The 72,089-nt window shown below is 39.5% G+C and overlaps 1 long non-coding RNA gene and 1 pseudogene across 1 annotated transcript; both read right to left on the bottom strand.

The window, feature by feature from the left end:
* Positions 1–35,977: 35,977 nt before the first annotated feature.
* Positions 35,978–69,408, bottom strand: LOC108283052. The gene is made up of 2 exons (XR_001816660.2): positions 69,281–69,408; positions 35,978–44,198 (listed from the first exon to the last, which is right to left on the bottom strand). It is a non-coding gene; the product is annotated as an uncharacterized LOC108283052 (long non-coding RNA).
* Positions 69,409–70,233: 825 nt separating this feature from the next.
* Positions 70,234–71,421, bottom strand: LOC119467035 (annotated as a pseudogene).
* Positions 71,422–72,089: the final 668 nt, after the last annotated feature.

Below are 72,089 nucleotides of genomic sequence, written 5' to 3'. Positions count from 1 at the left end.
GATTTCCATCAGAATATCCCTTGGGTGGTTGATTATTTATTCTGGCTACTACACATTGTCTAACCCTGGCTTACTGGTCCTGTAAGAAATTTTATACGCCACCTAATAAATTCCTTTTTGCTTAAAATTCTAAGAGTGGATTATATTGTTCACAGCTAAGTTCTGGGCTGATACACACATTTTTTTTTTCCTGCCTCTTTTTATGTTTTTCATTTTTTTAGTTTTTTTTTTTTTCAGTTCCAGGGTACACATGCAGGATGTGCAGGTTTGTGATGTAGGTAAACGTGTGCCATGGTGGGTTGCTACACCTGTCAACCTATCACCTAGGTGTTAAGCCTCGCATGCATTAGCTATTTTTTTAGATGCTCTCCCTCCCCCCGCCCCTCTGACAGACCCCAGTGTGTGTTGTTCCCCTCCCTGTGTCCATGTGTTCACATTTTTTAGCTCCCACTTACAAGTGAGAACAACGCATATTGTTTTATAGCCTGTTTGAATTTTTGACATCTATTGTAATGTCTTGCCTTAACAGCTATGGTATATGAACTTGGTAGATGGAGAACATTTTAATCCACTTGAGCCATTTTTCTTTTGTCCCTTCTACAGTGCTGAGTACATAGTACATGCTAAAAAAAAAAATTGTTTTGGGCTGGGCATGGTGGCTCATGCTTGTATTCCCAGTACTTTGGGAGGCCAAGGTGGGCAGATTTTTTGAGGCCAGGAGTTTGAGACCAGCCTGGCCAAGATGATGAAACCCTGTCTCTACTAAATATACAAAAATTAACCAGGCGTGGTGGCAGGTGCCTGTAGTCCCAGCTACTTGGGAGGCTAAGACAGGAGAATCACTTGAACCCAGGAGGCAGAGGTTGTGATGTGCCACTGCACTCCAGCCTCGGCAACAGGGCAAGACTCCATCTCAAAACAAAACAAAACAAACTTGTTTTATTGAAAAAAAAAAAAAAGTCCTTTTGAAGAAGAGAGACATGAGCTAGATCAATTTTATTATATACCCTTGAATGTGTACAAAACTTTCTTGTGGTACAGGAAGAAAGTATTAGGATGTCTATATATAGAGAACTTTAATTTTTATCTACATGTATTTTATTATGTTTTCCTGATATTTAATACAGACTGAGAAGCTGTATTACATTTACATTTACAAATAAGTACATGTGGATGTGCACGATCAAAAAGTTTTATGATACAGGTCAGAAATGAAAAATATCTGGAGGTCACTGGGCTGAGTGACTTCTCATGATGCTTTTCTGTGATTTGTTTATAATAACTAGTTGGTAATTTCTCATCAGAGCTGAGACGTGCAGGGAATTTAGTAGAGCGCCACCTGGCGGTGATTCCTGCCACTTGCAGCATTTATCCCACGGTTCCTCCCGGGTGCCATCTGTGAGCTTCCTCAGGCCACTGTATCATAGGTCTGGCCTTTAGGCTGCGGGCAATTCAGGGAGTCGAAAAAGGTAAGCTCAGGGCACGGCAAAAGCTGAAGGAGAGAGGGAAATTCAAGTGGCCCAAGGAACACAAGGGGTGGAGGAAGAAGTCAGTAACACAGGGGACGGAAGGAGAGGGCAGGAGACCAGACGCAAGAGTGAGATGGGCAGATGCAGAGGAAAAATGAAACAGAAATCTGTTCTTAAAGTGCACAGTGTGACGGCAGCAGAAACACATTGCCAAGAAGATCGTGCCTCCTGCGTTCTCCACATCCACAGCCATCACTAAAAACCAAAGGCTACTAGGGAGGATGTCCTGAGCTTTCCCCAGGGCTCTCCCCTGGGGCCAGGGTGTCCTCACAGAACAAGAATACTTCAAGGCTACACTTCACCTTCCCAAGCAATAAATTATCTTACAAAAAAAAAAAAAAAAACAAAAAAAAAACCTTGCAACCTAACCACATAAAATCCAGCCTGAGATCCTCCCTCCGTACCGGATGAATGATGTGATTTTTGCTGCTCTTGATCTTATTCATCCTTGACGCAATTGCTCTTCTGGGGGAATTCTGGTCGCCAAGAACGTTAGAACAGACACAGCATTTTTCTTGGGCAGTTCAAGGTCACTTGCGATAACGTCAGAGGAGGCTGCTCCTTGATATAATAAAACTGAGCAGTGACAATTACGCTTCCCAACAGATGCCTGTGTCCTTAATCTGCCCGCTGTGGGGTGAAACAACAAAGAGGACATTTTAATAGTCTTAGGATGCAATGTCAGAACCGTCCCATTTTGATTAGGTTGCATCTGAGAACAGGGAGCTGAAGGCTTATCACTGGAAGCCCCACTTCTTCCCCCTTAGGAGCACAGAGGGTATAAAGTCAAGAGGAATAGGCAGAGGAAAGCAGGCAAAGAGTAGTGATGTCTGCTGGAGGGAGGGGGGTGAAGGGAGGGAAGGGAAGGGGGGTCCGCACAGTCGGAGACAGAACTTCATCAGAATAGCAAGTAGGAGTGGGCAGAGGCGAGGGGTGGAAGGCGCTCCCTGCAGAAATAGTCACTCAGAACAAAGATCTTGGGCTCTTCACAGTTGGTGACAGCGTTGTGATAGTCTGCAGGAGCACAGAGGTAGCCAGGTTGACAATTCCATTTAAAAAAGGAGAAGGAGCCGTAATGAGCAGATGTCAGGGGTTTCCTACCTGGAGCGTCACCGAGAAGACAGCAAACTGCCCCACGGGAGTGGAGAAGATGCTGGCTTAAACCTGGTGCTTTGCAGATAGAACCTACTGTCTGCCAGGTTTGAGGACAGGTCATTTGCTGAATGTGAGAGGCAGGACAGGACTGAGGTGACCGCATCTTGGCTTGCTGAGCTTTACTAGGGTCATCTGCATTGGGATGACCATGTGAGGTAGTGGCCGGGGACCAGGAGCTGCGTTTGGGGTCTCATGTCACCTCTCACTAGCTTTGTAACCTTGGGTGCACCCTGTAACTTGTCCAGCCTCATTTTTTGATCTGCTAAGTGGGTGCACTAGTCTCTGTTGAATTATTCATTCGTCCATGGTCTATTTATCGAGGGGCAACCACAGGCTCAGCAAAGGCCTCACCCAGGTGCTGTAAATGTATCAACTTGCTTGGTCAACTAACCCTATGAGATGAATGCTATAATTATCTCTCTCTTTCTCTCTCTCTCTTTTTTTTTTGAGACGGAGTCTTGCTCTGTCGTCCAGGCTGGAGTGCAGTGGTGTGATCTTGGCTAACTGCAACCTCTGCCTCCCGGGTTCAGGAGATTCTCATGCCTCAGCCTCCCAAGTAACTGGGGGACTATAGGTGCCTACCGCCACGCCTGGCTAATGTTTGTATTTTTAGTAGAGATAAGTTCACCGTGTTGGCCAGGCTGGACTCAAACTCCTGACCTCAGGTGATCTGCCAGCCTCGGCCTCCCAAAGTGCTGGGATTACAGGTGTGAGACACCAAACCCAGCTTATAATTATCTCTATCTCACAAATGGAGAAGCTGAAGCACAGAACGGTTAGGCACTACACCGAAGGTCACAAAGCAGCCAGGAAGTAAAGAGGTCAGATTCCAACCCAGGCGACTTGGTGCTAGAGTCTAAGCCTCCACCTTCCGCTCTGCTTCCAGATGATCACAGACCTGTCTGTCTGTCTGGAAACTGGAGGTGTTTGACCACATTGCCTCCATCCTCGAGGTTCAGTGAGTCCAGCATGCAGTGTCTTAGGTTTCCGGAAGTACTGGCTGCACCCCGGGTTTAGTCCCATAGGCCTGTGTCCAGCTTGCATTTGTGTACACAGAACACAGGAGCTGAGACATTGTCTCTAATTCTCTACAACTCTCCAATCTGTCAGCAGAATTATTCACCTCCTGTTGGAGGCCAGAAATGTGGATACACAAATGGCATGCACTGGAGCACCGTGGTGAGTCATTGTGGCGCTGAAAGGAGAAGACAGAACACTGGATTTGGGGGCGGCCTAGGAGAGATCTCTTATAGAACTTGGTTTTTAAAATTTGCTCAATTATCCCATTTATTAAAACTGTGGTTAAAGGACTGTCAAAATTGTATATTCTGGATGCCCTGAAATCCGTGGTAACAAATTATCCCTGAGGCAAGTATGATGGCTCTATGTATGTGCCTGCCTGCCTGCCTTCCATCCTTCCTCTCGCTCCCTTCCCTCCCTCCCTCCCTCCCTTCCTCCCTTCCTTCCTTCCTTCCTTCCTTCCTCTCACTCTCTTGCTCTTTCTCTCCTTCGTCTGTCTGTCTCCTGGTCTCAGTGTGTAGTTCCAGAGTGGCCAGGAATTAGGTGAGAATCTAGGATGGGTGATGAAGGAATTTTGCAGACACATAAAAACCAGCACTGGGCCGGGTGGCTCACACCTGTAATCCCAGCACTTTGGGAGGCTGAGGCCAGCGGATCACGAGGTCAGAAGTTTGAGACCAGCCTGGCCAACATTGTAAAACCCCGTCTCTACTAAAAATACAAAAATTAGCCAGGCATGGTGGTGTGCTCCTGTAGTCCCAGCTACTTGGGAGGCTGAGGCAGGAGAATCACTTGAATCCGGGAGGCGGAGGTTGTGGTAAGCTGAGGTAATGCCACTGCACTCTAGCCTGGGCAACAGAGTGAGACTCTGTCTTCAGGAAAAAAAAAAAAAACAAAGAAAACACAAAAAACCAGCACTGGACTAATCCCAGGGAGGCATATCCAAGACAGGATGGTTCACGTGGGCTTGTGTGTATGTGTGGTTGGGCTTTTGAAGGAGAGAAAAGCCTCTTGTGGTTGAAAAACAAGCAAATGGCCAACAATGCCCCAAACTCAAAGAGCAGTTGTAGGCTCCACTATTTTGAAAACATTAAGGGGAGATCTTCAGGACTTCACAGGGAAAGATGAAGGTTCCTTCCACAGGCATTTCTTCTAAAAGTTTCTACTCCAAGCCCCATAGAGGGATGTGGGGAGGTGGGCACCCTAATCGGGAACACTCGTGACTTGGAAGGAATTCCGGTCAGGATGTTGACGGGTTTTACAAAACTGATTTTTCTAAGGCAAAGAGAGGTTGACCAGGTCTGTTGGTTAAGGAAGAGGGGCTGGGGGCTGCCCAGTGTCCAAGCCCAAGAAGAAAACGGGAGAGGAGATGGAAAGCGAACAGGAAGGGCACAACCCCAGCAAAGTGAGTCAGACTTTCCGAGAGCAGAGCCCAGAGGTCTGGCTGCCAAGTTAAGGCCAGTAGCTATCCAGACATCATTTGCACCCAAAAGTCAAAGAGCTTGGACATGAGGCCAGCAGAGAAATGGTTCAGCTGCTCCAGAGATGAAGGAGCCAGAACAAAGGTCTGGCTTCAGATTAGGGGCTGGAAAACTGCAGTGGACTTTTGGGGTGACCCTTCACTGCCATGGCAAGGCCTGGACCCTCCCAGAGAGAAATGACAACAGACAGCGTCTCTCCGAGGCTGCAGACTGCACCCTGACCTGGGAGCCAGCATGTGACCTCCCTCTGCCTCTACCAGTGTCTCTTCACCCCTGTAAGTCAGAACTGACCTGATGAAGCCAGGAGCTTAGTGACAGGACGTGAGGAGAACAGGAAGTCAGGGAGCACATCTTTAATGAAGAAACTCCCCATACAATTTGACCTTGGAAGTTGACAGAAGCAATGGGAGAGACTTCCGTCTGATGGTGATGACTGTTCTGGGCTTCGGGTGACAGCTGAAGTCATTTGAAGATGCTGGAAGGTGGGAGTTGAAGGGAGCAGGAAAAAGAAAGCCTGTAAATCAAAAATTACGGCTGGGTTTTAAGACGTAAGTGCTTCTGGAGGCGCTAAATCAAGCCGAGGAGTAAACAAGGATCAGATTCTTTCTCAGCAGTTTGGATTTGGGAAGGGGAGGAGAGGGACCATGAAAGTTATGCCTGAGAAGGGCTGGGGGGTAAGGTTGGCAGAGTGGGGCAGAGACACAGGCTTGGGATGGGGGTGTTACCTCTTCCAGGCTTGGCCCGGGGTGCTTGGCTCTTGCCTCGCCCTAAAGAGAATACACACATTTTGCCAAAAACGAACCAAGGCAGGCTGCAGGTGCTGTGGCATTCAGAGATGGGCAGTGCCCTCCCTGCCCGAGCCCCAGGCCCTGTACTTCTTGATGAACATGCAGTGGGTGAGGCTCCCAGAGTGTCCACACTCCCCACAGCTCCCTCCACTTTTTCCCCACTTAGAAATTGTGACAACATTTCTAAGGGGCGACTATGACTCTGCTATCTTCTGTCTGTCTGTCTGTCTGTCTATCTATCTATCTATCATCTATCTATCTGTCTGTCTGTCTGTCTATCTATCTGTCTATCAGTTACCTGAAGTAGATGGACACACACAGTCTCCTTCCTGTTTAAGTATCTCAGTCTATTGTCAGAAACACTCCACAACTGAGTTCTGGAGTGAAGAACAGCAGTTTTAGGCTACTTGAAAAGTGCCTTCCTACAGAAACCTCAGCTCAAGGAGGAGATCTGATCTGCAGTTTTGTGGGACTCAGCCTTAGGGTGTTGGGCTCCCTGTAAGGTCCTGTGCTTGCTGGTACCAGGTGGGAATGCCCGGGTATCTGGGCTGCTGGGGCGGCCAGCCTCCACCATGCCAGGCTGACCTGAGAGCTCCCTCTAGTGGCTTTTTGGAGCACAGGCTTTTCATTTCCCATCTACCAAGTTTTTAAAAAGGTAACTGCTTAGGCCCTGTGCGAGCTCTTAGATCTCTGCTTTGATTCTTTCGTTGATAATAAAAATGAAAAAACTTATTGCACACCAGGTCCCAGGTCTCATAATAACCGCATGAGATGGTATAATTGTTTCCACATTTTACAAATGAGGAGATACAGCTCCCTAATACACCAAGATCACGCAGATTGGAAGTTATGGGGCAGGATCTGACTGAAGAGCCCTATTGCAGTCCCACGCTCCTGGCCCTGTCCTCTCCTCCTCAGCCATTCGGAGAGCCCTGATCTGCCGAAACCGCTGCCTAAGTCGCTTGGCCTGAAACAGGGCACTCAACTGATTCCACATCTAGCACTTCGATTTCTTTTTGAATCACCATTTTAGACTAACTTGTTACCACATTTACTGTCAAAAGATGCTTCACTTTACAAAGTGAAGCATCTTTTGACAAAGTTCTAAGCTTGATTTTGTTACTGTAGCAAAAATCTTAAAAGTATTTTCTATTCTTCAATTTCCTCTTATCTAAAAAATAGCACATTATTCCCTCTTTTTTTTCTCCTACAGATAATTTTTTTAGACAAATTTAACAGACCTTTGGGTTTTTGAAAGACCTCTATTAAATAAAGACCTGAAGCTATTTTTTTCCCTGTTATTTGGAGACTCAGATTCCTGAGGTTTGAAAGTACACTCATTTGGGAGCCAAAAAAGAATTATGTTGACATCTGGCTTTGCCTTTTAGCAGCTGTCTGACCTGGGCAACACTTCACATTTCTGGATTCCAGTTTCCTTATATATATAAACGAGAGGAATTTAACCAGATGCATTTTAAGCCTCCTACCAGCTAGAATATTAGGTGCTGGTGGGTTGTGAGAGAAAATTTATGAAAACACGCAGTGATGATTAGTGAGTGTTGATGACTGCCCTCATGCAGTTATGCACCACATACTCTCCCTTCTGGCCGTGGATAAATTAAGCTTATTTCTTACATTTTGTGTGTATTGTGATGACTGGGACTGGTTTAAAATCCACAATAGCGATTATCAAATTGAAAATGAAATCCCCCAATATCCAGTTTCTGAGCAGTCCATCAGAACAAAAATAAATTGGGATATATTCTCCAGTCCCTTGGGTTAAAACATTTAAGTGCACATGGCCACATATATGAGTTGCGTATAGTGAAAACCTACAGAATGTGTGTAATAACATATGTGATGCATATTATTTAGAAGGAATTTTCTGCCCTTTCTTAATTTGAGTCACACTTAGCCTCCTTGGAAAAGCAGCAAAAGGCCAGGGTCAGAAATAGTCCTGTCAGTGTAACTCTTTGTGGTTAACCTTTAGATAATGTGAGGGCAAGAAGGAGTAGAGTTTCTCTGGAAACCACTGATAAGCAGACTCAGGGTGTTTGGATTCAAGACCTCCTAGAGACCACATAGAAACTCAATTTTTCTAATTTCCAAGTGATCGCCGTTTACAACTTTGTTATTCATATTATTTTTACAAGTTTATTATTCATATTATTTTTTAAAGTCAAGTTATTTAAGGTCAATCTTAGAGATTGGAAACAAAGAAAACAATGTCCCCTTGTAGGAATGAGAGGTTTTAACATCAAGTTTGCTCTCAACAAATCTGGTGTAAAAGGAATGTTTTTCAGTATAATATAGGCTATATATGTCAAACCCACAGCTAATATCACACTCACTGGTGAACAGTTGAAAGCTTTTCCTTTAAGATTGGGAACAAGACAAGGGTGCCTACTCTTACCATTCCTGTTCAACATAGTACTGGAAATCCTAGCCAGAAAAAGTTAGGCAAAGGAAAGAAATAAAAGATGATAACATAATATTACATACAGCAAATCCTCAGGAGTCCACACAAAAAAAATGGTATTAGAATTGATAAATGAACTCAGTAAATTGCAAGATACAAAATCAACTTACAAAATCAACAGCATTTCTATACCCTAACAACAAATGATCTGAAAAAGAAATTAAGAAAACAGTCCCATTTACAATAGCATCACAAAATAAATAAAATGCTTAAGAGTAAATTTAAACAAGGAAGTGATGAAAACAGTTATTAAAGAAATTGAAGATGACACAAATAAATAGAACTATTTCCTGTGTTTACAGATAGAGTTAATATTGTTAAAATGTCCTTATTATCCAGAGTGATCTACAGATTCAGTGCAATTCCAGTCAAAATCCAATGTCATTCTTCACAGAAATATAAAATACAATCCTAACATTAATATGGAACCACAAAAATTTCAAATAGCCAAAACAGTCTTGACCAAAAGGAACAAAACTGGAGGCATCATACTGCCACTACCAGATTTCAAAGTGTATTAGAAAGCTATAGTAATCAAAACAGCATGGTACTGGCATAAAAACAGACACTCAAATAGGATAGAGAATTCATAAATAAAACCACACATCTGTGGTCAATTGATTTTTGACAAAGGTGCCAAGACCACATACTGCATAAAGGACAGACTCTTCGATAAATGGTTCTAATAAAACTGGATATCCACATGCAGAAGAATAAAAGTGGACCCTTATCCCTTGTACAAGAATCAACTCAAAATGAATTAAAGACTTAAATTTAAGAACTACAACTGTAAAGCTACTGGAAGAAATCATACAGAAAATTCTCCTTGACATTGGTCTGGGCAAAAGTTTCCTGACTGTGACCCAAAAGCACAGACAACCAAATTAAGAAAGGACAAGTGAAATTGTGTCAAACCAAAAAGCTTCTGCATAGCAAAGGAAACAATTAATAGAGTGAAAAGACAACCCAAGGATTAGGAGAAAATATTTGCAAGTTATACATAGAATAAGCGACTAATATCCGAAATATACGTGGAACTCAAACCGCTCAATAACAAGAACACAACCCGTATTAAAAAACAGGCAAATGACTTGACATTTATCAAAAGAAGATACACAAATGGCCAACAGAAATTTAAAAAATGCTCAACATCACTGATCATCAAAGAATGCAAATTAAAAGCACAGCAAGATATTATCTAACACCTGTTAGATTGGCTACTATCAAAAAGATGAAAGGTAAGTTTTGGAAAGAATGTGGAGAAAAGGGAACCATTATATGCTGCTGATGGTATTGTAAATTAGTGGAGCCATTTTGGAAATCAATATGGGGGTGCCTTAAAAAATTAAAAACAGAGCTACCATGTGATCCAGCAATCCTACTACTGGATATATATCCAAATGAATTGAAATCAGCATGGCTAAAAGATGCTTCATGTTTGTTGCAGCATTATTCACAATAGCCAAGATGTGGAAACAACCTAAGTGCTCATCAACAGATGAATGAATTTTTTTAAATGTGGTGTAGATACACAATGGAATACTACTCAGCCTTACACAAACAGGAGATTCTGTCATTTGCAACAACACTGATGAACCTAGAAGACGTTAAGTGAAATAAGCCAGGCACAGAGTGACAAATGCGATGTGATCTCACTGATGTGGAATCGAAAAAAGTCAAACCCAGAGAAGTAAAGAAGTAGATTGGTGGTAACCAGAGGTTGAGGAGGTAGGTGGGTGTGGTGGATTGGGAAAGGGGAGACATTGGTCAATAGGTACAAAGTTAGAGTTAGGTGGAATCAGTTCTGGTGTTCTATTGAACAGCAAGGTGACTAGAGTTAATGTATATTTCAAAATAGCAAAAAGAGAGGGTTTTAAAAAAAAGAGAGGATTTTAAGTGCTTTCACCACAAATAAGTGATAAAGAAGTGATGAATATGCTAGTAATGCTGATTCGATTGTTCTGCAATGTATATGTATATTGAAACATTGTATCATACCCCATAAATACATACAATTATTACTCGTCACTTAAAATGAAACTATAAAAAAAGAAGTTAAACTTAACCTACAATGAGAGAATGTTAGAAGAGTCAGCCAGGCATCAAGAGTTATGGGATCAAGAGGAGGGTGTTCTCAGTCATCTCAGCTGTCAACAATAGAATTCAATCCTGGCGTGGTGAAACAGAGGACATTGTTTTCAGAATCTTTGCAGAGGTTGGAAAACTGGACCTAGAGCCTATACAGCTAGGAATTTGTCATACCTGTAGTCCTCACCAGAATGGGTTCAGCTGATCCTTTTGCTCCTCCAGCTTCAGATTTTAACTCTCAGGTAGGTGTACCCCGTTAGTGGAGCCTAGTTGCAAGAGAAGCTGAGAAAAGGAGTATTGGGCTTCTGTAAAGATGTCTGCCTATGCCCCCCAAGGTTAGGAATTCCGCAAGCCTAATTTATTAGTCATATTCTTGTCAGGAACTAGATGGCACTCTCAACTGTGATGACTCAAAAAAGCTTAATGAAAAACTGCTGTAATTATAAAGGCATAAATAGGAATATGGAAAGCCAACAGGAGACAGTGAAGCTCTCCAGTGCTGTGGGAAGTCATTACCACTCCCAGACCTAAAAGGATAAGGAGCTATTCGTGAAGTGTGGTGAGACTGTAGAAGTTGTGGCTCCTGCGAAGAAAGGCAGCCACTTCCAACTCATGGGCTGGCGGTGGGGACACTGGCTCTTTTCTCTCCCTGCCTTTCAGTCTCCTGCTGCTGCCTCCCCTTGGCTGAACCAGCAGCTAGAGAGCCAGGGAGCCCATGGTGCCATCCTTGGAATTCAGCCTTTCAAACAGAGCAAGTTGAAGAAAAGTTGAGCGTAGACGTGGAGGGACGAATGGATGCCATCCAACACCCTCAGGAAGGGGAATTAAGATGTTGGGTGCCCCACCTCCTTCAAAACAAAGACAAGTACTCACTACAAAGCTGTAGAACAAGGGCCCAGGTAGAGACACATGGTGCTGCGGCTGATGGTCTCCTCTTGGAGGTTCCTGTGCCACTTGTCACGTCACCTATTAACACGTCTGCCCTTTACCTGTTCTTCTGTTACATTTAGTTAACAAAAAGTATTTTTCATGGTTTCTTTTGTCTCTGGCATATTTTTCCTTCTTTCACATTTGCTCCACACCCTTTCCCAACTCATTTGCTTTGTCTTTTCCATTTCAATTTTATGAAAATGAAATGTGTACTGGAATGGGGGTCCTGTAGCCCAGGTCCTAATCCTGGTCCTAACTCATTATGTTATGGGCAGAGGCTGGTGACCACAGCCTGCCTCACATTTGGGACTGTAGTTTCCTCATCTGTCTAGTAAGGGAGACAGTCTGAATTTCATTACTTTATTCTTTCATTCAAGAAATTTACTGAGGACCTACTATGTGCCTGGCATTGAGCTTCATGTGGTTGACATAAAAATGATGGAAGTACAAGTGACCTAGCCCTCAAGAACCTTTTAGCTTATTGAGGAAGATAATTATCAATGACATAAATCAGTGAACACCTATGATTGTGGTAAGCACTGCAGAGGAGGGCTCCGGAGTGTGGTGACAGCATCCAATAGCAGTGAGCAGTCCTAGCATGAGTATATTGGGGTCAAAGGCAAGACCCACTTCCAGGAGCAAGCACGTGAGTCCCATAGGGGCAGAGATCTCAGTGTGCTTTGTCTCCTGCTCCATCCCCAGGGCTTACAAGAGTTCTTGGCACGTGGTAGATACCTAGTGAATACTGTGGAATGAATTAGTGAAGGAAGGGAAGCTAGGCTGAGACCTGCGGATGAGCATGAGCTATTTTAGTGAAGCTTGGAAACAGAGAGCAGGAGGGAACAAACAAGCAGTACGATGAGGGGCTCCGTGCAAGAAGGGCAAGGCTGCTGTGGAGCAGAGCGACCCTGTGGTCCAGAACGAGGCTGGGGGATGCAGGGCTCCTATTGTGGTGATCTCAGGCCATACTGATAATTTTGACTTTATTCTAAGATAATGGGGAGATATTGAACGTTTAAGGAAGAGAGAGACAGAATGGAGTTTGAGTTGGATTGGATAATCTTTAACATTTCATCCAGTTCTATGATTTCTTCCACTGCAATAGATTCCTTTTATTTCCCAGTTTTCCCTTCTTCATTGATTTCTATGAATTGAACATCTATTATATGCACAATGCAATAGTAGTTTCCATGGGATAATTAAAAATATTAAAACATTGTCTCTGTCTTCTATAAAAAGAATTTATAGAAACTCATACCCGACATAAAGCTTGGAACAATAAGCTAAGTGCTATAAAAGAAATCAAAAGGAATCACAAGCTACTGAGCCTGTAAGATTCCAGGGAGAGAGACAAGATATCCAAATACAGTGTTGGTGGCTCCATGGCAGGCAGTGGAGGTGGGAACGGAATGGGAAGGGATGCCTGGTTTTTGAAGTAGGTAACGTTTGAAAAGATATTAGTCAGAGGGAAAATTTCAACAGCCAAAGGAAGTTCTCCCAAATAAAAAACAGAGTTTGAGCAAGACAGATGCAGGGAAATGATGAGATGCATTTGGAGAAGGAGGTGGTGGCCAGTTGTAAGGGTTGGAGGGAAAAGGAGAGAAGTAAGTGGGTCCAGGCTCCCACTGGGTTTGAATGCTCACTACAGAGTTCTGGAGTCAGTGCTGATCCCTGACACTGTGTGAGCTGGAAAGGGATGCTAATCAGGATGGCATTCTCTTCTAATGGAAGAGATGCCGTCATAGGATGCTGGAAGGGGAATTCAGCATCTTGGATGAAGCTGAGGCCCATCTAGAGTTATTCCAGTCCTAATGACAAGTTAATGCGGCCTAGACCAAGGGAGCTATGATGGGGATGAAAGGAGGGGATGTGTTTAAGAGCTATGGATTTATGGCCACCAGGCTTAGCTGCTGCATGTCCTTAGCAAATGGCAATTTAGCAGGGGAAAGGTCAGAAAAAATGTAAGATGACTGAGACCTCAGGATTGTGTGGCTAGGAGAATTTTGGTGTTATTAATAAAAAGAAAGAATTCAAGAAGAAAAGCTGGTTGGGAAAAGATGTGCTGATAGCCATTGTTCAGGTTACAAACATGATCTGTTACAGACGGATGCAGAAAGACATAGTTTCTGCTTTGAGGAAAGATGAGGCGCACACATACGCATCAACACACAATGGATGGGGGTGGCAGGTACAAAAAGGGTGCTATGGAATCCAGAGGAATTTCTGGAATAACTCTTGACTGGCCCCAGCTTCACCCAAAATTATGAATTTTCCTTCCAAAGAAGCTATAGGTATTATGATGTGATCATGAGTCCTAAGACAGTTCCTCTTTCGTTAGATGGTAATGCCTTTCTAGGAGCTATGCGTATCCACATGGACGTATCACAAAGACATTATCGTGAGAAATCAGGGTCCCATCAGGAAAATATGGCACACCTATGACATTTAGCAGATGGTAATTCAATGAAGAGACTGTGTGGAGGCGTGGCTGGGTGAATGGAACCAGAGGATTAGTAAAGCATGCGGGAATTAGCAACAGAAGGAAATCTTTACCGCCTCTGGGGTTGAAGTGATGAAAGGAAGGATTTGGTGGTAACTGAGCCTCCTGAGAGCTAAAGCCGCAGAAGAGAACCTGCTAGAAGGGATCTATGAACTAAAAGGAAGCCCCTCCCAGAAATGCAGCCAGCTGGGAAGACATATCTTCTATGCATTGGTTCCTTCTTTTTTTTTTTTTTTTTTGAGATGGACTCTCACTCTGTCGCCCCAGGCTGGAGTGCAGTGGTGCGATTTTGGCTCACTGCAACTTCCACCTCCAAGGTTCAAGTGATTCTCCTGCTTCAGCCTCCCGAGAGGTTGGGATTATAGACACCCACCACCACACCTGGCTACTTTTTGTATTTTTAGTAGAGACAGTTTCACCATGTTGATCGGGCTAGTCTCAAACTCTTGACATCAGGTGATCCACTCGCCTCGGCCTCCCAAAGTGCTGGGATTACAAGCATGAGCTAGCTGCCATGGCTAGAGTACATTAGTTTCATATAGGTGCCATACCGAAGTACCAGAAAATGGCTTAAAACTTAAAATTTTTTAGGTTATAGTTCTGGAGATCATAATCCAAAATAGATTTCACTGGGCTAAAATCAAGGTATCGACAAGGCTGTATTTCTTCTGGAAGTTCTGGGGAGAGAATCTATTTCCTTCACTTTTCCACCTTCTAAGAGGCACCTGCATTCCTTGATCCATGGTATCTTTTTCCATCTTCAAATCTAGCAGTGGAACGTCTTCAGACCCCTCTGTCAAACCATGACCTTTTGCCTTCCTCTTGTAAGAACCCTTCTGATGGCATTGGGCCCACTCAGATAATCCCGGACAATTTCCCCATTTAAAGTTCTTTAACTAATCACATCTGTGAAGTCTCTTTTGTCATGTAAGGTAATACATTACAGGTTCAGGGGACTAGAACATGGACATCTTTGGGAGGGCATTTTTCTGCTGAGCACACCATACTTTCTCTTCTGCCTTTCTTTAATCTCCTATTGTTGCTTTGCAATGGATATATCCAGTCTAACAAGGGAGGCTGCAGATGCAGTCCATGGGAGCTCCTCTTTTGGGGACCATCATCATGGAGAGGGACAGAGAATGAAAGTCGGGTAGGGCATTTGTGACTAACCGACAGAAAAAATAAGTTGCATAATTAAATAGGTAGAATGGTATTATTTACGTAAATTGGAAAACATAGAACAATACTCATGGTTATAAATATAGGTAGTATTAATATATTTAAATGTAATCTTATTTTGGAATAGTTATAGACTTACAGAAAAATTAAAAAGATGGTGCACTTTCTGTATACTCCACACCCAGTTTTCCCTGTTATTAGTATCTTACATTAATAGGGCATGTTTGTCACAATTAATGAACGAATGTGTATTCATTATGGACTAAAGTCCATACTTTTCCAATTTTGTCTTTTTTTTATGTTCTAAGATTCATCTAGGATATCATATTAATTTTGTTATTAGTCTTTTTAGACCCCCTTTTGCTGTGACAGTTTTTCAGGCTTTTCTTCTGATGGATAATACTTAAAAATTACCCAGGAATCACAAATGCCACATCTAGTATAGTGCCTACCACTGGGGACTTTGTGAGGGGAATGGGATCAGGAGAGGGACACACAGGTGCTTCAGATACATTGGTAACAGTTTCTCTCTTTAGAAAGATCTAAAGCTGGTGTGGCAAAATGTTTGGAACTGATAGCACTGAATCGAGAGTAAATTTATTATATTATTCTCTGTGATTACTTATTTGAAATAGCTCAGAGTTAAGGACTTGGCAGGGAAGGAGGAAGATAAGGAAAGGAAGAGGGAAAGCAGCTGTAATTGGATGAGCAATGGGGCATGACCTGATGGAGCTGGAGCTCCCACAAACGCTGGTTGTGGGACTCAAAGCTAGAATTGCAGGCTGAGCCTCTTGCAAGTGCCGATGATGGAGGCTGGATCAAACTTCTTTGTCAACTGAGAACCACAGACAATTTCTGAGCAGTGGAGTGGGAATGGAGGGGTGATTCTTTGGGAGGTATAGGAGATGTGGTGAAGAATTAATGCAACTACACTAGAGGATGGTGCAGAGGTAAAGATGTATACACATACGGACCTAAATATAAAACAGGAGCAAATACATATTGAGTGCCCACTCTTTTAGTGCTCTGTGTATCTCATTTAATCCTTAGAATAACCCATTGAAGTATTACCACCTCGCTTTGCAGATCAGGAAACTGTGCCACAGAGAAGTTAAATAACTTCCCCATGGTCACAAATCTGGAAACTGAGGGCACTGGATGAGAATTAGACAGGTTCAGTGAAGGGCACATGTGCCTAAAATTTGGGTTCCACTCCTGCCTGGGAATGTGAATGGTAGAGGTGATGAGACCTAGGTATTAGGGGTGAGGGAGATGGGGGTGTTGGGGAATCAATGATTTCAAGCTTGGGTGACCAGAGGGTACTATGACCACAGAGACAAATTTTAAACATCAAGAGCTGAATACTTGGCTAATAAAAGAAGTTATGTTAGAGGAGCTGAAGAAAGGTCAAGTTGGCAAGCTGTAAAGCAGTTTGTGGGGCAGCTGCTTTGGGCATGAGAGTTAAAGCCACAGGAATAAGGGAGGGCGATTCCTTTACAGAGAAAAGGAAGACGGAGAAGGGAAAGGCAGGAAGCAATTAAAACTGTAAAGATAGAAGCGATTTTATACACGTGGTTTATTAAATATTTAGCAGGCGTTTTACTTAGGTATGCTCCTTCCTCCTACGTCTGTTGGGGCGAGCCCACCCGAGAGGTGGTTTGCCTTTTCCTTTTACAAATCCGTCTCCTTGCGGAAGGGGTTCTCGTTTTGATACAGTTTGTAGATGGACGAAATAGCACCCCTGTGCCCAGTTATTTCTATTTCTATTTTTAGTTCAAATTTGGCTCAGCACTTTTCACTTTCATTTAAAGATTTGAAAATTATCTTCCCTTGTTTTTTTGACATCTTTAGGCAAACTTACTTACTTTGAGGTGAGATAACAAACAGATGTTGAACTAAACGTCTGAAAATTTAAAATGCCGTGGGCAGAACATTGTTGACTTTCAGTATCTTAAACTCGTCTTTGACTTTAGAGTGAAATTGGGATTTAAAATGCTTGTTCCTTTTTTCCCCCCATGAGGAGATAGCAGGGGAGGAGCTATGTGGCTTCTTTCTTTGCCCTATAGGGGCTTAAATTTGCGTTCTCTTGAGATCCATTTTAAAACACACCAAGGAACATTCTTTAGAACTCAGTAATGTTTGACTACAAAACAGTGATTTCATGCATGCCAAAATATGTCAGATTATGGTGAACTTTCTGCTAAAGTGTGTTGTAAAAGATGCATTTACTGCAATGCTACATTAGGGGGCTATGAAATGCAAGTAAGAATTGGATAACAGTCTTTTTCTTTAGTTATTTCTGAAGAAATCTAAAAAGGAAAAGCTAGGGGAGGGAAACGTTGATCTAAAACTTGAACTGTTTTGTTATTCTTATAGAAAGCAAGCTTTGTAGAATATTAGGCTAGTCAGTCAAATCATTTTTACATGTATAGAACTGCATGGAATAAGAGAGTAGAAGCCAGTCGTGGAAGATCATTGAACCAAGTATGAGAAGACTTGGTTCAATCCCCAACTGCTATAATCCTGGACAAACTGGAGTCACCTGCCCTCACCCACAGAAATTCCACTGTAATTGATCTGTGGTGGGGCCTAGTCTAGGTATTTTTAAAAGCAATTCCCGGGTGACTATCCTGAACACCTAGGGTTGAGGGCCATTGCATCATATCAGCTATTAACTACTGTTTGATAGAAGACGGAAAGGCAAGACAACTAGTGCTTATGTGAGATATGAAGGCAGAGCTGGAGGAGGAATATAGTGGGCTTGTGATGGACTCTCCACATTCATTTCACTCTGAATGCTTAGTCCAAGACAACCAGCGGATGCTTGGACAATGAAGGGTTCCAGGTAGAGCACGTATGATCAAACTCTGTCAATGAGACATAAGAAGCCTGGTATTGCTTCTGGTTGGGGGTCAGGGGGTTTCCTTCTAGGAAAGGTCTCTCACTTAAGAGAAAGTTCCAGAGGAGATAGTTTCTTTTCTTCCTTGTGCTATTTTATGTGAATGTGATGCTTGGTTCCACTGAAGCTATCTGGCTACCTGCTTATGGATGTAATAGACATCAAAGTTCAGAAGATCCTGGGTCTTAATTATATTGATAAGCCATTATATCAACCAGCTCTGAGCCCATCTTACTTCTGGGATTTTTGTTAGGTTCGGTTTTAAAAACATCCATATTTAAAACCACTTTGAGTTAGATTTTACTATTTGCAGTCAACCCCACTCTAAATGATATAGTGAAAAATAGTTCATTTTTGGCATAAAGTCAAAGAGAGTTTTCTAATGGGATTCTCTCTGAGACTATGCTAGTCTTCTTATGGCCTCAATGAAGGCAATGCCTGGGCCATGGAATCATAGAATGTTAGACCTAGCTATATGATTCAGAATCCTTATTTTTGATGAATAAATAAGAATCAGGGAGGTAATATAACATTCCTGAGGTCACACAGCAAATTGGTGACATGGCTACACCTAGAAAACCTGAAAGAAACTGCATAGTAAAACTCAATTGTAAAGGCTACATCTCTATATTTTTAATATACAGCTAGTTTGCTCACAACCTCCACATGTACAGTGATACTGTATCCCTTATATACAAAATAATATCAAGAATATTTCTCCCTAAACTTAGCCTGACAGAGGTTTCACAAATTATACTTTGTATAATTTGTATGTCTTTGCTATATTAAAGTTTCAGTCTGAACAGAATTGTCAATCAAAATAAATTAGATAATTGCCCAAATTTGTTTTGCTCTAAATTAGAAGCTACTGGAGTCCCATGAAACTTGTGCTTTGCCCTTGGGCAAAACGGATGTCAGCCTCTTGTGCATGATTTTGCAAAAACGTAAAGAATTCATCTGCCCATCAAATTGCCTTCTCACCATTGATACTCATCATCCCTTCTGTGTAAGGCTCAGTCTGATGTTAAAACACTAATAGCTCTGGAAAGAATAGTATTCAAATCAGTGCTCCTCATGCAGAGGTAATCCCATGCAACTTTTCAGCAGAGGGGTGGGGGGAAGATGGCACACCTTTCTGGAGAACAAACCTAACTTGATGGAAAAAAGAAAAAAAATATGTAATACAAAATGCAAAATGACAAGAATTTTAAAAATGAAATAGGAGATTGCAAATTTTATGTTACCTGTATACCTCTGGTCATTTTATTCTGTTTAGGGGAATACTTTGTGTGGAAAAGTTTGATAAATACTGATAAGCTTTGCCTCACTTTGGATAATTTTTTTTCTCTAGAATATTCACTGAATGTTAGCTAAGCTTACATGTGGAGCTCACTATGATCAGAGTTTTACATACTGTGACTGTGTAGCAAATTACACCAAAACTTACTGGTGTAAAATAACAATTTGTTATGTTCATAGAATCTGTGGGACAGGAATTTAGACAGGACACAGCAAGACAAGCATGTCTCTGCTTCAAGATGTCTGGGGCCCCAGCTAGAAAGTTTACAGAGAACGTCAAAGGCTAGAATCACGTGAAGGCCTGTTCACTGACATATCTGGGGGTTGATGCCAGCTGCTGGCTGGGAGCATCAGTTTTTCTCTGTGTGGGCTAATGTGGGCTTCCCCATGTATCCATGGAAAAGGGCCCTAAAAGAGATTCAGGCAGCAGCTGTAACCATTTTTGATGACCCTAGTCTTGGAAGCCATGTAACATCATTCTGCCATACTCTATTGATTAGTCAAAAGCCTGCTAGGATCAAGGAGAAAGGATGTAGACTCCATCTTTTGATGAGTAAGTGGCAGCTTTCTGGAAAAGCAAGCAGAATTGGAGCTGTTACTGTGGCCCTTTTTGGAAAATAAGGTCTGCAACTATTAGCTTACTATGGTCAAAAGAGTTTCATCTTTTTGGGGATTAGTCTTCTATGGCTATAGAGAAATCCCTCAACCTTCATCTATATCTCTATTCAGTTGGGAGGTTGTTTTAAGAAAACCTACAAAGAATGTGGATATATCAATTCTATTTCCAGTGCCTGAAAAGCAATCCTAAATGCAGGCAACTCAGGAACATCCTTACAAATAATGAAAAGTACATTCAATCTGACTCTAAAAAATGTTGTTGTTAAGGTAATGAGACATCAGATACTCAGAAATAAGCTAGATTCTGACATTGTCCTAGGCCTTCTGGATTTAACCTTCTTCATCCCAAATGGCAAAGCCTGGCTCTGTCCCCCTTAGAAGTTAGCATGACAGTGTTGTGTGGTGGAAATATCATGTTTTGGGGCATTAGACAGTCTGGATTCAAACCTTGACTCACTTTGCAAATCTAATCTTAAGCAACCATGTCATTCTTGAAAGCCTTGGTTCCTTGTCTAAAGTCTACGATAAAGATCCCAGCAGAACCTACCTCATAAAGGATACATAAAGATTATGCAGGTAGGGCAGGTGTGGTGGCTGACACTTGTAATCCCAGCACTTTGGGAGGCCGAGGCGGGTGGATCACAAGGTCAGGAGTTCAGGACCATCCTGTCCAATATGGTGAAATCCCGTTTCTACTAAAAAAATATAAAAATTAGCTGGGCATGGTGGTGCACGCCTGTGGTCCCAGCTACTCGGGAGGCTGAGGCAGGAGAATTGCTTGAATCCAGGAGCAGAGGCTGCAGTGAGGCGAGATTGCGCCACTGCACTCCAGTCTGGGCAACAGAATGAGACTCTGTCTCAAAAAATAAACAAAAAAGATTATGCATGTAAAGTAAGTGATACAAGTAGGCTTTTAAAGTTATAGTTTTCTTATGGGACAGCTGCGATAGTTCAGTGGGAAAATGCATGGTAAGTTACTGTGCACGCAGTATACCCTGGACAAAATTTGGTATTTTTGTTATTATTATACCCAATTTGTTATATCTTATCTCAGCCATTCTGAAATTTGGTGTTTATGAGATTTATCTGGTGTAATAGTTAAAAATACAGATTATTGACGTCTGTTTGGAAGATTCTACTCAGTAGGTCTGAGGTTAGATCTGGGAATGTGTAATTATAGTAGTCCCTATCCCTTCCCCATCCCCAGAGACACACTAGGGTGATTCTGATGCACCTGCTGGAGTCACAGATAGGCATTTGGTAGCCACTAAGAAGATCCATAGGGAACATGAGCCCTTGAGCAGTAAGGGTCATTGAATGGACTTCTGCTTTGTAGTGGGCATTTTGGGGAGCTTCCCTTGCAAAGCATACAGGCATTGGAGGTGTCAGAGTGTCTGCCTATCTGAGAAGGGGTCATGGGAGAAGTGAGGCCAGACCACCTAATGGAAACTCTGTTCCCATGGCAGTCTTCCCAGAAGTCTGTTAGCCTCATTGCTGTCCTGAGTTCAGTGGGTATGATAGTTTGGCTGTTGTATTGACTGGGGAAGCCAATAAGGTAGAAAAGTTACCTAGAACTTGATTTTTGTTTGAAAAATTAAGTAAATAAGAAGCAAAACACACTTTGCAGAGTACCAATTTACATGTCAAACATTGGTAAAACAAGCTTCTTTAACAATGGTTGGCTATTGGTTCCTTTCCAACCACTTATCATTGATTGGATTTTATAAGATTTGATAAGTTTGGATTGGATAAGATCTATAGCACTAAGCTGGCCACAGACACATCCAATTCCCCATAGAGGTGGCCTTTCTGGAGGAAATGTATATGTTAATGTCAAGTGGTTACCATTGGGTAAGACACTGACGAGGGGTCAGAATGATTGATTTTATTTTCTTTGGCAAGCATATTCCCTGGGCAATCTTTGGTAACTCAGGAATACCTATAGTTAAGCAACTCTTTCAATCTGTAAGAGTGTTGCCTGCTTTCATGCCTCCAGCAAACTCTTACTTCTGTGGTATTTTTAGATTTAACGCTTTCTTTCTGGAAAATATTTTTCCACTTGTCTTGCTTAACAGAGAGAGTGCTGTACTGGTATCATTTTTCCATCTCCCAACTTTTTCACTTTATCCCTTCATCACATTTTAGAATAATTATAAGGATATCACTTTTCCTTGCTGATTACTTTTCCAACAGTAAAAATCTTCTCATAATGACTTTGTTTTCCTCACTGTTGAACTTTCCTGCTTCAATAATATTTATATAATTGCATAAATCAATTATATAAACTGAATTTATATAATATTTAGATTATTCGTCATGTATTTCTTTTGTGTATTTTTCTTTATTATCTTTTAAAGTCAATTGGATCCCCCCTCAGGACCTAAGGATAGGTAAATGATGTGTAAATTATGCTCTCACATCACATTCTAGTTTCCCATATCAACACTGACATAGAAAAAGACACAACTGTTTTTACTCCGCCCTCTAGTGGTGGCAGTTGGGTACAAATGTTTCCTTTTCAGCCTTGTCCTCTTGGCATATAAATAATATGCAAATATAATAATACATACTACATATTTTTAATGCTTTTTAAAAAATAAAATTCATGCTCACCCACTACATACTGAGCACCACATTGTTCTGGGCATTTTATCACTTCATCCTGACTCTAATGTGAGATGCTACTACAATGAAACTGAAGATCATAGGCAATAGATTCTAGCCTACCGGGGCAAGATTCAAATCCAAGGATGTCCAAATGCAAAGCCTGCACTCATTCCACTATGGTATACTGCCTTCAATCTAGTATCTTCAACAAAGAACACAGTCTGATAACTCTGTGAATTGAGTCTTTGATAACTACCTTCAGGTAAGAGTACAGGATTGGGCATCAGAAAGACCTAGCTTTAAAATCAATCCCTGCTACCTCCTGTGTCTGTCACTTTGGGCAAGTTATTTACTGTCCCACAGCCTCATTTTTCTCATGTACTGCTATCTCTGAGGATAGATAGATAGACCACATTTTAGGAGTTTGGTGAGAATGGAACAAAATAGCTCATGTAAAGCACAATGTACCTAATGTGTGATAGGTCTGATGACCATAGTCTTGTTGAAAAATGTTGGGCATTCCCCAAACTCAAGTTTGCTGGACACACTTTATTTTGGTTCTTGTGTTTTATGTGACTGCCTCTTAAAATTTAAATGCAATTTTCCTAGTATAAAGGGGCTTGCAGGCTTTTGGCATCTCATAGAGCTGACTGTGGAAGCTTTTTTTCATCAGTGCTTCTAGTTTACGTGTGTTACCTTTGATTTAGTTAAATACTTAGTTTCAAATGAGAAGCTCGTCCTTGTATCTTCACTTCTTGTACGTTATTCTATTCAAACCCATTTTAGACATTTACCTCTTAATAAGAAAAATTGATTAATTGAATGTTTTCTTTTGAGATTTGGTCACTAATTTCTATTTGATGTCAAATCACAGAAAATAAATGTTAAACTTGCTGTCTAAAAGGCTTTACCATGCTTAAAAAAGGAGTTACCATCAAATGAAAGTGTTTTCAATGCAGGAAACAAAATGGTGTAGGGTAGTTGTGGTAAAAAATCTCTTTTAAAATGTTTCAGAAACTCATGAAAAATAAATGGCACAATAAAAAAACTTCTACAATGCTGGCAAGAATGTGGTGAGACAAGAATGTTACATCATGCCAATGAATCTGTAAATTGGCATGGTGTTTTTGGAAAGCAATTTGTTAGGTTGTAATAAGAGATTTAAAATGTTCATACACATTGAAATTTCACTTTCAGAAATTTGTCCTAAAAAGAGATAGAAGTAAAGCTTTAGCCAGAGAGCTAGAAGTCACAGCCGTACTAATGACCAAAAAGTTAGAAACAACCAAAATGTGAGTAAAAAGGGACTGCTTCTCAACTCATAATATCTGTACTAAAATCGTTGCAATACAGCCATTAAAAATAATGTCTCTCGGTATTTCTCTCTCTCTCTCCTTTTTTATTAAAAATATTGATGTGGTGAATAACTTGGGAAGATGCTCATAATACAATGAAAGGTGGAAAAAGAAAACTAATGTATACAATTATTTAAACTATAAACCGTCTCTCTTGCATTCTTTTGCTGTATGTATCTATTGCTCTCTATTGCTCTTTGTATCACATGTGCTTTTTCTGTCTCTGTCTTGCTGTCCCTCTCTTTCTGTCTCTTCACTCCCCCCTTTGTGTATTCAAATTATATACATATACATTTCATTATAAATACAGTATTTCCTTCCCATGCTATTCTCCTTCAAAATCAAACCGAATTTTCTTTGTTGTTCCAGAGCTACTTCTTGCCTCCATTAGTTGCTATAAGGAATATATTATGCTCAAAGCATCTCTACTATTGTTAGCTAGAAATTGTCTAGTGTTCACATTTTTGTTTTAGCTTATCATGGGTTGTTGAGTTGACTAAGGAAAAGCTACTGACAACCAACAGAAGTATGAATCCAGCAATTATATCTGAATGTTTATTTCTAATGTGTAGTTAACACAGGAACATCATTCTTTTCTGGAATTTTTTTTGTCTGTTTTATACATGGCTTTAATCTATACGTTGTCTTCGTAAAAGAGCCAAATACTCCTATGGTAATAAATCATAGTACTTTAACTTTATTACATATCTTTTACATTTTTAGCTTTTAGTTATAACTGACCAATAATAAACTGTACATATTTAAAGTATAAAATTAGATAAATGTTACATATGTATACACCCAGTGTATTGTTATCTATTGCTGTGTAACAAATTATCCCCAAAGCGAGTGGCTTAAAACAACAAGTACTTGTTATTTCACAGGTTCTGTGGGTCAGGGTCTTGGGAGTAGCTTAGCTGGGTGGCTCAGGCTTGAGCCAGGACCCTTCACATGGCTCTAGCCAGGATGCCGGGATGCTGCCGACGTCTGAAGGTTTGAATGAGGCTGGCGGACTTGCTTCCATCATAGCTTGCTTTCATGGTTGTTGGCAAGAGGCCTCAGGTTTTTGCTTGCTGTGGATAAGAGGCTTTAGGTTGCTTAAATGTCTTCATAACATGGTAGTTGATTTCCCCCAGAGTGAGTGATACAAAAGAGAACAAGCCTAAAGGAAACCACGGTGCCTTTTATGACTTAGGCACCAAAGGCTATCATCATTTTTTTTTTTGAGATGGAGTCAGCCAGTCACAGTGGCTCATGCCTATAATCCCAGCACTTTGGGAGGCCAAGGAAGATGGATCACCTGTGGTAAGGAGTTTGAGACCAGCCTGACCAACATGGTGAAACCCCATCTCTACTAAAAATACAAAATTAGCCAGGCATGGTGGCAGGTGCCTGTAATCCCATCTACTTGGGAGGCTGACACAGCAGAATCCCTTGAACCTGGGAAGCAGAGGTTGCAGTGAGCTGAGATCCCGCCACTGCACTCCAGCCTGGGTGACAGAGCGAGACTCCATCTCAAAAATGAATAAATAAACAAATAAGAAAAAAAAAAAAAAAGACACAGAGCCTCGCTCTGTCACCCAGGCTTCAGTGCAGTGGCATGATATCAGCTCAGTGCAGCCTCTGCCTCTGGAGTTCAAGCTATTCTCCTGCCTCAGTCTCCTCAGTAGCTGGAACTACAGGTGCACACCACCACGCCCGGCTAATTTTTTATATTCTTCATAGAGACAGGGTTTCACCATGTTGACCAGGCTGGTCTCAAACTCCTGACCTCAAGTGATCTACTTGAGAACTTTGGCCTCCCAAAGTTCTGGTATTACAAGCGTGAGCCACTACACCCAGCCATATTATCACTTCTTTATTCTGTTAGGAGCAAGTCACTAAATTCAGCCTATGGTGAAGGAAAGAGAAATTCAGTTCTACTTCTTGAAGGGAAGAATGTTAAGATCTTTTGAGAACCTATTTTAAAATCACCTCACCTATGCAATCAGGAATGTGATCAAGATAATGAATATATCCTAATTAATTAAGTTCTAAGTCAAATTAAAAGTCACTGTCTCTAATATTTTCTTTGTGGAGAAGTCATTAAATGGCACAAAGTGTTTTCCCAAATACCACTGCTACTTTGCATTTTCAACGAACATTCTAATCTGAATTATTTTTAAATAAACTTTTATTTTTGATCTAAATTGTTTAAAAATTTTTTAAAAGTACTTTCAAAATTGCTGTTAGATCAGTTGGCACATCTTCCATTCCTGAAACCAGCCAACATTCAGAAATTTCTGGCCAGAAATATCAGAATTCTTTATTCTGAGAATAAAGAAAAGGACAAACTATAGCAGAGGAGAAATCAGAGCATGCACACGAAGGATATTTCCTTATGTCAGGGCTTTGATCCCCTCATAGCCTCACTTGAAAAGAAAAGTATATGGACCTTCTCAAGAAAGGTACTTTTCTAATAAATACTGAAAATGCTCAACCAACATCTACCCAGGAAGCATATAGAGAACACACTTTCCAGCGTCCGAGTTTCTCTGGGAGGATCATTGCTGCTGTCAGAAGCACTTTTGTAATAGCTATAGAAACATCAATGCCAAGGTCACCCATTGTGAGCTGTGCATTACGTGTGGTGCTGTCTGTTGTACACACATTATTAAGTCAGTTCTTACATTAGCCCTGTAAAATAGGGGTTATTTTCCTAAATTTTTTTTCTTCTAAGAAAATGGGTGAAATTAAAACTGTTGCCCTGGGTCATTCATTCATTCTTCATTCAACAAATATTTTTTGAGCACCAAGCACAAGCCAGACACTGTTCTAGGTGCTGGGGATTCTGCAGGAACAAAATAGCCAGTGTTCTCTCCCTCAGAGTTACAAACAAGAGGTGAGATTTGAACACAGATTGTTCAAAGTCAGTTGGATTGTTCAAACCATGTGTCAGGGGTCTCAGTCTTTTAGGGAGTGAATACTACCTGAGAAGTAAGGCACACTTACTCCCTGAAGATTCTACTTTAGAAGGCCCAGGAATCTGCAATTCAAACAACCACCACAGGTGATTCTATTGAGTTGCTTGAATTCCTTATATATTTTAATATTAACCCTTATCAGATGTATGGTTTACAAATTTACACTCCTTTTTCTGTAGGTCTTCTGTCTCTTCACTCTGCTGATTGTTTCCTTTGAGGTGCAAAAGTTCTTAGTTTGGTGTAATTTCATTTGTCTACCTCTGCTTTTGTTGCCTGTGCTTTATGGCATATCCAAAAAAACCATTGCCCAGACCAGTGCTGTGGAGCTTTTCCCCTGTGTTTTCTTCTGGTAGCTTCATAGTTTCAAGTCTTAAGCTTTTAATACATTGTGAGTTGTTTTTTGTATACGGTGTGTGATAGGGATCTAATTTTATTCTTCTGTATATGGATATCCAGTTTTTTCAGCACCATTTATTGAAGAGACTGTCCTCTCCTATTTGTATGTTCTTAGCATTCTTGTTGATCAACTGACCTTTAATGCATGGATTTATTTCTGGGCTTTCTATTCTGTTTCATTGATCTGTGTGTCTGTTTTTATGCTAGAACCATAGTATTTTGATTATTATGGTTTTGTAGTAATTTTGAAGTCAGGTAGAGTAATGTCTCCAGCTTTACTCTTTTTGCTCAAGATCTTTTGTGGTTCTATACAAATTTTAGGTTTTTTTCCTTATTTCTATAAAAGATGTCACTGGAATTTTGATAAAGATTGCACTGATGCTGTAGATCGTTTTGGGTAGTATGAACATTTTAACAATAATAATTATTCCAATCCATGAACATGGGACTCCTTCCATTTATTTGTATCTTTTAAATGGTCTTTGTTTTTTAATTTTCAGTGTATGGATCTTTCACTTTCTTGGTTAAATTTATACCTTAGATTTTTCTTTCTTTCTTTTTTTGGTTGCTATTATAAATGGATTTTTTAAATTTCTTTTTTGGATAGTTCATTGTTAGTGCACAGAGACATGACTGATTTTTGTATGTTGATTTTGTACCTGCAACTTTACTGAATTTATCAGTTCTAATAGTTTTTTGGTGGAATTTGTAGGTTTTTCTCTATAAAATCATGTCATCAGCAAACAGGGACAATTTAACTTCTTTTCTGATTTGGATGCCTTTTATTTCTTTCTTTTGTTTACTGGTTCTGGCTAGGATTTCCAGTACTAAGTTGAATATAAGTGGCAAGAGTGGGCATCCTTGTCTTACTCCTAATTTCGGAGGAAAAGCTTTCAACTTTTGAGTGTGAATTTAGCTGTGGAGTTGTCATATATGACCTTTATTGTGTTGAGGTATGTTGCTCCTATACTTAATTGGTGGAGAGTTTTTAATATCATGAAAGAATATAGAATTTTGTCAAATGCTTTTTCTATATTTATTGAAACAATCATATGAGTTTTCTTCTTTATTCTCTTAACCTCAATTTATGTCACATTTATAGATTTGCATATCCTTGCATCCCTGGGATAAATCCCACTTGATTATGGTGAATGATTATTTATTTATTTATTTATAATTTTTTTTTTTTTGAGATGGAGTCTCACTCTGTTTCCCAGGTTGGAGTGCAATGGCACGGTCTCAGCTCACTGAAACCTCCGTCTCCCGAGTTCAAGTAAATCTCCTGCCTCAGCCTCCCAGGTAGCTGGGATTGCAGGCACCTACCACCATGCCTGGCTAATTTTTGTATTTTTAGTAGAGATGGGGTTTCACCATGTTGGCCAAGCTGGGCTCAAACTCCTGACCTCAAATGATCCAATCACCTTGGCCTCCTAAAGTGCTGGGATTATAAGTATGAGCCACCACGCCCAGCCAAATGATTCTTTTAATTTAGTGTTCAACTTGGTTTGCCAGTATTGTGCCCTCTATGTTTGTGGGTTCTACATTTGTTGATTCAACCAACTGCAGATCAAGAAAATTCCACAAAGTTTCAAAACGTATAACTTGGATTTGCTGCAAGCCGAACACTACATTGAATCCACATAGATGAAGCGAGATGTAGGCATTGTAGTAGGTCTTAAAAGTAATCTAAAGATGCTTTTAGGTGACATGAGAGGATATGCATAGGTTATGTGCAAGTACGACATCATTTTACATAAGGAACTTGAGTATTGTTGGATTTTAGCAGCTGCAGAGTCCTAGAACCAATCTCCTACAGAAACTGAGGGACAACTATATTTTGCTGAAGATTTTTGCATCTGTTTTCTCTAGGGATATTGGCATGTAACTGCTTTTTCTTATAGTGTCCTTGTCTGGCTTTGGAATTACGGTAATGTTTCCTTTATAAAATGAGTTTGAAAGTTTTTCCTGTTCTTCAAATGTTTGGAAGAGTTTGAGAAGGATTAGTATTAGTCTTTCTTTAGATGTTTGGTAAAATTCAGCTGTAAAGCCATCAAGTTCTGGGATTTTTTTGGATGGGATATGTTTTTATTACTGATTTAATCTCCCTACTGCCCACTGATTTGTTCAGATTTTCTATTTCTTCATAACATGGTCTTATACGTGTCTAGGGTTTTATTCTTTTTGTCCATGTCATCCAATTTGTTGGCATATAATTGTAACAGTTTCTTATAATCCTTTTGTTTCTGTGGTATCAGTTGTAATGTCCCCTCTTTCATTTCTGATTTTATGTATTTGAGTCTTCGCTCTTTTTTTGTCTCAAACTAATGGTTTGTCAATTTTATCTTTTTAAAAACAGCTTAGTTTGTTCTTATTTTCTGTTGTTTTTCCAGTCTAAATCATTTATTTCTGTTCTGATCTTTATTATTTCCTTTCTGCTACTAAAATTGTGGGCTTAGTTTTTTTCTTCTTTTTCTACTTATTCGAGGTATAACATTAGGTTGTTCGGGATCTTCTTGTTTGATGTAGACATTTATTACAATAAACTTTTCTCCCAGAACTGCTTTTGTTGCACTCCATGTTTTAGTGTAATATTTTTGTTTGTCTTAAGGTATTTTTAAGTTTCCCTTTCATTTCTTCTTTGAACCATTAGTTATTTAGAAACATGTTTAATTTCCCCAAATTCATGAAGTTTCCATAATTTCTTTTATTAATTTCTAGTTCATACCACTGTGGTTGGAAAAGATACTTGATATGATTTCAATTTTCTTAAAATTTTTAACACTAGTTTTATCTCCCAAAATATGTTCTGTTCTAGAGAATCTTTCTTGTGTGCTTAAAAAGAATATGTATTCTACTGTTGTTGGATGACATGTTCTATGTATGTCTGTTAGGTCCATTTCATCTAAAGTATAGTTCAAGTCCAATGTTTTCTTATTGACTTTCTGTCTGGATAATCTGTCCATTGTTGAAAATAGGGTGTTGAAGTCCCTTACTATTATTGTATTGCAACCTATTTCTCTCTTGAAATTTATTAATATTTGCTTTACATATTCAGATGCCCCGATGTTGAGTACATATCTATTTATAATTGTTACATCATCTTGTCATTATATAATGACCTTCTTTGTCTTGTTTTACAGTTTTTGACATAATGTCTCTTCTATCTGATGTAAGTAAAGCCATCTCCACTTTATTTTGATTTCCATTGGCAGGGAATTTTTCTTTTTTTTTTTTGACAAAGTTTTCTTTTGTTGCCCAGGCTGGAGTGCAGTGACGTGATCTCGGCTCACTACAACCTCCACCTTCCAGGTTCAAGCAATTCTCCTGCCTCAGCCTCCTGAGTAGCTGGGACAACTGGTGTGCACCACCATGTCCAGCAAATTCTTGTATTTTTAATAGAGATGGAATTTCACCCTGCTGGCCAAGATGGTCTTGATCTCCTGACCTCGTGATCTGCACCCACCTCAGTTTCCCAAAGTGCTTGGATTACAGGCATGAGCCCACCGTGCCCGGCCTGTCTTGTGTTTTCATTTACTCAGTTCCTCTATAAACTGTTCTTGGTTCTAATGATGAGATGATGGGTTGAATGTAGGGTGCTCTTAATATTTAATAATTTACACTTTAAGGGTAGGTTCTTTCAGGCTAAAACCATTATATTTATGGGGCTGGCTTAGAGATCAAATGGAAATAACAAATAATAAATCCCTAAGAATTGTTATTATATTTTTCTATATCACACTGCCCTTGGAAGAGTCTTTTGTCTTTTCTACTGACAATACAAAAACAAAAATAAACAAACAAACAAACAAAAAAAACTTCCAGACCCTTACTATTTAAGGGCATATACATACATAAGAAAAACATGAAAATATCTTTTACAGAGTGGTAATAACATTAGGAGATTGACTATTAAGGAAAGAGCCAGCCAAGGTGTAGTAGGTCTTAAGGGTAATTTTAAACTAGAACAAGAGGAGAAGAGAGATTTTTTTGAATGTATTCTTCAGGTCCCATTCAGTTTTTGATGATATGCAAACAAAATCTTCAGAGTATTTTTTGTGAAAACCCTAACTTATAGCTCTAGGATTTCACTTCCTGGCCACCCAAGAATCTAATAATTTCTAAGACCGCCTTTTAAGAAACCAGCTTTTCACTTCTTGCTCATACTCTCAAATCCCTGTCAGTAAAAAATACTCTCTCCGTTCCCTCCCACCTTCGATTGCAAAGCTTGACTTACCTCTTAGCTCAAGTATCAACAGATGATCTTTTATGAAAGCCATCTTTTTTCTTGCTAAGCCTGTGGCTATATGTCAGTTTCCAGAATTTCCATTACCAACATAACCCCTCCTTCCGAAGTTTTATTTTTAAGTGTCCTTTGAATTTTGGCTTGTTCTCCATTAGATGACCCTGTCTTTTGACTTTTCTGTTCTATGAATAGAGGCAAGAGCAAAATGATGTTGAGGAATATGCTAATTTATACTTGCTCTAAAGTGACATTGGCTGTAGGGAATGGATCACACCTGGTGCATCACAATGAGTGGGGAAAAGAATTATAAAGGAGCATCTGCCAACTTTTCAAAAACACAGTCACCTTCCCTCCTCCTGCAAACAGGTTTGCAATTTGGTGAGCATTTAAAATTGCAGCTCAGTTTGGCCTCCCATCTGCTTAACTGACTGCATTCTGGCTTCTATTACATTAAGGTGTATCCATCACAGTTGAGATGAGATAGTCTTTTTCTTGGTGAAAATCATGAGGAATAAACAAATAAATTTAAATGTCTGTTCACAATAAGGATCTCAAGAAAGATAGCTATTGTCGATTTCACCATTAGTGATTGTCACAAGTTCCATGCCCTACAGATTAGTAACAGTATCAGGAGAGGACAAAATCAATTAGCTTGGGATAAATGCATAGGAAACATTAATAAAATGCATGGGAAGGGAGTAGAGGAGATAGAAACAAAATTAGAAGGGAAAAATAAGATTTGGATGGAGAAGACAGCAGTTTTTGCTTATATCTTCAAAGTCTACCTTTACTGGCTTTTAAAAACATACAGTGATATATAAGACACTCATTTGGAATTAAAACCTTCCTTAGACTGTCCTCATTCAATAACCTTCTCTTTTATTTTTCTTTCAAAGTACCTGAAAGAATAGTGTTTCATCTTCTTCATCACCATTTACTTCTCCATTCAGTGCAGTCTGTCTTTCTGCCTCATAACTATTCTAAAACTGCTTCGGTCAAGTCGACTTCCATCTTTTTAAAAAAAAAAAATTTAGGTTCAGGAGTACACGTGCAGGTTTGTTATATAGGTAAATTGTGTGCTGTGCGGGTTTGGTGTACAGATTGTTTCATCACCCAGTAATAAGAATATTACCTGATAGGTAATGTTTTTTGTTTTTTAAGACAGAGTCTCGCTCCGTTGCCCAGGCTGGAGTGCCGTGGCATGATGGCTCAACTCACTGCAACCTCCGCCTCCCAGGTTCAAGCAATTCTCCTGCCTCAGCCTCCTGAGTAGCTGGGACTACAGGCATGCACCACCATGCCTGGTTAATTTTTGTATTTTTAGTAGAGACAGGGTTTCACTGTGTTGGCCAGGCTGGTGTCGAACTCCTGACCTCGTGATCCGCCCGCCTTGGCCTCCCAAAGTGCTGGGATTACAGGCATGAGCCACAGTACCCAACCCTAATAGGTAATTTTTCAATCCTCATCCTCCTCTCACCCTCCGCCCACAAGTAGGTCCTGTGTTTGTTGTTCCCTGATTTATGTGACTGGCAGTTGTGATTTCGCTTTACATCATCTGAAAATGTGGATCACTCCTTCTTTCTTAAAACTGGCTCCTCTCTTGGCTTCTTGTGTCCCCTTCTCACTTGATTCTCCATCCATCCCTTTGACCACTCCTCTTTCAAGTCTCCTTTGTGAATTGGTTTTTCTTGGCTGCCCATAAATATCATGTGTCCTAGTTCTCTGTCTGGTCTTCTCTCATTTAAAACATTCTCCTGGATGTCATTTTCTCTACTCCCCAAGTCTTGGTTCTCATCTATATACTAGAACTTTCCAGAACTCTCTTCTGAACTCTAGATCTGAACCCTCCAGGTGTTCACTGGACTGCATCCTTTGCATGTCCTCTAAAAACATCATCCACAACATTGTGGACTTGGAACTCATTCTCTTTTCTTTAAACCTGCTGCTGCTATTGTACTTTCTTTCTTAGTTAATGGCAAAATCAACCAAGCCAAAACCCTGAGGGTCATCCTTGGTTTCTTCCTCTTCCTGAATCTTACTGGTCACCATTTCTTACCTTCTTAATCGAACTTTCACGTATTCCCTCCTCTTCATTTCTATCATTCCACAATTCATTTAGAGATAAAACTTAAAGGTTACTATGATCGCTAATACTCTTCCTGTTTCTACTTTAATTCATTTTTCATATTGCCAATTTTGTGATCTTCCAAAATTCAAATCTGTTCAAACTTCTTCCTTTCTTAAGTCTTTTCATGAATTCCCACAGCTGGAGGATAAAATCTAGACATTTAAAGCATTTCCGACACAGTGTTATGATCTCAGCCCTTGCTCTTTCTCCTTTTGTTTCATCCTGTGATCACCCTGTGTGAATGGCTTTGAAAGTCCATAAATAGTCTGTGCTCTGCTACACTCTGTGGTTCGCTCCCCATGCTTGAGCAGTCTTGTCTTACATCTGCTCCTGCATAATTCCTACATGTCCTGTATGTTTTAGCTCAGTCCTTGTTTCCTCTAGTAGGCCTTCTCAGAACACCCCAGCCCTTGCTTTCAATCTGGGTTACTAATTTCTTCTGTGTTTTCATAATAGCTTGTGTTTAACCTCTATATTGACACTAATCAAATTATATTGTGGCTGTCTGCTTGGTAGAAAATTGTTTTGAAATATTAATCCAGATTTTCATCCCATACTCACTTTCCATATATTTTTCTATACCCTTTGCCTTTCTTCCACTTAGTAGTATTGTTTTAAGGGAGAGGCAATATTTAGAAAAGAGAACATAATTTTTGAATAAAATTTCCTGAGATTTAGGATGAATAAACAGTGAGAAACTTTAGCTCAAAAGGATCAGGTCATTAACAATAGATTAGGAAGAAAAGGTGAGCAGCCAGACAAGCTTCTTTGAACTGGGTGAGGGGTTGACAAGTTAGAGGAGAAAGAGGAGAACCAAGAACAAAGAGGTGGAGTGTCCCTGAGAGCTGTGAAAAGACTTTGTGGCCTTTTATTTAGAACGTGTCTTTTCCTAGCCTGTTAGGAAGTTGAGGAGAGAATGACTTTGCATTTTCTGAAGGTGACAGAGATTTTCTGTTTCCTGCCTACTGTCTCAATGCTGTTGAATAAGTGGCCACATAGTAACTTCATGTTTTAAAATTAATTCAAAGCTAAGGGGTTATTACTTGAGAGAATAGGGTAGAGGCAGATTCCTGCTAAAACCAGTTGGATCTGGTTCTGCCACAAGAGCCTCAGAATAATCAGGAAACATGTGAGGTCTTTGAACTGAGTTTTACTGATTGTCATAAGTTTATCTGGGAGCAAAGGACTGTAGTGTAAAAATGCATTTTATAATATTTCAAAGAGGAAATTTTGTGAGCTCTTGAAACAAATTTTCAGCATTCGTTTTAAGTATTAGATATACATATTAAGGAATATTTAGTCTATCAACTATGGTTTTTTTATTGATATTAACTTACACATTTTCCTCCATTACAATGGTTTAAGTTCATGGAGGGTCAGGACTCTATTGTATGCATTTTCATGGATACTGAGAAATTAGCATATAGAAGGCATTTTGTAAGTGTTTGTTGATAATATAACTGGAAACCTTTTAATTTATTATCATTGTTTTCTTATTTTTGGTTTCTTAAGTCCTACCTGCTTTGTCTACTCAGGGAAATTACCCTTCTATTACCAAGTTCAATTTAGAAGTTAATTTGACCCATGGGGCTCACTGGCTCTTTCAGGAACCTTCCCCCTTGACCGATTTTCAGTGCAGAGTCCTGGAAATTGCCCTGAGGAATATTTGGAAGAAATTTTATAGAATCAGTGCTGTTAACACAAGTAGAATGCTACAGGATTGCAAAATTAGTAGTAGGTCTGCCATGATACAAAGAGATTCGTAGCTGGGTGCTTCCCCATGCCTTGAGGTCCATGACCAAGGACAGCCTGCACAGCATCCTAATCATCACTTCACCAAGCACTATGCATTAAATGAAACCCATTCCATTCAGACATCCCATCCATATGTTGTCCCTGTTGACTGCCCTTGCCTCGGGCTGTGCCAGTAGGGCATCAAGTGATCATCAAACCTTAGACTTCTGATTTAGGGACACATGGTCTTCAAGTTGCAGACCTGAAGACTTTTTACTACCTTAGGAGCTATTCCTGATACTACAGCTAAGATCTTTGTAACTCTGGAACCCAGTCAATTGGGTCAGATAAAAAGTTATCTACCTTGAAAGATTACAAGTATTAGAATTCATTCCTGTGCCTAAGTCCACATTCATGTGTGAGATATTCAACGAGCTAAATATGTTCACTCTTCATCTTTAGTTCAAACTCAGTGTTGTACGTAAGATTATTGAAGAGGAAGAAGAAATGGAAATAAGCATTCTAGGATGAAAAATAATATGAATTGAAAGAAGAAAAAAACATTAATCAGACTAAGGCTGAGAAATTCAGGAATATAGTCTCTTAGATATTTATTGTAATCTTCAAGAAATTAAACAAGGTAAACTCAAAGAAAAACCACTTTCTATACAGAATTCACATACAAACTGAATACCTAATAGAGCACATACCATTTTTTACACAATTAATTTCAATAAAGATAATTAAAACTTCACAATGTGAATACACTTCATGGCTTTAAACCCACACAAGATCTCCTGTGGACACATGAAGAGTCACAATATTTGCTATGCAGCAGCAGTTTTCAACTAAATGTCAGTCACTATATGAAAGCATTAAGCTGTTTACAATATTTTCTTAAGAAGAGTTCCACAGTGCAGTCACTGAGAAGGGGCCAAAAGTACCTGGTTCCAAAGGAAGATCTTCATCTGTGCATTTCCAATGCCCTTTACGGGAAACATGGAGCTACAGAAAAATATCTGGGTACACATCAGCCGGGTGGCATTAGGTCAGACAATCTCTCATGGTGTGGTGCACTGGCAAATGTCTAAAGCAACTGCTGTAATGTGGCATTAAAGCAATTTACATACCGTGGCTGAGTCTTGAGTGGCTCAGCACAGAGGAATATGATGATACAACAGCTTGTCTTCCTCATGGAGAACAAAAGGTAGGGAGCTAAACTGGGGCAATTTGAGTGGTTGCAAAGGGCCAGTTCGGCTGTCTTGAGAAAAACAGTGAATCTATAGCTGATAGCTTTGTCCCTCTTCCATTCAAAGGAAACATGACTGCGGCCTTTCCCACTTATTTTCCTGGCACAGTCTCCTCAGTACCTAATTATTTCTGGAATTATGTTTGACCTCTTCAATGGAGCCCTCTCTGACTCTTCCAGTTCTTACAGGTCCCCCATTCTCTGTGCTCCTAAACCCTGACATAGCCTAGCATTTAGAATACATCTGGATTTTTGTGCCTTGTTCTTATTAGGGGCAGAAGCCATACCTCTTCCATGTTTGATTCCCACAGCACTGAGCATATGGGGTTCAATAACTATGTGACAACTAACTAAACATTCAATCACACCCTTAAATTATCATTCTAATGTTGGCTACCTGTTTCCATTCTGTAAAAAATTTGGCACAAAGTTATCACTAATCCCTCTATTTTACCCACCTTCACTTGACTTCTTCAGTGGGTTTTGAGAGCTAAGAACAAATTTCAGTCTATCACAGTTACATTCAGGCCACATATCACCCACATAGACCAAATCCATTTAATATGACTGGCACATCCTCACATGGCAATCTTCAACCAAGCTCCATAGAGAGAACTGAAGGCTTAAATATGATGAACACATGGCCATGGTCATCTAGAATTAACTGTCTTGCATCAATTTTAGTGAATAAGTCATAATTTGTTTTTCTTCCTAAGCGTTTCATGACTTACTCCACTAACTGAATGAAAAGACAAAGTACAATATTAAATGAATGCTTTACCTTAAAAAGAGAAATGGCAAATAGAAGTTTAAGATGCTTACTCTACTTTAAATTTCACATACATAAACATTTATAGCTTTTAGTTATCCAGCAGCCAGGCCTAAGTTCTTGATTTTGCATTTCAGTGAAGTTTGAGGCCACCAATTAGCATTAAACAAGGGAGTTTGAGGATGAATGTATGAATTTATGATGGCGTTACAAAGTGTTTAAGGATTCTGATTTGTTCCTCTTGTATCACCATTGTGGACAACTGAGAATTGAAAGTGAATACAACATTTGCTACAACCTAGAAATACACTGGTATTTTAGAATTCCCAGCGTTGACACTGTTGAATTTGTAAATAAAATACAAGTTTGAGTAGCAATAAAATATACATACAAATACAGAGGTGAAAATTCTTAGTAGACATATCATGTGATCAACCTTTCTGAGAAGAAAAACCTGACTTTTCCTAATGCACATAGTTTTTCTTAGGTATCTAAATTAGTTGCTTAAAAGTAAAATGTACACTTTTATATGACACTTAAAGTTTGAGTTATAGAAGGAGATGCTTTCACAAAATAAATGAACAGCCATTCTGTCTTGACAATAAAATCCACAATTCTAAAAGATAAAATTGACATATATTTTCAGATACTAAATGTTTGGTTTTATAAGAAAAAAGTATTTTGAAGTAGGCACAGAGGAGTTTTACATGACACCAATAAGATATTTACTGTATAAATTGCACCACGAGACAAATACAGCTACAAGAAAATCATTTAAATAAGTCACACAGCTATCAAAGCATCTCACACATTCATTATAATTCACTCTTTCATACTAGTTTATATACACTGAGTAAGTCATTAAATATTGCACTTATTGGCCCATGAACCCTCAATTCTGAGGTGTTGAAAATAGAAAACAAATCTATTTTATAACATATTTCATGCAACATTTAAGACATTTCAGTTCTACAAACACCATTAAATAGTTGTACATTTGGACAGTCCAACGGTATCACATCACATCTGACATTAACAATATATTAACAGGAATTACAGGACAGTTTTCCTTCAGCACGTATTCTAGGGATAATGAGATAATGCATGGAAAGCCATCATATTGATACAGCAAACAATACCCAAACTTTACTTTTACAAGAATAAGTATGGAACCACTAGACAGATGTAGGTCATGCTCACGTCCCTGAAAGGGCAGGTGTCTGAGTGGCTCATGTGCCATCTGTGTCTGTAAGAACAGCATTCACGAACCTAAGCAATACCTAGCCCCAAATAACATGAATGCAAAATAATTTGCATCAAGAAATAAAGCCACAGCCAACTCTCACTTGTCCACGATGAACAAAATATGAACACAGGTGAATGAAATACACAGGTAACCTCAAACCTCATTTCAGCAAGTAATGACTGAAACTCCACCAATAATGGTTGCTGATGGGAAGTAAATGGTGAAACTTGAGTCTCATTTTCTATTCTTGGTCCTGTCATTCCATGAGGATGGTGTTTTTAAAAACTGCAATAATTTTCATGACAGTCAAAAACTAAAAGAGAACTTTAAATAGTTCAGTTTGTTCACTAGCTAGATGGTCTGATCTTAATACTCGAGCTCTGAGTGATGTTTTAAAATAATTCATTTCTGTTATCTAGAATGTTTGCAAAATGTATTTCCCCTCCATTCTCTCTGTTTAGAGGAAATTAATTATGTGCACAGACTAATCAAATCAAATCAGTGTGAAGAACCAATTTCATGGACCTTGTAAGTAAGATGTGAGTTATAGTTAGAACATAGTAAAAGCTCCCTTTTCCCTAGTACTGAGAAAGCACCATAGATGGACTTTTCCCTTCTTAAAAAAAGTATCAGTGTTTACCTGATATCTTTGTATCAGGCTTGTGAGCGTGTGAGTGATTGTTGAGAAGGGCAGCACTGTGTGTGTAATCTAAGAGCAAATATTTCAATCTGTCAAAGGGAAATATCTTTTGACTGGAGTGTCAAGCATTTCTGTAAATGTTTTTAAGAAAAAATATGTGTGAAATACCAGTAACAATAGGGAGATACATTTTAGACAAATCCCCTAACTTGGTTTTTCCCAGTTTGGGGGTACTGTATTTCTACAACCTAGAGCCCTTTAGATACAGTGCAGTGCAGGGGTAAAAGCTTTTTTATTCTGGTCATAAACTTTATCTTTTACCTAATTTGTCCCAGTAAATTCCAGGATATAAAACAGGTTATGTCTTTAATTGACTTTGGTCAAAAATTCACATAAAATATGAAGAACTCCCAAAAGCTGGCTCAAAGGTTCAGCATATCAAAAAGACTTCACCATTTTACAGGCAAACTACTGAAGTGAAAGTAGTCAACACACACAGGCAGAGCTGAGCAGAGCTGTAGAGGCTGCATTTTCCAGGGAGTGACAGAAAGACCACATGGGTGTAGCTGCCCATGTGGCACCCAGACAGCACACTAAGTGACCATACAGGCAAAGGAATGGAATTCCAGGTTCTAGTCATGCAAACTGTAATTGTGAGAGAAAGGATTCTTCATACAGACAGGCCAGCTCCCAGGTATGCCACACCAAAAGTACCTGATTGAGCATTCCAGTAGTACTATGAAGATTATTAACAAACACACAGTAACTTTTTGGTCTAGAAGGGTTTTAGTTAAGACTTTTTATAAATAAGATTCATATCACAGTTTTTCACATGCAGGTGCTACCTCAGCTTGGTACAGCTTGGTAGTTTGGATATGCTTTTAATATAGTCCCACAAATGCCACACTGTTAACTAAAAGATCACGTAGTACATTCTCAACCATGCACTAAAAATACATGTTGGATAAATCACATCACAATGAACCACTGATTATGGACTACCATGCTCTAAAATTAATATTGCTTCATGGAAGTTCAGTTAATAGTGGAATGTATTTAACTTTTAGAAGAAGGTTGTATATACCTGAAAGTCTATAGTCAGCATCCATGTATTTAAAATTGAAAGTTTAAATTGGTTCCTTAAAAAATAACCAGTGTACTAAACAAAAGGCCTATAATTCACATGAGTAAGATTTAATTAGGTGAAATATATATTTGTTTACCAAGTGTATTGATGTCTTGTATAATTTGGGTTGTAACTTTGTAGATTTTATTATTACAATGCCACAACTTTCTGCTACAACTGGAGGCATCGTCATAGTTTTCTTGCCGAGTAAACATCTCAGCCCTTAGTTACCAGGCAGGAAAAGAAGATTGAACTTCAAGTGACCAGAAGGAGGAAATAGAAGAACGTCCTGGCTTTCACAGTCATTAGAAGTTCATCAAGGCAGTCAGAGCTGTTCAGTGGGGCAGGAACAATGAACTGATCCTTGTCCTGAAGCAGTTCCTTTTATGAGCGTGTAGATGTGATGCTAACATTCAAACCTCCATCTTAGGATGCTTCGTGCACCTTCTACTTCCATCCCCATCTCCAAACACTGAAATGCTGATTCAATCTGAGGATGGTTATTTAAGTGATTAAATTTTCAGTCCAGTTTTTCAGTTGCATTGGGAAAGGAAAGGAAGGTACCAACACCAAAGCTCTTAGAGAATCTATTTGAAACAGTCAAGGTTTCTTCCTAAAGGAATTTAGAGGAGTGAGAGTGGTCAGGTAATGAGTAGCAAAGAAAAATAAATTCATTCTTAAAACACCAGTTTACTTGCACTGAAGACAAGAGATAAATGTGTATGACTTACAAACTAACAGGAGTATGCACTTTTTAAAATGTCTTGTTTTTTAAAATATAAATTTCTTTAGGCCATTGATAAAAATGACCTGCATTTGTTTATGTATTTAGATTGTTGGTAGATGAAGCGGTGTGTGTGTGTGTGTGTGTGTGTGTGTGTGTTGGCCAAAAGGCTGAAAAACCTTGGAACTATAGCGCTGTAATTTATAAGTAACAGCTCATTGCCAGTGAAAGCTCACTTAGTTAACCTTGAGTTGCTCCCAGCATTTGCCAAATTTGATATTAAACCCTGGATTTCTTGATGCAATTAGGAATAGAGAATATTCTCTTTTCTTATATACTTTACAGCAGAAGCAAGCGTTCTTTCTCTTGAGCTCTGTGACTATTTCTATGGAAACTTCTCACTGAATTATTTGGAATGGAAATCCAACCAGGGTGGGGGTTTCAGAACTGAGAATCAATGAAATTCGCTTCCATTGGGATTTAGAAATTAGAAAGTATCAGACGTTTCTTGGCGATGACACGTGGGCTATTGTTGCATGCCTTTCCTCTGACTGGTATAAAATGCTTCAGTTTCAGGATGTTTGACACTGTGTAAGTGGGCACTTGGCTTAGGGCTTCCCATCTAAGGGCCAATTAATTTTAGCAGCAGTCAGTTCTTCATGGAAGGGGTTTTCAGGAGAGCAAAACTCTGCTTTTTCACTTTTAAATACTGTTTCATTTTGATTTTCATTTTACAATAATACATACATCAAGGTCCTTCTGAAAAAGCCATCGAAATATTCTTTCTATGCTTTTTACATCTATTTATATATGTGGTGTGAGGGCTTGAAGGAGGACGGGAAGGGTTTCCTGGCTTTGTTAGTTCCTTTTTTTAGATTGTAAAAGTGAGCTTAATGCTATATCATTTAACATGGCCACATTCTGGCCCAAGTTACAGAAATATTATAACATCATGCAAACAGACTACTGCTGCAAACCAACCTGTTTTTATGCCCTCTGCTTCTTTCTTTCCATTCACTGTAATTCCTGTGATTTTAAAGTTGGTTTCCCCATTAAAAACTAATAAAACATTAATGTTTTCTTGTCTTTACCATGCTAATGCTTGCCTCGTAGGGTGCCAAAGTAGAAAAGTACTACTGATTAGTGGCTCTTCAACTAGGAAGGTGAGAAATAACATGGAAATGCTTAAAGCATTCCAAATGCTGTCTCCCCTAATTTCCAACTTTTAACTCACTAATGTATGCGACCTAGTTCTGTAACTTGTAAGGATTTATTCTCCAGAGATATCTTCAGATGTATGCCTGTTTCACTTACATCCAATACTTTTATGGGAAGCTTCTCTATTTTTGAAAATATGAAAAAAAATTCTTTGGCATAACCACCAAAAAAGGATAAGGTTCACTTAATGGAACTATCCTTCCAAATCTGCCAGATAGTCCCTGCTGCCTTCCTAAATCCTAGCAACAGTGGTACAGAGGCCAAGTTTCCCTGTCATTCTGCACAGCTGGGGGAAGGACTTGTTGTTTGCTCTTTATTCATACAGGTTCTTTAGGAAGTTTGTGATACAAAATTGGAATGTTCCAATGGTTTCCTCCCTCTTTTAAATTGCTATGGACCCTAAATATTTCAGAAATTGAAATACTACAGTTATAGAATGTTTGCTGTGTAACTTAACCATGCATGTAATAGGAATATGCTTTGGAATTTATAAACATCTGGACTTAAAAAGATGATTAAAGACTAAAATTTTTCTTTTCCTCAACTTGGGACCCTTTGAAATCTGATTTAAGTAGCATTTAAACAGGTAAAAGAGCTTAGCTGAGGTTTCGGACGATGGCCATGTTTGGGGAGGCAAGTCTGCATCCTAAAGTAAGAGGAGCCCTAACAAGTGTAAACAATAAGCTCTAGTTCAGAGTTAGTGATGGTTCCAGAAAGTGATGGTGGTGATGACAATGGTGTGCATTATGAGGGTTGGAGGAGGCAAGTCATTAAAAAATAAGGAAGCTTGGACCTTGGAATTCTAGAGCTACTCACACCCTTCTTGGTTAAAATGCTTGTTGCATAACTGGCATTCAGTAGATACATCTCAGTCTGTTCGATGCTGTCAAATATTCAGGGAGTTGGGTAGGATCAGTGAAAAAAAAAAACAGTACTGAGTAGGTATTTGCTTATTTAAATGTGTAAACAAAGGTTATTGTTAAATAGCCCCAGTCAGGTAAAATTAATGACTTAGGAAAATTGCAAGGATCTTCAAAACAACATTTCAATTTCTTTATAGGCCAGTGATCTCCTCAGTTATTAATAACAGTGAAATAAAGACACAGTTCCCAACAGTAAACTGACCAGACTCATGACAGCATCCCTCATCAGGAGAAAAACTTCCATTTGACTTTCCATTAAGAGTAAAGCAATTGAAGTTTTGTGACATCTTCCCCTGTGCATGCACACACACACATACACACACACACATGAAATTCCTTGGTCATCATTCCTACAAGTGAATGCTATAATTTGAATCAATGGGACAAAAGCCAGTTAGTTATAGTGAAATTATAGTCTGATATCCCAGAAGTAGTCTGAGAACAAATTTGAAACAAACAAAAAAAGCCTAGCAGACAAATAAATAACAAGTCACATGCAGGTACTAGATGTTTATAGATGGATAGTCCTTACAAATTTAAGATCACATATTTGCCACATATTAAACAGGAAATCTCCCAAGAATTGAATGCATGTATGAGCCATCAACATCACTTATTCCTTCAAATAATTATTAGGCAGTATAAATGAAGGTTAATAGACCATTTACAAATGCTGTTTGTTGGCAGCTGGAGCCCTCTGGAGCTGCCTGTGTGCATGGGGACACTAGCAGGCACAGTTGGGCTGCGGTGGAGGAGGGGTTTCCTTGAGTCTTGTGTTCTGCTTTGCAGCAGTGATGGCAGGATCAGTCTCCAAACCCTCTGACATTTTGTCGCAGATGATATCCACAAGGCGCTCAAATGTCTGCTTGACATTAATGTTATCCTTGGCACTTGTTTCAAAAAACTCAAACCCTGGAAGAAACAGAGCTTGGTTATTTCACGTTTCTGAAATAAAATGGGACTTGATTATGGCTTTGAATGGTGATGAGTTAATGGTGAGACAGCAGTAGGTGGTGGGTTCAGTGTAGATAAGAGATTAGAGGTGGGCATGAGGTGCCACTGAAGCAAATGCTACCTTCTCTCACTCCATTAACCATGAACAAAAGTTAAAAAGTGGAATTGGTGATGTTCACATTTTACTTTTCTTTACTGATTCATTTGCATTACCAGCATGACTGAATAGATTAAAAATATTCTTTTGCAAGAGTTAGTAATGACAACATTAAGAATCCTCAACACCAAATCTATCATCTTTTCCATCCCATCCCTCAACCCCCAGCCCACCATGTAGACTCTTGAAATCTTTTCCTGGCATTATTTGGCATTTTATTCTCTTTTCATTTCCATATTCTGTCAAAAATTTTAATATTAATTTTTAAAAATCAATTTAAAGCTCAGAAGGCTTCATGTGCATATTCTGCTGTAAAAGGGAATACCAAGCTCCAACTGAATCCAGCTCTAACTTTTCCGTGTCTGCCCTGCTGCTGCCTAATGATGGGTCTGAGAGTGGGCTTCTAGTAAATTTTCAGTATCTAAAGGGACACAAGATGGCACTGAAGAGTCATAAGATTTATCTTAAACCTGCTTCAACCTCCTTCAGAAAATTTTTGAGTAGTGTTATTCCAACAGCCCTCCAGGGCTTTGTATACCTCTGCACCTATCAGCCGGGTGCTGATTTTTCCATGGCTTCTGTTATCTATCAGCAGGAATGTTTTTACCAACATCTGGGAAAGGGCACTTGGCAAATTTCAAAAGAGCTGCCAGAGATTGTTAAGAAGGTTACAAAATGCAGCAACAGTCTCACACTTTCACCTATGTGCCACTGTACCTGGGCAGAAGCAGCCTTAGTATGTTACTCTGTACACACTCTTATCACTCTATTGTTTGCATTCACATTCCACTGGCTGAGCTTGCCAGTTGGTTGCCATGACAACCTCCTCACTAGGCTAGCCAGAGATTGCTCTGGTCCATTCAGAGGACGTTGATTTAGCATGTGTTGGGCTGAACATAGAAAGGCTTTTCTAATCCATTCTGATTTTTACACCCTATAAATCCTTCTGGTTACATCTGGCCCTATCTCAGAGGAGTCACATGGATTCAAAATGATTAAATCATGTGATTTCATCCCAGCTCCCAGGGCCAAAAGAAAAAGAACAGACTAATATTTTGCATCCATGTCAAAAATCCCTCAAATAACCTGGAAATACTTATTTTCTTAAATAGTATTGAAGCTAGACAACAAAAGGCAATTCTCTTAAGTTAAAATCTCCAACTTAGTCATTACACTATTTGGTTGAATGACTACATCTGACCTTGAATTTCCCTAGCTACTCTCTTGTTAAAATCCATGTGAATAACTGCAGGACTGGGGCTGAAGAACATCAGCAGAGCCAAGGCTCTATAAAATAGAGGTGGATACTTCAAACTATTGTGGCTTGTATTTTTCTTTCATTCTGTCTCTCTGGACAATGCTTATATGGTTCTCTTACAGTCTGCATTTTAAAAATCTACAGATAAGGCCATCTGGTGTTAACAAAGCTCTCTTTTCTAATGTTTATACAGTATATAGAGCTAGGGCATTCAACTTCAAGTAATTCAATCCAGATTTAGGGAAAGGCAAGTAGAGATCTAAGCAAGATCCTTGTTGTTAAGATATCAGACCTATTGGCATCCTTGTTGTGATTTTCCCAGAGCTAATGGGAAGCTGTTTTATGTCATAAGATACCAAGAACCCACTGAAGAATTCCAGATCCCTGAATGAGGCTTTGAAGAAAAACATCCTAGAATTTGGTACAAAGGTCTCATTTACAAGTTCAGTTTTCTCATCTCCTTTGCTAACACTTCTTGTACTTACTAGTATGATTTGGGAAGTCACTGAGCTTGAACAGTATCATAAAAGATTCAGCCCTTATGAAAAAATGATAATCCACACAAGGTTTTGTCAACTGTGGCATGTTTAGTCTGGGCATCTCAACACCCTATCATCAAACTGGTATACAATTTGAGGTCAGTAAAATGATATTTGATCTCAGAAGCCAACATGCTCTCAGCTTCTCAACCTTAACTGGAACCCTAAGAATATGTCACAATTAGAGACAGTGTGCCAGAAATAATGGCACCTATTTATTCTGCATGCTGAGAAGGAGACATCGCGATATGGTGAGGGATAAATTATCAGTCAAAAGATGTGGGATCTAGCCCCACTTACCAATACTTCTAACTTTGGGACCATGAGCGAGTCACTTTTTAGAAATCCTTAGATTCCTTATGTATGACATTTGCCTTCCTTAACTTACGGTGTTATCCTGAGACTAAAATGAGGAGAGAGAGGCACAAGTGCCAAGGCACAAGTGTTGTTATCATAGACTATGCTGTGATAACAACAGTAGCAACAATAAACTGACATTTGTTGAGTGGTTACTATATAATAGGTGCTATTCCAAGCACTTTATACATTGTAACTCATTTTATCCATTAGTAGGTGCCATTATTTTCTTCAATTTACTGACGAGGAAGCGGAGGCAGAAAATGGCTGAATAATTTGCTCAAATATTTCCTTGCTCAGCTAGTAATGGGCAAAGCTGGCACGTGAACTACTGACTTGTACATTCTCCTGCTTCTCCAGATACACTGAAAAAGTAAGCTGCCATTTTGTTCTGGCTACATTGTAAATCCTATGTTAATTAACAATCACGATATACCATAAACTTTGATCAAGTTAAATAATCAGAAAATAATTAACTATATTTAACACTGCCAGTAAACCAAATAAACAATCTTTCTTGGTAATTCCAAAAGTACTGTGTTATCTTGTACTGCTTAAGATTCATCAAGATGGTCATCACGACAGCTGTACTTCTACACAGAATTTTAGAATTATAGATATAAAAGGTTCTGAAGGCTGGGCGCGGTGTCTCGCACTTGTAATCCCAGCACTTTGGGAGGCCACGTGGGTGGATCGCCTGAGGTCAGGATTCTGAGACCAGTGTGGCCAACACGGTGAAACCCTGTCTCTACTAAAAATACAAAAATTAGCCCAGCATGGTGGCACATGCCTGTAGTCCCAGCTACTTAGGAGGCTGAGGCAGGAGAATCACTTGAACCCGGGAGGTGGAGGTTGCAGTGAGCCGAGATCGCGCCACTGCACTCCAGCCTGGTGACAGAGTGAGACTCCATCTCAAAATAATAATAGTGATAATAATAAAAGGTTCTGGAAATTAAAGTGCCTTTCATTGACCAGATATGCTAGGCCTTCTTGTCGTAAGTTTGTCATGAAATAAGATATTCAGGATCAAAATCAATATCATTAGTATTTTAGCATTTATTTAGCAGTTTAGATTTGGAGTAAAAGAATGTTTTCTATATAAACATGATTTTCTATCCAAGTGAATCAATCTTTTCATTCAATCACCTGTGTATGAGGACGCTCATGCCCACGACTGTGTGTGCCCATGGGTGCTTAAAGCTCATGGCCTAACTTACAACCACTAATTCAACCGCTACAGCTTGTGTTTTTTTCACTCACTCAGATTCTGTGGCTGTTACCTCTCAGTATCTCTGTATTTTCTCAGTATTTGGAGCTTGTTCTTAGAAATCTTTAATCTTCCATTCGTACACACCAACATTAGAGGGAAGCTGGCACTTCAGTCAATGATACTTCAGAAACAGAGACTTATACCTTTGAACATCACTTCCAATCTACTGGGTAGAAGAGTGTGGTTCAGCAAAATCAAATAAGTAGCCCAAGGTCACACAGCAAGCTGACTGTGAAATCTGACAAAGACCTCCTGATAAATAGGTTACTGATATAGCTTACAGCCTTGAACACCTGTCTCTCAGACTACATCATCCAGCATTAGTATTTTCAGCTCATGTAGGTTTCTTCATCAGCAAATCAGTGAAGCCTTTCACTTAACTATAGAAACTGATCATTCTGTCTCATTCTTCCCTTAACAGAGCCTTTCTCATCTCTATGGCAGAGGCAGGCAGCACTGTTCCTGAGACAGATGAGCTTTGCACTGTGGTCCAGCACATCTCTTGCAGACTTCCTCATGCCTGATCCTGAAAGGGTCATTCTGTACTTTCCAAAAACTACTACAGGTACAGCGGGACAGTAATCCCTTCAGGTTCACTTGATGTTAGGGACCAGAAAAAAGCTCAGAAAGTTTTGTTTGATAAAACATGTTAGCTGTGCTAAGGAAAGAAGAGAAGAAGCACAAAGCCAACTGTGTCCTCTTCATGATGGACACTGAAAGAACAAGCAGAGAGAGGCAGAGAGAGTGTAAGCCAGACTTCACTTTAGTGCCGAAGGGCTACAATCCTATACCCTGGCTTCATAGGATTGGGGTTTCATCCTCATCAGAACCACCTGAAGTACGGGCTGGGTGCCATGGCTCATTCCTGTAATCCCAGCACTTTGGGAGGCCAAGGTGGGAGGATCACTTGAGCTCAGGAGTTCAAGACCAACCTGGGCAACATAGTGAGACTCCACCACTCCAAAATACACAAAGATTAGCCGAATGTGGTGCTGGGTTCCTGTAATCCCAGCTACTTGAGAGGCTGAGGTGGGAGGATGGCTGAGCTCGGGAAATCAAGGCTACAATGAGCCATGCTCATGCCACTGCACTCCAGGCTGGTGACAGAGCAAATCACCTGAAGTGCTTAAAAGTTTCTGAACTCCACTCTACACATACTGAACAATGGGAATGTATGGGGCTTCAGAACATGCATTTTTAACAGACTTCTTGGAGGTGTCTTAAACACATCAAAGGTTAAGATTCACCCTCCTCTGTTCACCCATGTTCATAGCAGCATTATTCACAATAGCCAAAAGGTAGAGCTAATCCAAGTGCCTATCAGCCTATGAATGGGTAAGCAAGATATCTTATACACAAGCAATGGAATACTCAATTTAAAAAAAAGGGAATTTGCACACATTATATCATGAATGAACCTTGAGGACATTATGCTAAATGTAATAAGTCAGTCACTAAAAGGCAAATACCGATTCATGCAGCAACATGGATGAATTGTGAAAACAGTATGCTAAGTGAATAGGACCAACATAAAGGACCATATCTTACATGAGTCAATTTTATAAAAAATGCCTAGAATCTATAAGACAGGAAGTAGATTAGTGGCTTCCTAGGCTGGGTAGAGAGTGAGGGAAAAGGCAGAGTGAATGCTGATGGGCAGGGAGCTTGTTTCTGGGGTTATGATATTCCAAAGTTGAATGCGATGAAGATGGCACCGTCCTGTGAACATACTAAAAACCACTGAACAGTATACTTTAAATGGGTGAATTGTATGCTATATGAATTATATCTCAATAAAACCATATATATATATATATATGTATGTATGTACACACACACACACACACACAATGAAGAATCACTGTCCTAATGAATGCGAATGTATGTTACTCTTAGAGATTTTTCTGGGAAACCCCATGGCCAACTGGGGAAACCATTCCAGTGACTGTCAGAATTCTCTACCACAAAAATGGCTCCCAGGTCCAACGAGAACACTTCTTACAGGTGTTTAAATCCAGTCCTTTTTGCTCTGATCTCAGTAGAGAAGATAGAGCAGCTGCTTCTCAGGGAGGGCATTCTAATACCTTCCAGTGCACATGAAGAACATGAATCCACACTTCGTGGCTGTGGTGCAGGCCTCATTTGCCAACACTCTTCTGTCCACTTTGCTCCCAGGAGGTCCTTAGAGCAAAGGAAGCCTCAGAGAAGCTGGGGCCTTTTCACACTGATACAGGGCAGCAAGCGGGGCCTTAGGCCATAAGTGTGCTGCTAACTGAGGTGGCAGGCTCCAGGATGTCACTCTGGTGCTTGATGAGTACTGGAACATCAGAGCATCCCAAGGGACTCTGTTCTACTTGTGACTGCACCTGTTAATGGTAATAATCACAATTCCAGTCTTGCGCACTTAACCACCTCTCTCCGCCCCCTTCTCCGGTACATTACAACAATCTTAAAGGAAACACTTGATTCATTTCAACCCATCAAGAGCTACACCATACTGTGAAATGACGTTTGTTTTTCTGAGATGTTCTGCAGCACTATTGCTCTTTTTTCACCACAGGAAACTTCTAACCACCGCTTGGGCCACTCTGATCTTTTTAAACTTTACTTTGAAAGAAAAATCACAACTGCTATTTTTTTTTTTTCTGTAGAAAGAAAGAAAATAGCTACTAAAATCACACTGTAATAAATCATTTTCATCTCCAATTGTTAAAAATCTGTGATTTGTTCTTAAGTTTCTATTCTTAAATTCCTAAATGAGAAAATCTTCTCTTTCCAGATTCTAGTTACAGTTCCAATGCCTTGTCTCCCCTTTCCTGGGGAATTGGATAGGCCAGAGCTGCAAGGAAAGGTCATTCTGCTAGTGGGTGGTCGACATTTGAGCCAGAAGTAGGAATTGCTGAGCAGCAGGACAAACTGGCTTATTAGCTTGTCCTCTACTGGGCCCCAGCCCAGGATAGGCTTTAGGAAGGAAGTCGGGGGGGTAAGGCTTTTGATCAATTTGCCCGAAGATGGGCCAAAACTGCAGACCAAAGCTGGAGAAAAGCAAGAACAGGAGCTCAGCCAAAGGCTAGTGCTACTAAAAAAAATGGCATTTCAGCCCCTGAGTCCATGTCTTTAGCCAGGCATGACCAGATGGTAGCTTTTCCTTCTGTTAGAATTCTGAAACTATGCAATGGTCAGTCTATGGCCTTAACAAATCCTGGTCCATGTAGAGAAGGTTTCCTTCTTGCCTTTCCCTTTCAGACATGAGCTAATCCCTGTTCACATCTGGGAAAAGCTCAGATTCAGCATTAGAGAGGACAGCAGCAGTCTGAGATTGCTGGTATAAAGGCTGCACATGCTAGGAGTCGTTATTAGCTGAATAAACTCCCAGCTCCACAGCCTATCATTCACTTCCCACCTTTATTGACTTTCCTGCCCCATATGCTCCCAGATGTACACCCGTGTCCTCAAGCCATCTGGTAAATGGATGCAGCACAAGCCCCATTACAGCTTTGCCCATGAGAGTCTCCTCTTGAAGCATTCTCCTCCATCCTCTCCACCTTCTCAATCCAATTTAACCTTTAAGGTAGAGTTTGCTGTGTGTTATATCTGTTGAAAATTTATTCTTAAGCCAACCTTTAAAAATGAAAATGCAGATTTCTGACCTATCTTTAAATATTAGAATGCTGAGTGGGTCTGTGAGGGCATACCCTGGTATCTATGACTGGTGCATGCCAGAGGGACGTCCTTTCTCCAGCTGCCCACAGTCCCTATCACTTCTGTCTGTCTCTCTGACATGAAATCCATGTTTCAATGGTCAGTCCTCCTTGCACACAGACTTGTGCTTCTTGGCATCCCCATCTTTATTCACAGTGCAAAATGGAAGCTGCACAGAGAAGGGCTTCTTGTTTCAAGAGAAAGGAGAAAGCATTCCTTTGCATTTGTGAAAACATTTTTCTATGTATTTAATTTGCAAACAAATTGTGTTTGAATCTTACACCTAACCACTTTGCTGATTTGATTATTTGCATCACCTACCTTTCCCCTGTAGCTATTCCAGTTTGAAGCCCTCCAGGTCTAGCTGTGTTCCCACTCAGCTCTAAGGTCTTACTTGACTACTCTAGCCCACACTGGACATTATCGGCTCCCTACCAATTCTTATTCTTTTTTTTTTCTTACCATATATTTGTAACTTTGTTCTGTTTTGTATCAGGTATAACATTTATATAATATAAAATTCACTGTTTTAATTATTTAAAAGGATCTAATTAAAGTGAATCCTGATGGGCAGGGGGCTTCTTTCTGGGGTTATGAAAATGTTCCAAAATGGACTGTGATGAAGATAGCACAGTCACCTTCAGTGGCTGATATGGTTTGTTGTCCCCTCCAAATCTCATGTTGAAATGTGATTCCCAATATTGGAGGTGGGGCCTGGTAGGAAGTAATTAGATCATGGGGGAGACCCCTTGTGATAAGGGATTTAGCACCATTCCCTTGGTGATAAGTGAGCTCTGTCTCCCAGTTCATGAGATCTGGTTGTTTAAAAGTCTGAGACTTCCCCTGCTCCCCTTGCTCTGGCTGCGTGGCACATCTGCTTCCTCTTTGCCTTCTGCCATGATTGTAAGCCTCCTAAAGCCCTCACCAGAAACAGATGCCAACACCACACTTCCTTTACATCCTGCAGAACTTTGAGTCAATTAAACCTCTTTTCATTATAAATTAGCCAACCTCAGGTATTTCTTCGTATCAATGTAAAAGTGGAACACTACCAAAATATATGAAGATGGACACTAGGGATGTAAAGAGGTTAAGAGTGTGGACTTTAGAGTCAGAGTTTAGTTCTTGTCCTGGTTTACCGAGTATGTGACTCAACCATTTTCTCAACTGTAAAATGAGCATTGTAAACGCACCTACTTTATGGGGCTAGTTACAGGATTAGAAAATAAATGCAAAAATGTCTAGCATAGTATATGCACATAATATGTACTTAATGAATGTTAGCTATATTTAAGATTCCACATCCTTTGATATTACAATGAAATTTCATTTGTTTGAGCCCTACTAATTAAAAATGTATTACATTATTTGCTCTATTTTATATGCACCCTTCACAGCAAAAAATAACTTGCTAATTGATAATGCATGTTTTGTAACCTGAAAATCCTAAACACACAGAAGTTATCAGTGTTTTTGTTGACAATTCATAAATAGGCTGAGCTGGAAATTGTCTCCTTTATCATTGAAAGCCTATCGAAATGTCAAGAAGTTACAAAGGATATATATTTAACCCATTTCAGAGGCACTTAGCACTCTTTGCATATAAGCAGCCACTCTGCCAATCATAAATGATCCTTTACTCTTTATTAAAATCAATATAACAGAATTGTAAATGTAAATGTGAAAGTGGCCTAACACAGAGGTTTTTAGTAAATTCATAGTGTTGTACAGTCACCATGATCTAATTCCTGGACATCATCATCACCCCTCAAAAAGAAACCCTGCATCTAAAAGCAATCATTCCTCTTTCCTTGTCCACCTCCATATTACGCGTTTTGCTCCCCAATTAGGATGTACATCCCATAGTACTTCTCCATATCTGTAAAGATAGTAACATAGTGCCCAACATGAACAGGTGTCTAGTTGATGTTGGCTAATTAAAGGATTTTTTTTTCTAAGTTTTGAAATTTTTGTGGGTATATAGTAGGTGTTATATTTATGGGGTTAATTAAAGGATTGACATCTGTTAATTGGCTGAGAGAAACAGTGGGGCAAATAGGGAAACAGAGGGAAAGAGAATCACTTTTTCCTCTGTTTTTAGTTATGAAGTGACTAAACTGATGAACAATTCTGTCAGCCACATTATTTTTAGATTTCATGCTTGGAGTTTACCAAGCATGGAATTTCACAAAATATCATTTTGGTTTTGCCCTGTGGGAAATTTATGATATAAAACAAATTAAACCAGTTCTATTCAGAGGAAAGTCATATTTCTGAAAAATTTGAAGAAACGCAAGATCGTTACACTTCAACACATGAACTAAAAGTGCTGAGAAGTCAATGTTCTGTCATATTGATTTTAATAAAGAGAAAAGGATCATTTATGATTGGCAGAGTGGCTGCTTATATGCAAAGAGTGCTAAGTGTCTCTGAAATGGGTTAAATATATATCCTTTGTAACTTCTTGATATTTTGATAGGCTTTCAATGATAAAGGAGGCAATTTCCAGCTCAGCCTATTTATGAATTGTCAACAAAAACACTGATAACTTCTGTCTGTTTAGGATTTTCAGGTTACAAAACATGCATTATCAATTAGCAAGTTATTTTTTGCTGTGAAGGGTGCATATAAAATAGAGCAAATAATGTAATACATTTTTAATTAGTAGGGCTCAAACAAATGAAATTTCATTGTAATATCAAAGGATGTGGAATCTTAAATATAGCTAACATTCATTAAGTACATATTATGTGCATATACTATGCTAGACATTTTTGCGTTTATTTTCTAATCCTGTAACTAACCCCATAAAGTAGGTGCGTTTACAATGCTCATTTTACAGTTGAGAAAATGGTTGAGTCACACACTTGGTAAACTATGACAAGAACTAAAATCTGACTCTAAAGTCCACGCTCTTAACCTCCTTACATCCCTAATGTCCATCTTCTTATATTTTGGCAGTGTTCCACTAAAACATCATAGAGTAATAGCTGTTGGCTTCATTTACAAGTTCTTGGTATTTCTTATCCTTCCCAATATATACTCATGTCTACCAGTTCTTTTTTTTTTTTTTTGAGACGGAGTTTCGCTCTTGTTACCCAGGCTGGAGTGCAATGGCGCGATCTCGGCTTACCGCAACCTCCACCTCCTGGGTTCAGGCAATTCTCCAGCCTCAGCCTCCTGAGCAGCTGAGACTACAGGCACGCGCCACCATGCCCAGCTAATTTTTTTTTGTATTTTTAGTAGAGACGGGGTTTCACCATGTTGACCAGGATGGTCTCGATCTCTTGACCTCGTGATCCACCCGCCTCGGCCTCCCAAAGCGCTGGGATTACAGGCTTGAGCCACCGCGCCCGGCCTACCAGTTCTTAAAATCAAGAAATTATTCTTGAAGTCTATAAATCTAGCTCCTTTCAATAGTAACACAAACTAGACACAGATCACTATGTGAAGCTTCATACAAATGATTTTACTTTACACAGTAATAAATTCTGAAAGTTGTAATTAAATCATCCCTTGTCTTGATGAAGCTTGAATATGGAAAAGAAACTCTCTCCAGAAGTGACTGGCTTGTTCACTGAACTCTCAAGGCAGAGGATAAGTTGATGTTTAATCTTTCTCAGAATGGCTACTTCCTTGTCAAATAAAGCCAAGACATGCAAATGCCAGTTATGTAAAGTTAAAGGTAAAACAGAAAGAATAGGGCATAGTACCCAGACTTAGTGGAGAAAACTACTCTAATGGCTTTCATGGTGAAATATCATGGGTTAGTCTGTGCAAAACTGAAGGTGAGCTGCCTACAGGCATCAAAGAGCGTATGTCTTTGGAATTTGGGATTGAGACAAGAAAAAGTCATCCACTGAGACTAAAGTTATTATGTAAGTGCCACAAAGTCCATGAGATTAGCCATCTGCAGAAGTAACTCACTCCAGGATAGGATGAAGAAATGATTTTTCTGGTGATAACAGCACACTCCTCTAAATCCATCAAGGCACTAGAGTGTCTCCCAAATTTCTAAGATGGAGGGTAAGACTTCTCTTTTATCAGTGGTCTAATAAATGATAAAAATTTCAAGGTAAGACAATCAAAAGAAAATGGAGTTGGTTTATGTGAAGTCAAGGAAAAAGAGAGTCAAGGATTGAGAATATTTACTGACAGTGTGGTCAAGGGGGAAATGAGAGGATGCCGCACTGAGCTGAGCGAGTATACAGGTTTACTTGCTCTGTGTCCCAGTGAAGAGCATTGTACTCACTTAATGGTATCCCTTAATGTCACATGACTGGCACATAGAACTCAATAGGATAAGAAATACATGAGTAGAAAAGGACCAAGGCAAAGAACAGACAGCTACAATGTGATTGGAATGTCAAAAGGAGAATACTAAGTGCAGCAAGAAACTGCAGACACACCGAGGGTGATTTGAAATCCAGAAGGGCTGTGTAGAATCACCCAAGCTCTGCAGACTTGTGTCTCCAACATGGATCAGATCTGCCTGGAGTTAGAAGAGACTTTCCACTGAAGAGGAAAGGTAAAATGATCCCCATCAGCCCCCACTGCCACAAACACCTATAGTCCTTACAAGAGGAGAATCCCAAAGCTCTTGCAAACCCTAAGTCCCTTTTGGAGAGCTGCTAGGAATTCATGCAGCTGTATTGCCCTGAATCAGGAGCACAAGGGGTGCACTCCCTATACCCCACATCCCTGTGAGCCAAGCTTCTGTAGCATAGCACCATCTTGAGACCAGAACTACCTCTGGAGTGCACCCTTCTGTGGGGACCAGTAGCTACTGCCACTTCTCCAGCACTGGGGCTCCATTTTAATTCCAACGAGCTGATATAGGCAGCTGAATACCACAACCCCAGCTGTGCAGAGCCTGGGCCCAGGATCAGCTATGAGGCTGGTCTTGTACAGCAGGGAAACCAACTCCTGCCACTACACTTTCAGCTGGGGGAATAGTCTAGCAATCTTGCCCAGGGCAACTCTACTCCTAGGCCAGCCAAACTGCTACATGCCCTCTCATAAATGGGAGAGGGCCTGAGTCTCTGAGCAGCTGATCTGCCCCTGGCCAACAAATCAGCTGTGTGACTGAGCTCAGGACCTGAGAAATAGCCCTGCCCCCTATGGACATAGCTGTGGCCTACCCAATGGTCCTGCACTCACCATCAGTGCCTGAGAAACAGCCTTGCAGGTTGCTCCTGGTGGGCATACCCCCAGGTCAACTGAGCAGCCTTGAACCTCATCTATACGTGAGAAACAGTTCCAAGGGCCACCCCTGGCAGGAATATCACTAGGTCAGATAAGCAATTGCATGGTTGTGCTTGTAGCAAGAGTAACAGTACTGTAGCTCCAACCCCAGTGAGCCAGACTCCATGTTAGCTAATGGACTGTGTGCATGTATATGCCTCCAACCTGAGAAACAGTCCAGCAACTCAGTCCTGACAAAGCTACACCGCTGGTGCCACAAACTCTTTCATCCTGGATCACTGAGAAACTTGCTTATGCTACCAGTATGGATTACAGTTGAAGAAACTACATGGAGAGTACACTGCTGCATCCGCCTAGAAGCAAAGCCAATGTACTCTATCAAACCAATACCCTAAAACTCATTCATATGAAACCTACTTTATAAAATTGGAAGAAGTGACTTTCCTACATGCATAGAAATCAGTGTAGGAACACATCAAACATGAGAAAGCAAGGAAACATGACACTGTCAGTGAGAAGCAGTATTTCTCTAGTAACAGACCTCAATGATACGAAAATGTGTGAAATGCCAGAAAAAGAATTTAAAACAATCAGCTTAAGAAACCTCACTGAGCTACAAGAGAATATAGGCAATTCAATGAAATCAGAAAGACAATTCGTGATTTGAATGAGAAATTCAACAAAGAGATGGGTATCATTAAAAAGAACAAAACAGAAACCTTAAAGCTGAAAAATCCAATGAATAAAATAAAACATCTCTACTAAAAATACAAAAATTAGCCAGGCGTGGTGGTGCATGCTTATAATTCCAGCTACTTGGGAGGCTGACATAGGAGAATTGCTTGAATCTGGGAGGCAGAGGCTGCAGTGAGCTATCACCCCCACTGTACTCCAGCCTGGGTGACTCTGTCCCCCCCGTACCCAAAAAAGACATAAAAATGGGCAATGAATGTCTCAAAAATGTTCAGCATCACCCATCATCAGAGAAATGTGAATCAAATCCACAGTGAGGTGCCATCTCACCCTAGTTAGGATGGCTATTATCAAAACACAAAAAATAACAAATGTTGGTGAGGATGCAGAGAAAAGAAAACTCTTATACACTGTTGGTGAGAATGTAAACTAGTACAACCACTGTGGAGAACAGTATGAAGGTGTCTCAAAAATTGCAAATAGAACTACCATAGGATCTAACAAACTCACTACTTAGCATTTATTCAAAGAAAAGGAAATCATTATATCAAAGAGACATTCTACACCACCATGCTTATCGCAGCACTATTCACAATTGCCAAGATATGGAATCAAGTGTCCAACAACAGATGAATAGATTTAAAAATGTGGTATATATACACAATGAAATAATACCCAACTATAAAAAGTGAAAGCCTGTCATTCATGGCAATATGGGTAGAACTGGAGGACATTATATGAAGTGAAAAAGCTAGGAACAAAGTTAAGCACTGCATATTCTCACACGCAGAAGCTAAAGAAAGTTGATCTTATAGTAGGAAAAAATAGGATAAAGGATACTAGACATTGAGAAGGGTGTGGGGGAAGGGAGGCATATGGAGATATTTGTTAAAGGATACAAAATTACAGCCAGATAAGAGATGTAACTTCTAGTGCTTTGTACCACTGTAGGATAACTGTAGATAACAACAGAAGGAGAATATTGAGTGTTCCCAATATATAGAAATGATAAATGTATACTAATTACCCTGATCTGACCACCATACATTATATGTATCAAAAAATTATTATGTATTCCATGAATACATACCATAATAATTTGTAAAATATTTAATTTTAAAAACAAAGAAATAAATGAGTGAACATCATTGGATTCCCTTTTCTTTGATCTAGAGCCACTAAGAAACCATATTAAATTGATAGCCTTTCTAAGGGTATTTTTTCTATTGATAAAAGGATACACCGATTATCTAACAGGAATATTACAAACTGTGTGACATTTACATTTCTCAGGATATAATAAAAGGCATTTTAAATTAGAAATCAGTCCTCTGTGAGTTTGGTTAGTGTGATTTGTTCCCCTACTTTTCCCAGCTCTAATAATTTTACCCTGGGAGAAAGGAAATAATATTGGCCAGTGTGCAAAGCTGATGAACAGAGATGGGTTTCTGCCAGCTGTATCCAAGTACAGATTTCACAATTTAATGTGAGAAAACCACTTTTTCAGCTCTTAACACTTAGAAGATTCTTAAATCCAAATCCAAATACTGCAGTTTATATTTCTTATATCTGACTTTAATTTTGGTAAGTAATACTGTCATTTATCCTTTTTTTTTTTAAGCAAAAGTGAGGCTGGCAGTTTATACAGATTTCAGTTACATGGACCTGGATTAATTTTTAAACATTTCACAAAATGTGTTTGCAAGTTTATGTGAATGAGGAAAGGGCACAGCTTGGAAGATCATTCTGAGAGACGGAGCAAAGATGAGGTTTTGAGCCAAATCCAGTTAAGAAAAATGAGGAATGGACAATTTTGTGAGATGGTACAGGAGACATGTAAACATAAGGTTTGTTAGAGGATAAGCTTTGATCCAGAAATAGTAGATAGACAGTGGGGGTTTGGAAACTCTTTATAATGAAGAAGGGCACTTTGCATATTGGTCACCCTTGGAGCTGTGAGAATCATGAGAATGGGGAAACTCCAGGGTCAAATGTTGGTAAGATCTGTATTAATAAGAAGCAATATAGGAAAGAACACCTAGATTAGTGGAGTTGGTTAAGGAAGGCAATTAGTAAAATAGGGATTTGCCAGAGTCTTGAGAGTTTATTCACTGGAGAATGTGAGAGCACAAGTAGAGGTTTAGAAGAAGGGCAGCATAAGAAACACAGGAAGTTGAGTTTATCACTCTAAGATGCTGCATGGGTGGGGTTTTATGGATTGGTTAATCATATCATTTGTTCTCCAAACTGAGTTACTTTTGAGATTGAATGGGGATGCTATTAATACTGACACTGGGAAATGAACATAAATCAGGACTGTCCTGAGCAAACTGGGATGCAAGGTCAGTTTATTCATAAGGAGCAGATTCTTTCTGAGGAGTGAAGTTCAGCTGCCATAAGGGAGAGTGGAGATCCATAAGATTATGTAATGAAGATCAAGTTAACAGAAATTGGGGAGCACGAAGGAGACAAGAACCAGGGCAAACAGTCCCTTCCCTTCCCACCCCATGGATATGACCACACCTAAACCAACCTAAACACATTGAAATGTACACTTTTGGTTTATTTTATACCTCCTGGGAATACTTAGCCAAAAAGAATGTGAGCCAAGAGATACAGTAGTAGGGTGGCAGTGCTTCTCCTCAGAGAGCTGTGTACAGATAGGCATTTAGAACATTTCAACAGCATCACTGGGATTCCCTGCTGAACCCAGAAGTTGGTAATTTTCATTCTTTGAGAAATACTACAATTAAGATTTAAATAAATCTTTAAAAGCTGCTGAAGAACAGCTAATGCATATTTGGAACAGGTGGTTTGAGTTTTAAAAATGGGCTTTAGGGCAATGTTACCCTCATTAGAGTGTCTGGCTGCATAACCTGGCTTTACTACAGAATTGTTTTTGCAGGGGTGAGAGGCGAATGATTAAAACTGAAGGAAAAAACCATCATCCCTCATTAAAGTAGAGTGGTTGGAGGCAACATTGTGGGTCTGAGCTCAAGAGAAAAGCTTTAACATGGCCAAGATGGGTGCATGCCCACAACTAGGGTTGTCCATGTATCTCTGGCTTTGGTGCCCAGCTTACTAAATGATCCTTGGCAAGCTGGACTGACACTGTAATGACAGGCTGAAGTCTATGAAATGAAATTAGCTATACAAGTGTTTGCACCACCAAACCATCGAATCAGCCATGATCTTCGGCTAAAGAGAAGGTTAACAATGCAGACATAGGTAGTCACAATGGCTAGTTCTTACTGATGTGCTTTACTTTTTTGTACTAATTTCTTGTGTTATCAAAAAGACATTGAATGAAGGCAACTCTTAAAAACCTATTTCAATTTCATTAAAAAGGGGTGGTTACCTGCTGTATGCAATATGCAAATGGTCTTTTTCTTCCTAAAGAGCCTCCAAAGTCCCATTATCCTCCTACATGTATTACTTCATGGATCATTTGTGGACCAATATTTATCAAATCATTTAAACAATAATTTAGTGCCATATTTAAAATGGATTCCAGTGCTTAAAAATTAGTTCTTTCAACATATTTTCTAGATAATTTCCCATTTGCTTTCATGACTATCCACCTAAGTATCTCCCCTCTCCTTACTCTCTACTCTCCGACTTTTCTGGGTCTCTTCCCTCTGCCTGTTAATATGTTGATTTTACTCTCAAATTCTCCATCCACAATGATTTCAATCTGTTACTCAAGCTAGATACGTATGTCATCTTTTATGCCTCTATCCCCTCAGCCTCCAGGATCCTTACATTTACCAAGTATTATTAGTTCTACAGCCTAAATTTTGTAAAAATCTCTTTCCTTGTTTGTATCCCCAGTGCCACTGTTTGGTTTAGGTCCATGGCCCTCAACTTTAACACAACTGGGTGAGACACAGTGAGGGCCTAAATCAAGGGTTCTCAACCATGGCTGTCCATTAGATCACCTAAGGAGCTAAAAACACTCATGTTTGTGTCTCCGCTTCAGATGTTCTGATTTACTCTTTGTGTGTGTGTGTGTGTGTGTGTCTGTGTGTCTGTGTGTGTGTGTTGATGGCGTCCATACCATGGTTTTTAAAATGCTACCTCGGTGGTTTGAATGTACAGCCAAGGTGGGGAACCCCTGCTTTTCGCCTTGACATAATTTATCCAATAGCATCAGCTTCTTAATGGGATCTCTGCTTCCTGTCCTTACCTTCCAGTCTATCCTTTAGCCAGTAGGTCTCCAAACATATGTTGTTTCATAATTCTAAGTTTCAAAAAAAGATTCAGTACTGCTCTAATACATGAATATTTTATAAATTATATAATGTGCTATTCCAGTAGTACATTATAGAACGTACCCAATAACTGAAAAAAAATTGAGATACAAATAAATAGAACTATTAATATTTTCTTTTTGTACTCTTGCTGATCTTCAACATACTAATTTCTGGAATATTGCCAGTGTAATTGGTCCAAAATGAAATCTGATCTTGTCGCTTCAGTGTTTAAAACTTAGCATCCTCAGCACGTATAACACAAAGCCTGAGTTCCTCAGCTCTTCAAACAAAGTTCTCCATGATATTTGATGTCAACTTTTCCAGGCTTACATCTGTCCAGAATGCTATTTATTATGCCTAGAGAGACCATCACCTGTTTGTCTACCTATCAAAATCCTGTTCATACTTCAAGACTTGGTTCAGACATTGTCTCCTCAGTGTGACCTTTCTCAGAGCCTTCAAACAGGGGGAGATTCTTAATTTTTTAAGCTCCTTTAGCACTGAGTCCATGTCTCTATTACAACAATTATATGTTGTCTTTTAAAAGTCTTTGTTTATGTGTCTCTCGGACTAGAATCTCCTTTGGGGGGCAGGAATTTGGTCTTTTTGTTTCCTAACTCCTAGTGCCTGGCCAATAGTTGGTGTTCAATCATGCTGAATAAATGAATAAATTAGTAACTCAATAAAGTCCTGTAATATATTTGTGAATTCTATTTTGAAGTGTCTATCTCCTCTCCCCCCAAAAGAAATAAACTCCTAGTGTGACCCACTGCGGTTTAAGAAGAGAATCTTTGGCTTATTTATTTCAGCTCAGTGGGTTGTTATGCAATTCCAAGTGGACTCTGCTAAATTGACATTAGACCTAATAATTACGTTCTGTTGCCTAACCTCATACTCCTCTTCTGATCCCTAACGGCCTTCTGTAAAATATGTGCACCCATTGGCCTCATGGGTACTAGACTAGGGTGCATGAGAGCTTCAGCACAAATCTGTCCAGGAATACCATTTCCCTGTTGTGGGCAGTACGAGCCCCACCATGAGGGTGAAACCAATTACAGCTTCCTTCTGCTGGCTGTCTGGGGTAATCTACCCCTTGGCTTTTTTCTGTAAATCAGTGGTTTTCAATCATGTCTACACATTAGCATAATCTGGGACGTAAAAATACATATTGTTTTCTGGGTCCCATGCCAGGGATTCCAGTTTAGTTGGCTAGGGATGCAGCTTGGTCAGTAGGATTTTTAAAAGCTTCCCAACCTATTGAAATGTGTAGCCAAGGTCGAGAAACCCTTATTCTATGTCGAGTCTTCCTTCTAGATTTGTTTCCCTATCTCTGCCTTGGTTTTTCCTGATTTTATATATTTATTTATTTTGAGAAATAAGCAAGGTCCCCTCAATGTGCTGAGGCCTAGCAGTGACTCCCGATATCCCTGCTATTCTCAATATCAGCAGTCTCAATGTAACAAACAAGCAAATAAAATAGCACACTCTCTAACACCTTGGATTTTAGTTATTCAGATGAGAACCACCTTAAATAGTTCAGATTATAGCTTCCCTAAAGTCGTGCTGAGAAATTGCTGTACAATTTAGTGGTAATTATCTCAGTGCAATTTGGACATAGAGTGAGACACCAAGAATTTCCAGAGGTTTCTTATAAAGCACAGCACAGTTGGCTAAGGAGTTTATTAGTTGGGGAAGTTCCAGAAAGCTGAGCACATTTTGAAAACAGAAATTATGCATTTGACTAAGATTGATTCAGGATAATTTATCCTTTGTAATCATCTGGTTATTTTCTAGCATCTTCCATTGGATTGTGTGGATCACTGAAAGATTGTCCAAGGTCAGAGTCTAAATACGTTTACCAGCTGTATATGTTCTAACTTCCTCCTGGACTTTAAGATAAAAAACTAAATTCAGTTAAGACCCATTGTGGGCTGGGCATAGTAGCTCACAACTGTAACCTGGCACTTTGGGAAGCTGAAGTGGGAAGACTGCTTGAACCCAGGAGTTCCAGATCAGCCTGGGTGATATAGCAAGACTCTGTCTCTTAAAAAATAAAAAACTTAGCCAGATATGGTGGTACATGCCTATAGTTCCAGATGCCTAGGAGGCTGAGGTGGGATGATTGCCTGAGTCCAAGAAGTCAAGGCTGCAGTGAGCTATGATCATGTTACTACTGCACTTTAGCTTGGGCAACAGAGAAAGATCCCATCTCTAAAGAAAAAAAAAAGACCTATTGTGTGACTCAAGATTGTATCAAGGGTATGATGATTGAAGTGGAGCTCAGTAGTTATAGAAGCTATGATGCTGCTATTATAATTTTTCCTCGTAGAAATTGTATAAAGAGAATCTGGTTGCTTATGGCTAGAGCATATGGATCCAGAAGTTCAGAGTTTCCACCTCCATATGATTTCACAGCGCAGTCAATGACATTCTCCTTCCCTGGGTTGGCAGTCAGAGACAAGGGTGATTTAAACTGAAAGGTTCATAGGAACGAATTAGAGAATTCAAGAGTCAGAGTTCCCAAATCAGGCATGCTGAGATCATTCAGGCTCAACAGAAATCAAGAGCATGTTTCTAAAATCCAAAAAGGTAGACTTTTCTAACTGGGTTGGTTGTATGTTTCAGTCACTGCAGTCATCTTGCTTCTGAAGGTGGGACGACAGCATATGATGTAGTATGGTCAGTATGCCCAAACTCTTATCCTTGGTGACACAGAAATATCCCACAGAATGCAAACTCCCACCATTAGCCATGGTAGATCTGCCTTCACTGATTTATTGAGACTTTTTGGGAAGTGATTGTATGTCCTGCCTGTACCACCTTCCACTTTCAGAGGTAACTGGTTCCATTAGTGTATTCTTTGTTAGTGAAAGAATATACTTTCTCATTTATCTTAAATTTACCTCTTTCTATTTCAAGAGACTATTCCCTTGAAGAAATTGTTTAATTCCACCAGTATTTATCAAATCAATGTGTTTTGGAGTTTACAGACATAGAATTCGTCTTTTTGTCAGGCTTCATTTTCCAAGAAGAGAAGTAACTACTCACTCAGAGAACTTCATGCCCTTCCTTCATTCTTTGAGTTACACTTGTACTGATGTTTCCAGCCCTGTTTACATATTCATCATATTTGAGTGTATTTTTGAGACACAGTCCACACTTTAAGCTCCATGAGAGGGAAGATACATGATATTTGTCAGATGAGTAATCAAAAGAGCCATTAAATGGGAAAAGAAGGGAAGACAAATTATAGAGCTTGGAAAATGGCAAAATATAAGAATATTTTGTACTTTCAGAAATTCTCATGGGGTCTGTGCTGGGCAAGAGGGAAGGCTACAGGGGATGTATCTGGAATTTGGTAATACATATGTTCAGAGGCTATTATAATTGTTTGAATGAGATAATTGGGAATATTATCTATTATTTGTTTTAGGAATAAATATTAATGCAAATTAAAAACACTTTAAAATTGGCTCCTTACAAATTATTAATAATGACTTCTCCCAGAAGCAATTTTAGTTTATCTGTAGTCTTCAGTTCTCTGGCTACATTTTTGGGAAACAGGAGTTTCTGTTTTAAAGCTTATAAAAATGGTTGAAGTATTCTTTCACCTGCAGTTTCAAGGCAATACAAATCCATTCTCCTCTATAAATTTCTTTCTTTGTTCTTATTCCCAGATAAATTATTTCAATTTTAGGAAAACATATCTTTAATTGTATCTCCAAATTTTTTTCTCATTTGACATACCAGTTGTACATTTAAAACTTAAATTATGAGATTTTGCATATATAAGTACCATACTATAAATTTAATATAAAATTAAAAAAAATTCTTATGTATTTTTATAGGTACATACATATAGTCTGTTAAAACATGCGTGGGAAAATAATACCAGCCATAGGATAATGTTTAGCTCTGGCAGCAATTCCCTACCCTCTCCAAACACTCGCTTCCCACAAAAGCCAGTGTTCTAGATATTTAGTCATATAAAAGTCACAAAGCGTTTGTTAAAAATATAGATTTTAGCCTTTAACATCAAAAGCTCTGATGAAGCAGGTCTGAGTTGGGTTGATCAATGTGCATTTGAAAAAGAACCCCAGCCAATTTAGCTGCAGATGCTTAGACAACTACTGTAAATCAGAAGTACTGAATATGCACAGCTGGCAGGTGGATGTTGGCGCCTGAAGCGGGCGCCTGAAGCGCCAGTGTGAGGTCAGGCCTGGGACATGATTTGGCAGCCATTAGTCTGGAGGTGGAGTTAAAACCCTCCAAGGGAGGGTGCAGAGAGAGAGGAGTGGCAGACTAAGGATAGAAAGCCAGAGTGCAAGAGACAGAAAGAGGAGGAGGAGTCTACCAAGGAAACTAAATGCAAATCTGGAGAGGGAGGAGGAGAACAGAGAGCACCATGTCATAAATGCCAACCAGGCAGCATTCAGCAAGGAGGGGTGCTCAAAGGGCCAAATGAAACAAAATGGCTGAGGAAGGGAATGCCAGAAACATGCTCTTTGTCTGTGTAGTCTATCTCAGGCAGTATAATGTTTGCTCCTAAAGGTAGGGTTATTTGTCATTGTATTGCCAGTAACAGTCATATTGTAAACATTTGATAAGTACTTGGTGAACTAAACTGGATTGAGAATGACAGCTGCCATACAAGAATTTTTAAAGGGCTCCTTTACAGCTTGGTTCCATCAAGGACCCTCATTAGGATGAGCAAATGTTGTACAGATAAAACAATTCACAATGGAGAATTAATTGCAACCAGATCGATAAACCAGTTATTTTGAGCCATCTGCCAAGATGTGTAATGACATTTAAAAAACAATGTGGAACCTTTGTGTGTATGTGATGGTATTCTGAAGAATAAAATTCTTTAGTCATTAAACAACAAAGCAAAGACCTTTAAATCTTTACATTTAAATTGCGAGAGCATTTTTTTAAATACAAATGGTCTCTCACGATCATTTGTAGAAGCATGTGTAGCCATGAGGAGAACAAGCCACATTAAATGAGGTAAATGACTCTCCAAGAATGCACATGTGTTGGTTGCTAAGACAACAGCTGCGTTTTATTGAATAGAGAGCAAAAAATCAATTAGGAATCATTGGAAGAACTTGAACAGGAACATAAAACATTGTGCCTCACAGTTTCAGGAACTTTGCTACAGCTGTGTACTGAATGGACAGGGTTTGCGTGTATGCCAGTCGATGGAGCAGTAGAAAAGTCACCCTCTTGATACATTTCCATCATCCTAACATCCCCTTTCACAACCTGGTCTTCTCAATATCACAGTAATTTATTAGAGTGGTAAAAAATTTAGCCAGTTACCTGCCTCCTATGTATCAATGGCATTAAACAATTCTTGGCTTGGATATATGTATATTTTGAAAGAAACAGTTTTCATTTTTATTCATAGAGACAGCCAACATCTGTGTAGCAGTTTCTTCCCCATCCTGGCATGTACCCAGCTAGTTAAGAAAACACAAGAAGACATGGAAGAGACCGTCTTAGGAAGCCAGCCTGCCAACCCTCTTCCCGGTTTCCTCCCTCTCTTTCTTTGGGGATCTACTATTCTCCATTCTTATCTTTCTGAGGTCCTAAGAGGATTAAGAAAACATTTTAATTCAATTTTTTGGACTCTTCATAAGACATTGTTTAATTGGTAGAGTGGCAAGAAGAGCCCCTGTGTCAGAGATGATAACTTCAAAAGTAGCCACAGGAGACCGTACACCAGCCATGTAACTTTCTCCTGGGTGGCTCGAAGATATTTGGCAGAGGAGTTCTTGTGGCCATCCAGGGATAGATTTTAGTTTAATGAACTCTTTAAGCTTATGAGAATTGGTCAGGCTTTCAGAGTGAACTGTATATAGTTATGAGATGATCAAGAGGAAGAGTGACCCAATGAAAGGGCCTTGCTTTTTTGATTCATGTTGCACAACACCGGCAGATCAATCCCAAATCATCCCCTTTATAACAGTGATTTTCAAATTATAGATTGAGACACATAATGCTTTTGGAGATGGGTTGGGACCACCGTTTATAAAAAAAGAAGAAAGATTAAGACAGAAAACAGAGTGAATTTCATCAAGTAAAGTTAAAATGTGTTTTGCGAAACTTTTGTTTCATTCTCTCTCTCTACTTGTGTATGTACTGGGATGCTAAATTGAAAGTATTTCTTACTGCAGGTCCTGGCCAAAAAGATTAAAAGTCAAAGTTTCCTTTGTTAAGAATGTCTCAATGTTCTCAGTGGTCTACCAAAAAAAAAAAAAAAAAAGAAAAAAGAACAAATAAATAACAACAAAAAATAATTCCAACTCCTTCACCTCCAGGACTGGAGTTGTTCTCCAAATCCACAACTCACATCTGCAACTTTATGCGAGGTTCTCACTTTTCTACTCACTATCCTCTCAACTTATGCTCATCTCAATGTCCATGCTTCATGGTGCCCTTTACTAATAATGCCTCATCTCCTTTGTTGCTGCAAATTCTACTCTCCTTTAGAGACCATTACAGCTGTATCTTGCCATTTCAACCAAATGACCTCCATCTCCTCTCATCACTCATCTCTTCCTTTGGTGCTGTTCATTTCCACACCTGATCTTCCTGGGGACCCTCTCTGCACTGCTTTTTGTTTTCCTCCGATCACACTCCACTCCTACATCTCTTTCTGGAAATGTTTTTCCTCCTCCCTGTGTCTGCCTCCATCTCCCTGTTGCTTTCCTGTCGGCATCTGCCTTGCGGCTGATCTCCTCATTGACGTGTTTTTGCTGTCTTGTAATTCTGCTTCCTTATGTGTATCTCCAGTCTTCAGTCTCCACTTGAGTGGGAGCAACTTGAGCCTAGGAACTGTGAATCACTTTTTTGTATCCCCCATGATGTTTGGCATAATACAAAGCATACATGAGTGTGCAGTAAAAATTTCTTGACTCAATCAATTAGTTAATCATCAGTCCCTCCTTTGCATTAAATCTCTACTACTCAACGCCAGCATTTTTCTCTTTAGATACAATCTTTTGTGTTTGAAATGGCTGTGCCATTTCTGAAGCTCTCTCATATCTATTATCTCATTTGTTGTTATCTACAAGGACTTGGTTAAGTAGGCATGGGCTATGATACTCCTTCTGGAGATGGGGTGACTAAGTCTCAAAGGGGGTTGTAACGGTAACATGGCTTATCGATGATGTTACTAGAATCAGAATCCAGGATGTGACCTATTCTGTGCCTTTATCCTCCTCCTATGGGAACTTGAGAACAATAATCACACAATAAAATAAAGAGCTCAATGAATGCAATATGGAGTATGGAGAGAGGAAAAAAAATAGTGGGCAAGGCATAACCTGTGTTTCTCATGGAAGAAGAATTTGAATACTTTGTATTAATACCAAAATTCTGAGTATCATTTTTGCTTCTGTAATTGTGCTTGAGCTCTCATGATGTCATAGTAAATGGGAGAAAATAGATTGTCCACTTAGGGAGGATATACTGCTTTCCACTGTTGGATTGACAAATATTTCATTAACTCCATCCTGACAATTAGCTGGGACTCTGTATAGTGTTACAAATAATAAACAAATTCTGTTTCTTTTTAACTTGCTAATTTGTTTCTTACCAAGCTGTTCTCCTAAATGTTGGCCTCGCTCGGTTGAGATGACCCGCTCGTCTTCCATGTCACACTTGTTCCCAACCAGAATCACCTGGGCATTATCCCAAGAGTATGTTTTGATTTGAGTTGACCTAAAAGAAAAAGAACAAGTACAACATTATCAGAGGGAAGCAGAACAGCATAAAATGAAGGAGAAGAAATACCTTCCACAGATGATGATGACAGCAAAAGGAAAAAAAAAACACATGAAGTCCAAATGCCTGACATTTAGAGTTGATTAGTTTGGTGCAATTTTACCTTTCAGATACTCATTAGAGATTGCATGAGTCAAAAATCAAGGGAACAGTGGAGGTGTACTAATAATCCTTTTGTATTTGATGAGATTACTGCTACTACTGAATCTTCCTTTCCTCTTTTACCCCCACCTTATATAATACCTTTATAGTAGAGTAGCCAACCATCTTGGTTTGCCCAAGACTTTCCCCGTTTAAAACAGTAACAGTCTCATGTCTTGAGAAACCCCTCAGTTTCAGGCAAACTGAGATGGCTGGCCAACCTATTTCCAGCCCATCACACAAAAACATTATTTTCTTTTATCACACCAACAACTTAAAGAGCTAAAGCAATGCGGCTTAGGAAATCTGGGAGAAGTGGTAATTTTTAAAAAGGGAATCATGAGAGTAAATATGTTCTTGCCTTGCCTTTATAAAAGAAAAATATCAGGTTGATTAATGTCAAAATTATAATACAATGGGCTGACATTTTAAGTTGCTATAAACAGGATATTTAGAATTTAGAATAAGCCTCCAGTATGAATCATCACAAAATAACCAACTTTTGATTTTTGGAACTTAGATAATAAATGTAATAGTTTGCTTTTACAGGTATTTTTTTTTAACCTGCTTAGCCAGTAAGTTTATTGTCTTTATCTGAAAAATCTTCCCAGAACATCGTTTGTTTTATTTCTCAGCAGCCTGCTCCTGAGCTCTGGAGAAGCTTCCCTTCTTTTGAGCTACCTGATCTTTCTTCTGGGCACGGGACATTTTGGGATTGTTCCACCCATAATGTTTGCTGTTGCTTCTTAACTTCTTTCCTGGGCTTCTTGTTTGGATTCTCTTGTATAGCAACATGAACTTTTGTTTTTTGTCTTATTTATTTATTTGAGACAGGGTCTCACTCTATCACCCAGGCTGGAGTGCAGTGGCATGATCTTGGCTCAACCGATCCTCCCACCTCAGCCCCCTGAGTCACTGGAATGACAGATACACCACCACACCTAGGTACTTTTTATAATTTTTTTTTTTTTTTTGTATAAACAGGGTTTTTCCATGTTGTCCAGGCTGGTGTGAAACTACTGGTCTCAAGCAATCCACCCACCTTAGCCTCCCAAAATGCTGGGACTGTGAGCCACCATGCCCAGCCAATCTCAGTTTTCTTGTACATCTCCATCAGCTCTCAAGTTATGCTGTTCTTTATGTATGGAGAGAACCATTTCTTGTAAGCATCTTCATCTGCTTCCAGTAGGTAAAGCATGTAATCTGCTTTATTCTGACCCATGATGTGTTTCCCATGCACTTCTGTATTAAATTCTCTGCTTTCAGAATCCCAAGCAGGGAATCGTCTGGTACTATGAGGGACAGAACAGCCTTCATCCACAGCTCCCTTCAAGGCCCCCAAAACTTTATTGCCAGTGATGGTTCTGGCAAGGCCTACATCCAAATAGCAGGTAAAGGCATCAGGCTGACCATCAGTGTTTTCCGTATCACTTTAATCTCTGGTTATCTCCACTTGACCTTCCATGCCAAACCCACCGAGAAGCCTGTAGGCCAGTGGCAGGCCAGTACAATGTGCTGCAGCATAATTTGTCAGGCCAACCTTCACACCATATTTTGGCAGTTCATGTATCATGTACGTATGCTGTGCAGACTACCATATCCCCTTCTATATGGGCATAAGCATTCTGACAAATGACATCTCTGTTTGTTATACAGACTATCACCCTATATTCCAGTGTATTGTATTTATTTTTATCCTGTATCTCTGAGCCTTTTTGAGCATGGTAATCCGTTTTACCCTCTTGTCATCTCCTAAATTTCACTTGGTATCTCTTAATAGGCCTTATTCTTAACAACTTTAACAAACCCCATCTGTGGAAGAAAGACCCTCATCCACAGCTTGACACAGACCTCCAGGCCCAGCAATGCCAGGCAGAGAAAAAGCACAGATATTTTTCTAAACACTTTATATATGTTGCATTAATTTAATCCTTAGAATTACTTAAGGCGAATATTGTTATGCCCACTTTACAGTTGAGGAAAATGAGGCATAGAGAAGTTAAGTAATTGCCCAAAATCACTCAGCCAGTAAAGTGGCAAATGTGAGAATCATGTTCTGGAAGTATGGCTCTCAAGCCTGTAGTTTAAAAACATGCTTCCATACTAGTCATTAAAGGTTCAAAAAGTGAAGTTCTAGTGCATTTATTGTTATCTAGAGGATAACTATGTTACAGAGGAAGCTGTGTTCTTCCACTCGTCCTTCATATTGGCCTCATTTTTATTTAAGAGCAGTCTAATATAGGTGGGAAAGACATGTTACCCAGTGGGTGGTCAGGAAAGAAATACTGAAATGTTGACATGTAAACAAATGATTAAAGTTTGAAAAAAAATAGATTTGGAACATGTCGAAAAGTAAAGCTTGTGAATGGTGTTACAAACAATTGTCAAGAGAAGGATCACTGAAAAGAGAATGGTGATGAGCTCTTCTCAACTTGAAGAAGGAATAAAAAGCAAATATTATAGCTTTAAACTGCAGCAGG

Source organism: Cebus imitator, unplaced genomic scaffold, assembly GCF_001604975.1.
Source record: "Cebus imitator isolate Cc_AM_T3 unplaced genomic scaffold, Cebus_imitator-1.0 Scaffold255, whole genome shotgun sequence".
In the NCBI taxonomy this organism is placed as follows: Eukaryota; Metazoa; Chordata; class Mammalia; order Primates; family Cebidae; genus Cebus; species Cebus imitator.
Note: the sequence above shows the minus strand (reverse complement) of the source record. Positions and strands in the feature narration are given on the sequence as shown.